Genomic DNA, 60,948 nt, shown 5'->3' on the forward strand with positions numbered 1-60,948 from the left:
GATGTGTGCTGTGAAGGGAAAACACAGAGTAAGTAGGGGGGGAAAAAAATCATTAATCTGCACACTTTTTGTTTGGTCACCCATAACATGGACAGAAAGTTAAACTGCGAACCTCTAAAAACACAATATAATGTTGTGCATTTTCCTCCAGGACGAGTGCCACAACTTCATCAAAGTTCTGGTTCCAAGAAATGATGACCTGGTGTTCATCTGTGGTACTAATGGCTTCAACCCAATGTGCAGATACTACAGGGTCAGTATTCAGGGTCAGAGCCTGTGATTCATTAGTCAAAGCTGTGTACAACAGCATGCAGTGGTCCCTCGTTTATTGCAGGAGTTACGTTCTAAAAACAACCTGCGATAGGTGAAATCTGCGAAGTAGCCAACTTTATTTTTTGCAATTATTATAGATGCTTTAAGGCTGTAAAACCCCTCACAACACCTTTATACCCTTTTCTCAGACAGGCATGAACATTTTCACACTTTTTCTCTCTTGTTTAAACACTCTCAGTTCAAACCTTCGTAGAAAAATAAATCCAGTATTATCAAATGAAGCCAAAGGCACCCGCGGTCGCCTTTGACGGTGCAAAACGTTTCGTCGACATTGTTGTGTTCGTTTTGGAGAAAAATTACAAACATACAGTGCAGCACTTCAGAGTCACACTGGTATCGATCGAAGATTTATGTAAATTTGACCAGCTGAATGCATTCTGTACTGTACAGGAGACACGGCACGAGATTGATTGACAGTCTACAGCCAATCAGGACGCAGAACACTGTGTAGTAAAAAAGGGAAAAAAAATGCAAAATTGTACCAAAAAAAATCTGCGAAACACCGAGGCTGTGAAAGGTGAACCACGTTAAAGGGAGGGACCACTGTACACCAAATGTGGACTGTTACTAGATAAACAGCAATGTTTTACTTCCTGTACTATCTTTTTTTTTAAAAGAAATTTGACAAGATTCCTTTCAGTGATTTATGTGTGCACCGGTGCTTCTGTGTGTGATTGTTTGCACCGTGCCTCTTGAGAAAGCTCTTTTTAATGTGTGGGTGATCGCTCCGTTCCCTTCAGCTGGATAACCTAGAGTTTGATGGGGAAGAGATCAATGGACTGGCACGGTGCCCATTTGACTCCAAGCAAACCAACGTTGCCCTTTTCGCTGGTAAGGGTCAAGCACACACCCGCCCACGCACGCAGTTCATCTCGCCAAAGAACAACTAATGTGTTCCTACTTACGCTCTCATTATCACCCCTGTGTCTTTGCCACGGTAAAACTGCGCCTGCAGCGCTAGCAACTCGGCCAATTAAGCTCTATAAAAGAAGACAAAACAACAAAGGATCCAAGAGCAGCGCATCCTACTTTTTGGTGACTGTGTTTCCTTCTTGTTTTTGTTCTTAGAAGGGAAGCTGTATTCTGCAACTGTAGCTGACTTCCAGGCCAGCGATTCTGTCATCTATCGGAGTATGGGTGATGGATCAGCCTTGAGAACCATCAAGTATGACTCCAAATGGCTGAAAGGTAATCCTTGTTTCTCTCTCCTCTTACTTCACTTGAGATACATGTGTCTACCTGCCAGCTAGCTCGATGCTCATGGTGCCTTTGCGTGGTATATGTATGTGCGCTGGCTGTCAGGGTTGTTTTTGGAGGGATAGAGAGCTCCCCTGCCTTGCCAAGCTCCAGGAGGATATGGCCTGTTCTCTCACAGGCAATCTAGGTCACCCCCAGTCATATACAGCCTTGTACAAATCCCTGAAATATTCAACATGCACAGTGGTGGTGACAGTGCAGAAATACACTTCAACTCTCTGCCTCTGTCTCTCTTTCAGAACCTCATTTCCTGCATGCTGCAGAGTATGGGAATTATGTGTACTTTTTCTACCGGGAGATCGCGGTGGAGCACAGCAATCTGGGAAAAGTAAGACCGTGCACCTGCCGTTTATAATGCATCACATATTCCACACAGACAGCATACGCATGCCTTTATCCAAGACTACAGCTTTACGCCTCCCTCAGTGCCTGCGTTTCTGCCACAAATGGACCCGGTGGTAATGGGGGCCCATTCAGGCGCTGACACTACATGAAATTAGAATACCCGAGAAATTTCACGACAAGTGTTTGGTAGGGATGTTCTACTAACGTAAAACCATTACACAGTGGAGAGGATTTGTCTCACAGAGATTGCACGCTTTTGTGTACGCCTCTCCGTGTGAGGCACACACACGCAGATGGCATTATAAATGTCCCATGTTTGAAGCCAACCTCAGATTTGACCATGCCTCATCCTGAGCTGGCCGGGCCACAGGAAGCCGGCATCCTCCATCAGCCACCAGCTTATGAATATTTCAACCCAACTAATGCTGGGGTGACACCTGGGCTCTGATGGAGGTTTGCACTGGTAAATAATTAAAGCTATCCAAGCCAACTGCTTTATCGTACTTGATTTATGCTTTAAGCCTTGGCAGTATGTGCAGTCAACACACTTACACATGGCCCAGCTTTAAGTCAGTATAGGCCCATTGCATGTGTTTTTTTTTTTCTTTCTTTTTTTAAATATTTGCTCCAGTCAGAGTGAACAAGTTAAATATGAGAGAGTCTGTTTGTTAAGTCATCTGTGCTGAGTTGCTACAGGATGGGGAGATGCATTATTCAGCATGTTGAAGTGTTTTTAGTGGCATTCACTGAGGTGCCCTCCTCATCCACACGCCTCAGTCCTCTCTGGGGGAAAAAAAACAACAACAAAAAAACCTCTGCACCTCACAGGTTGTGTATTCCCGCGTGGCCCGAATCTGTAAAAATGACGTGGGTGGGTCACAGAGGGTGCTGGAGAAGCACTGGACCTCTTTCGTGAAGGCGAGGCTGAACTGCTCCGTGCCGGGGGAGTCCTTCTTCTACTTTGATGTGCTCCAGTCCATCACCGACATCATCGACATCAACGGGGTTCCCTCTGTGGTGGGTGTGTTCACCACGCAGATGAACAGGTGAGCCGTAGCTGCTGCTGCTGCGGGATGAATTAAGAGTTCAAACAAACAGGGGATTTTATCTAGATAATTTTTCCTTTTCTGCAGTATTCCAGGGTCAGCGGTGTGTGCCTTCTCCATGGCTGATATAGAAAAAGTATTCTTGGGCCGGTTCAAGGAGCAGAAGACTCCTGACTCCGTGTGGACTCCGTTCCCAGAGGAGAAGTTACCCAAACCTCGGTAACGGTTCATCTTTTCTCTTCCTCAGAATAATATCCAAATTCTGAACCTTGCTAAGCATGTGGAACCAAGAAACTAAACTAAGAGGCACCAAAGATGTTTTTTTAGATTTTAAACGTGGCACATCTTCGAGCAGATGTGGTGCTGGACTCGTCAGCTGTTTACCGCCTGTCATTTTTCACCTTGTCTTAACCCTTCTTTGTCCAGGTTAAACCCAGTGAAATTAAATCTTTTGCACCAGGTTATTAGTTTTGACCCAGCACACACATTTACCATCTGCTGACGATTAAATAATTAATTTAGTATAATTAGATGCGCTGCATATTTAACCTGTTTACAGTCAGCGCCTATATTTGCAGCCCTGCCCTGCGTACAAAACACAGAGTCCACGAAGCACGTAATTACCCCAGTAAATCATTTATGGGAGGATAACCATGCATATGTATATTTTATGCCTCCAGCTGAGTTCTTTTTGTGATCCTAATAAGCACCTGCTACTCTCCCCCACCCTCTCGTGGCACTTTTCCATCCATCTCAGAACACATTATTATTACTCCCTGGTGTGCGATCATATAGGCTGATCTTTGACCTTTTGCCCTCCGTGCAATGGCACTCTCTATCCTAGACCCGGGAGCTGTGCAGGTCACGGTCCATCTGCGTCCTTTAAGAGCTCCGTCGAGTTCCCGGACGATACCCTGCAGTTCATCAAGTCCCACCCCCTCATGGACACAGCTGTGCCTTCTATAGGAGATGAGCCTTGGTTCACCAAGACACGGGTCAGGTAAACACATAAAGAGCATATATCTTACATTTGAAACTTGTGATTTCAGATCATACCTTTATTGGAAGGATAACCAAGTAAAGTCTTCCTAAAAATAAAAAGTAATCAAAAATCTTGCCAAGATCTTTCATGACCCAGATCTATATGATAGCTGAACATTTGTTGTGAATCTGTTGTTATTTTTCAAATGTGGATGAAGTAAGTCCTTCAGTGGAAAATTGGTAAATAGTATCCATAGATGACACAAAGATATAAAACAGGCCTTACCTATGTTGATCAGTGAGCATAAGGGATTTGTGTATTCAAATAGTCTTTCCTATTTTGCATGAAATAACCCCTGCTGTGAGTAACACATGCCTTCTGCTACGTATAAAGGTACAGGCTGACAGCGCTGGCTGTGGACAGTGAAGCAGGACCCCACAAGAACTACACAGTGGTGTTCATCGGGGCTGAGTCGGGGGTCGTCCTCAAGGTTTTAGCCAAGACCTCCACCGTGTCTCTGAATGACAGCCTGCTCCTGGAGGAAATAGACATCTTCAACAGGGCCAAGTAGGCACACATGCGCTTTTCACCCTCTCTCTGCCTGCTCCCTCTTCTCTTTTCCTCTTTTCCTCCCTTTCTGTCTTTTGGCTGTGGAGTCAGCAACTCTTACAGTGATGATTCCTGGCACAGATGGCAGTGTCTGTCAGCTCTGTGCTCACGTGCATGTGTGTGTGTGTTTTTGTGTTTTTTGAGTCTGGTGTGTGTGTGATTTGTGGAAGCTAAAATGCACACTGCCAGGAGTCAGGGGTTAAATTCTTGTTAAACTGTAAGAAGAAGCTTCTGTGAGTCGTCAACCTAACAAGTGATTAAATCTTCCGAGACTGAAACAGGAGACAGACGGATCTGATAGACCTCTGATTAGGTTTCTCTCCACCCTGTCCAGGTGCCTGTCTAACCGTGAGGATGACAAGCGTGTCCTCTCGCTGCATGTGGACAAAGACGCACACAGCCTTTATGTCGCCTTTTCAAGCTGTGTCATCCGTATTCCCCTGAGCCGCTGTGAAAGGCATTCCTCCTGCCACAAGTAAGTGATGCACTGCTGCACACGTAGGAGGTTAAATAAAAATGTCCTTTGCACAGCCAGTCATAGCTTTATTGTTTTGTTCTTCGGTTAAATGTCATAAAAGCAACGATAACAGCTTTACCTTGTGCCTTGTGGTTAATGTTCAGTCAGTCACAAGTGATTATAGCGTTCTTTCCAGAATGATTAAACCTGGCGTTCTGATGTGTGTGTTTGTGTGTGTGTTTGTGTACGTTTTTGCCATACCAGGTCCTGCATTGCATCAAGGGATCCTTATTGTGGCTGGAAGCCTCACGGAGCCTGTGAGAGGATACAGCCGGGTGTTTTGTGAGTTCACAGCCCACCTGCAATATGAAGCGCAAATATTACAGATGAGAAAATGACAAGAATATTTATTTATTTTATTTGTTGTTGCTGCTATTTTGGATTAATATCTGTTTCTATCTTATGTCTTTCCCTCTCTCTCTTTTCAGGGCTGGATATGAGCAGGATGTTGAATTTGGAAACACGGCCCACCTCGGAGACTGTCAAGGTATCGATCTCATCTCCATGCCATGCTATTTGTCCTCAGACATATACAAACACACACATGCAGCTATACACACACACACTGTACACAAACTCATCTCTGCATACACCATGAGCCTGCACACTCACATCAGTAACCACTCCAGTAACTTGCCCCTACATTAGTCTTACGTGCAGTATTAACACACATATCTACATAGAGTACATGGCCACCTGTAACTAATACCGCCCGTGAGGCGGAAACATGGACATGTACAATTGAGGGTCATGTTCAGCCGGTGCAAATGACAGAGGTCTTGTGATATGTCACGGCTAGAAAATGTACATTGACTGATTTCACTGCACCTGTCCCTTCATATGTATCAGCTAAACATGACCCATGGCTGAACCACAGTATTGATCAGAACCAGAGTGCCTCCAGTAAGAAAATGACACTGCTGGCCGAGTGCTTAATATACTTCCTGTTAAAATCTAAACTAATCTGCACTCTTAGTGTCTCTCAGGAGTTTTATTTTTCTTTTCTTTTAATTTTCAGAGTTTCCTTATAATGATTTCTTGTCCCTTTTAATTCTTTTAGCATTTTTGGGCACTACTTCAGCGCCAGATTACAAATCATTTGGCGATCCTACCTCTGGTTAGTTTGATCTTTTACTCAAATGGTTTCTTTCCTTGAGTTCAGCATCTCCTGCCTTTTTTCTTTCAACCCCTGCTTCACTTCATCTTTTCGTATCAAACACCTCTCGAATGCTAATATTCCCTGTGTTCATTTTCATCGCCATCAATAACCGAACCACCACGCAACATCAGCACTTTAACTGGGCGACGATTGACTTCCTCCTTTTCACCCATCACCTCCTGTTCTGATCCATCCTCCCTCTTGCATGCCTACTCCACTATACCTTGGCAACCTTCCTGTTGTGTACCAACCCCTCTTTTAACCATCACTTATTTCCTTTTTAAATTGTGTTCAAAATGTACATTTATTGGTATTTGAAAACACAATCATTTAAACTGTGATAAAGTTTACTCTTTTGTTTTTCCATACACTCTACCGATGCCTACTAACTGGGATGATAACAGTATGCTTTTCACTCGTCTGCACAGTTTAACAGTTTGTTTGTCACCACAGACATGGAGTTTTCATCAGCGCCAGTCACTATCCAGCCCAGTGGGCCCATACTCCCCCCAGTACTCATACCCAGTCAGAGCCCCAGCTCTGGGCCTGATCCAGAGCTCTACGGCTCACGCTTTGTGCTGCAGGATGACCCAGCCACCTCCCGTTCTTTAGACTCTATCCCAGGGGGCCAAGAGGGTAAGGCCCACAGGGAGGCAGCCAGCATGCTGCATTGAGCCTGATCTGATAGCTGCCAGGAAATGTCACTAAGCCACGCTAATGTGAAAGTACACATATATGCAAACACACTGTGGTTGCTAATACGGTTTTCCCTTAGATAGCATGGCAGATATTAGTCTTTTCATTAAACATTTATATTATGATTAATATTTTATTTTCATAATAACTTTTTTCTTTACTTAAATGGTAATTTCCTTCATCTTCTTTCTTTCTTTTACGCAACACTGCTCTAATGTAGTTTCTTTAAAAGCTCTTGTTAGGAATGGCCTCTTGCAGGTTAGACTTTCTAACCCTAGTTCTAGTAATAGATTACCCTGGCTGGTAAATCATTGACTGGACCAGCTCTGCCACATCATGGCCGCACGGTGGATGACTAACTCTTTCAATGTCTGTGGTTACTAACAAACTTTCTGTAGAGCAGCAGCTATCCGAACACCTGGATGGAAAACACTTTCCTCTGATCAATTTCCTGCTGGTTGATCTCCTGCGGGAAGAGATTGACTTGGCTCTCTATCTGAGATAAGAGCGCACTCCTAACCCTTTAGTGCTGGATGCATGACAAAGTGTCTTGGAATGTGGGACAAGGCCACACTTTGAGTCTTCCCGGCTGAACTAACATAACATTTCCTCTTAAAGAAGGACAAAATGGGTGTGGGTACATAACAGCTTCTTCACCATATTTCTTCTTCATCTTAGATTAGGATGAATGTAACAATATTTGTGGTTAACTACGTTGTATGGTGGAGGTTGAAAAGCAGAAGCTTAAGCATGGCTGTGTTCACACAATACTATATCATTTCTGCTGTGGGTACACGTCACGGAGTCCTTTCGCCAGAGGGTTAACTGATGCCTCACTGTTTTGTAGGTGTGTGGGATATACAAGCTGGTGAGACCAACCAGATGGTCCACATGAACATCCTGATCACCTGCGTGTTTGCTGCTTTTCTCATGGGTGCCCTACTGGCAGGTTTAATTGTGTTCTGCTACCGAGACTCATTCCTCCGTAAACCAAGACATGTCCACAAGGATGCAGAGTCTGCACCATCTTGCTCTGATTCCACTGGAAGCTTTGTCAAGCTCAATGGCCTCTTCGATAGCCCTGTAAAGGTACAGCCAAACTACAAACTAAAAAGCAGCTTCAATCATACCGCTTTTGTGGAGAAGAGTCATTGAACAAGATGTGAAACTGTCTAATCTTACTCTTGGTTTTATTATCACATTCTTAGGAGTACCAAACCAACAATGATTCTCCGAAGTTGTACACCAATCTTCTCAGCACTGGCAAAGACCTGAACGCGCCCAACGGTGACACTAAAACCGTCATCTTGCGGGATGGATGTCAGCCCCCCGAGTTGGCTGCTCTGCCCACACCAGAGTCTACCCCTGTGCTTCAGCAGAAAGGTCTACAGCCCATTAAAAACCAGTGGGAGAGGGCACATGGGAAGGTCGGTGGGTCCCGTAAGGAGTCCAACTCATCTGCCAAGAGTCCTCAGTTCCTTCCTTCTTCTCCTACTCCTGCTAACTCTAGCTCCCACCACCCTCACCTCGCCCTGGGACACTCGCACATCCCAAGCGCCGTGGTCTTGCCCAACGCTACACATGACCACCCCACCCATGACCATGACAATGGGGAAGATACACTACCACATTCATCTGAAAAGAAGCTTAAGAACCCAGATTCTAAAGGAACTAAGAAAGACCAGAAGAGGTCTGTGGATGCCAGAAATACCCTAAATGACCTTTTAAAACACCTCAATGACTCTGTGGCCAACCCCAAGGCCATTCTTCAAGAGGGATCAGTACCCCGCCCGAGGCAGCACCTCACACTCGAGCCCATGGAGGAACTGACTGAAATACCCCCCAAGGTGCCCAGTCGAGAAGCTTCCTTGTACTCTCCCTCCTCCTCCCTGCCGAGGCACAGCCCCACCAAGAGGGTTGATGTGCCCATGCCCACTACACCAACGGGAAGCCTGAGCATGGGGGGCACCCTGGAGAGGCAAAGAGGGGGGTACCAACTCCAGCGGAGTGCATCTCACAGGCACTCCTTATCCACTTCACCAAATGGGGTAACCATGGGGGTGTCTGTGTCTCGCCAACACAGTATGAACAGGGGGGGTTACATGCCTCCGACACCCCCCTCCAGACTTGATTCACATGGTGGAGTTATGGCACCAGGAATGCATTCAGCCCACCCACCCTCAGTATCCAGACAGAGCAGCTACAGTGGGCATGGCTCACTTCCTCGCACCGGGCTTAAACGGACCCCTTCAATAAAGCCAGATGTGCCGCCTAAACCCAATGGGTTTTCACCACAGACTCCACAAATGCGAGTAGTCAACAAGTACAGCTATTAAAAGACCATGGACACTTCAAAGTGAGTTCTTGGCCTTGACTGTAGAGCTTTGAGCCCTGAGGGCTTGAGGGAGGGAGCACAGATGGGATAAGGCCTAGTGTGTGTTTGTGTATCAACTTGAGGTGTATTTCCCCTTTAAATGATATGCACATTCACTCACACTAAAACCAGAAAGTCATACATATGGCCAAAGATACTCGTTGGGGCCTCTTTGCAACCCTGCAAGCCAACCTCCCTCCCTTGCCACAGTAGCCACAGGATATGATCAGTGGACAGTGGTGAATCTGCTGCTGCCCAGTGTATCTGGGCTTAGGTCTCACCCGTTACCACATTTGGAGCGAGGTTTAGGACACCAGCAGAGGCCACGATGGTGTATGTGGGACCAGGTCAAAAAAAACAGTGGAATACTTGAAGAATGGGTCTCATTTGTCACTCCCCTTGAGCACTGTCTTCCCACTAATGTGAAGTGAACAGAGAGAAGCCAGAGGCCATAGCTTTGGCTGTAAGATGGCATAAGGCAGATGGAGGGGAAGATCAAAAAGTATAGCGCGTGTGTTGTTTTAAGATACACGTGGCCGTAAACAGCTGATCAAAACTGTAAGAAAAGAGAAAGTGTGTGTGTGTGTGTGTGTGTCTGTGTGTGTGCTGGCTGACAGGAAAGCAGATTTGTGTAAATGCAGGAAATATATTAGTGCCACTTGCCCAAGAATGCACCTTAAGACATTTAAGACCTAAGTCACTGTCTTTCATTAAAACAACATATTTTCTTTGATCTCCTTTAAACCCCCCTGGACAGAGCTGAGGTCGTACCTCTTTGTCACTCTGTTGTGTACTTAGTAATTAGATTAGGTTGTGGCGAATTGGTCATGCTGGCTGTACACAGAAATGGCCAACTGAAATTTTGCTCACTGGTTTGTGCTATTGATTTCAGATATAGGAGTTTGTCCCTGATGCATGTATTCCCCCTACCAGTCGAGGATAGCCTGTGACGTGTGTGTGTGTTGTGTGTGTGTGTGTGTGTGTGTGTGTGTTGTGTTGCGTTGCAGACAGAGGCCAAGGAGTAGTTTTAAGCAACCAAACGCACTGATACATGAAATAAGATGTCTCTCTCTGGGACTGAAACTTCCTCTAACCTCCACTGCCCCTTTGTAAGAATTCAAGAGTGGTTCAAGAGTCTTCTGTCTTTATGTAGCAATGGTATTAAAAGAAAATGCATTTTTCATCTCATTCTGTAACTGGGTTTCCAACAAAATGACTTGCTTTTATAATCTTTTACTCTTTTATTTAAAGAAGTTACCATTTTGAAACTAAAGCAACACCAATGGTTTAGCCCATATATTTGAATTCAACATTTCAAGGCAGGTTTTTTTCTGTTAAATGTCTGTGTGTGCGTGTCCCCTGATAGAAGAATGCTCATTTTTTCCTCCCACTTTAAATCCTATTTGCGACATATTTAACTGAACCTAGAACAATACATGGATGTACCATCTTTGTCATCTGTCCATTTCTGCAGCCCATGTTCCCTGTGCAGATTTTCCTGCGAGTGGCCCCGTGTACAATCAACACTACATTTATCAATGTGTCCAAATGAGTCATGCTGGGAATGACAAGATACTGTATATACTAAAAAATACTATAAATAAGGAGTATAAATATTTTTAGGCAAGTGAACCCGAATCTGTGCGTTGTGTGCCTTATTCACGAATACAGTATATAATATTGGCAACGTCAATTGGTCCTCTGTATGTTATGTCATATGCTCGCTATATGAGTGATTTTTTTACATAAGCAAATTGAAATTTTAGCAGGATGCGCGTCGGAAATCTAAACTGAAGCGATACTGAAAACACACTGACAAACATTCCATTTGTGGATGCGAGTCACACAAAGGGAAAGCAAAAACACCTACTAGGATATAAATCGGTTCGTTCCTCCTTTACTGCCGGTGTTGAAATGAGTGGTGTTAATCCACCAGGTAAAGGTGCCATGCAGTGAATGTATTTTTCTTGAACGTGGGATGTAGGTAGGGTGGTGAGACCTTGCACTGTGGAGCAGTCAGCTCAACGCAGCATATCCTGCCCACAGCCGATGTATTAAAACAGTGTTCACACAAAAGCCGTCTTTTGGCATGGCCGCCCGGAATCTGTAATTCCCCCAGGATTGCAGGACAGGAATTGTTTCTATTGGCCAGCAGTGACGACCAAGGGATCATTTCTCGTAGCAGTGGGTACTTATTTTTAATTTTTTTTTTTCTTTTTTGAGGGCGGGGGGGGTGAATTCTGAAATCTCATTTGAGCGTCAGTTGCCTGTTCAAGCCCAAAGCCACATTTTGTTTACAAGTGATGATTGTATGTAAAGACTTTCTGCCTGTCATCGAACCAGAGTCTGGGCTGTCTCTTTTCTACTCGACACATGCACACTGACATCACAGACACACACTCAGCATACACTGTTCAACTGCCTTGTACATTGCAATATGAACTGGGTCTTTCAGTTGCAATCTAAATTGAAGCCTTTATATTTCAGTCTGGTGTACGTGCAGATGAACCAGACTTTGTCATGTAATTCTAATTTAAATACTGTGCAACGTGGCGATGAGAGGCCAGCTGATCTCCAGAGTATTTGAGCGTGTAGATATGTTGTAAAATTGTACTGTGAATGTGTAAATAATAATGATGGTCTTTGTTTCATGATATTTTTTGTTGTTGTTTTTTTTCTCCATTTTTTTTAACACGGCATGTATAGTTGAAATAAAACATTACTGCACAGAAATGGTGGCATTGTGGTGTTTTTCCACAACAAACTGCTGATGAACTCAGCAGAGCTGGGTTTCGTAAGCCATCTCTTTGTTTATCGTGTTTCTGGACAACTGAGGAAGGCTCAGATTTGAGAGATAGGGCCTTGTGAATCTGGTGGTGAAATGTAGTAGGTAGTTGCAACATGACTGGGAAGGAAGTAGCTAGCTGGGTTCTGGGAGCAGACTGTAGAATGATTAAGACTATTTTTAGATGTCTGGGGCCGGCACAGAGTCAGCCACACCAGATAGCATGTGGGAAAGTTTCCAAATTAGTATGTTCTTGTAGACACCGAACATCTGGTCTAACTGCTCCCCAGGGGATAAGATCTAAGCCACCAATGAGCTGTGGTGGAATGCACACAAAAGTAGCACCCACATACATTTGGATGCATGCAGCGCAAACATCTCGTTTATGTTATGCACTGATAAAGCTGTGGGGAACATCAACAAAGAATAAACAAGTGATGGTTTGATAAGAAGCAATCACGGGTTCATGTTATCCAGTTTGTTGAACTGCGAAAAAATGTGATTGCCTTTTGAGGTGGGATTATTCATTCACCTTTAAAGGATGTAATATATTAAACTGATGCACATATAATAACAGTAAGTTATAAGTAAGTAATAAGTCTAGAACTGCAAAATGAACACAATCAAAATACAAAAAGATTCATAAATAAAACGTGTTATCATAGGATGTAGTGTTGAAACATGATAGCGTGGATGCAGGGGAATCTATTGCAGCCGTTAGATGTCACAGTCCAACTCGTATCACGCAACGCCAGCATCCCCGGTTTGAATCCAGCTGGGCAAAAATGCTTCAAAACCAGGGGTGTCACGCTTATTTTACATCGTGGGCCGCATACAGCCTACTTTGATCTTAAATGGGCCAGATCAGCGAAATTTCTGTCAGTGTTACAAGTTTAACTACACATTAAAGTCCTGAGATATCTTAATGTAAGAACAGTAAGTTGAATTCCAACATTGTGTCTCAGTTTATCTACATAATAAAGAAATGCTGCTGTAGCAAAGAAGTCTGTCAGCACAGTTCTTTGGACTGAAATTATAATAAATAAATGTGAACATTTTCTGCCAGCTCATTGCCCAGACTGTCCTGTAATTATAAAACACACAGAAAATATTCTACTTTTTTCCTTCTGTAAGAACAGAAATATCTATAGTTGATAGATTAAAAAAACAGGAACTTTTCTGTCATATAAATCTTTACCCATTACTTAAATACTCAAGTGTGGTATGAAAGACCATGAGGGAGTTGTTTTTCAGCAGGAAAAGCTGTGAAACAAAAATGTCCAAAATGTATGGCCTTCCTCACTTGTTCCAAAGCCATCCAGCCATCCAACGCCCGGGGGCGTTCTCTTCTCTTTTATTCTAATTTCTTTCTTTTTTTAAACACATACAGTAATGTAATATCAGTTATACATACAACCACGATTTCAAGTGTTAACGTCCTACTAAAGCTCAAATCAATAACCGGAATCATCTGAAGCCAACTCATCTTACTAATCTGCATATAAAGAAGCTGTGTAGGAGGGCTCTAAGAGCGCGGGCCCTGCTTTGTTTTGCAGAGAGGTGATGAGGCCCTTTGGATGTTTGGCTAGGAGGCTTTGTGGCTCATCACTGCCAGCAGAATGTTGACACAAGTACTCCTTCATTGGCTTTCTGCAGGACCTCCAGAAAACTCACACCTCCTAGCAACCCCCACCCACCCTTTCTCTCCCACATACACACACACAAGGGAAACATTCTCCCCTCTGGGTGTTCTAGCGGGGGTTGGGGTGTGATTTGGTTAGGAATGGGGAACAACAAAGAGGCACCTCTTGCTATTCTGATGTACATCCCATCCTCTCAATTTATCAGATGGTCTCTTTGAATTAGTGGAGGCAAATCAAACACAGCCAATGATTCTGTAGCCGTTTCATTCATTTGTCCGTCCGCCTGGCCGCACTTAGTCTCATTACAGACAGCGACTGTTCTCGGACAAAAAGCGAGCGTTTGTTGTCATACTGACGCGTCTGTGTGCATGTGTGTGTTTATTCTATCTCTCGTGGGATGGGGAAGCGAATGGTAGGAAAAAAAAAAACAAGAAAAATACATCTTGGTTAAGTCTAAGTGGAACACAGCGAGGCCACTCATCTAGATGCAGGCAGATGAACGTAAAATGCTAGAGCTGAAGGTACAGATGAAAATTTGATTTAAAACAGTAGCAGCGTGTACAGAGACACACACTAACGCAGAGTGATATGGCCCATTTTCTGCTTTTTGGCTTTCTCTGCAGCATCTCTTTAGAAATTTAAGGATAGTGATTAGACTGAAAATCATCCATCTGTATGCCTTCCTGTCCTCTTTTCCTAAAAGCCTGGAGGTGAAACCAGCAATTCCATTTGTAAGCTTCAGTCATGGAAAAGGTGCTCACAGGGTTTCTTTGTGGGCTTTAGCGAGTACACGCACTCTCTCTGATGTATTAAAACCTGACCCAGTGTCCAGGAATTGACTCATTTGAAAATGGAACTAAATGACAGGGAGGAAGTTAAAATTTCTCCAAGTTGGATCGAAAAAAGTTTTGACACTTGTATAGCCTCCACATTCGGGAAAAGCCATCGAAATCTAATCTGTGCGCCAAGCGACCTTACATTAACAGTTGGTTAATGGCACACATTGCTTTGAAAAGTAACTTAAAAGCCAGGCAGGCAAAAGCGACGAAAGAGCGAGAGGTTGTTAAAATATGAGGAATGGAAGCACAGATAGATAAGGACCAGTATTTCCCCCGCCTTTACGAGCAAATACAGGCATTTGGATCATAGATGAACAAAATAGAGTGATGGGTGAAAAATGCATGGCTTCCCAGTTCTTCCCCAGTGACCTTCAGCCAACCTCTACAATCAAGATCACACTGACACCTCAGAGAAGGACGGTGAGAGCTGTGTGATGAGATGGCAGGAGGAAGAGAACTTGTTGACAGAGCTTTTAGTTCATTGTGTATTATATAATAGTTACCAATATGTACTTATAGTCCATAGTTATTGCGTTCTCATGCTATGACAGCCTTGTTGTATCTGCACTCCCGCCCGTGTTTTATTTGGGGGCATATTAATTAGGGAGGAATACTGACTGGGAAACATATGGGAACAATTATTCTGAGGTCCCCAAGTCTTTGTAGAAACATATGCAAAGATGTCCAGAAATTGCTTAATTACTAAAATAGAACTTCACTCATAAGTTTTTGTCTTTGTTTTCTTACAGTTCACAGATGCTTTGTTGCCACAGATTGTGAACCATTAATTTAACGAATATCTACCATCTTTTTCACAGTCTGTTCCTAGCACTGGATGGCTTTTGTTTCAAGTACATCACAGCTGTATAGTGCAATTAGCCATGATATTCAGCGTGATTGATGTGATTATGTTTTATGTCTTTTAGTGTAAATAAAAATCACATTTACACACAACGAGCACAAAGGAGAGGCATTCAGCAACACAGATCAGCCAAGTAGGGCCTTTAAGCTTGTTAGCAGCAAAACACAAGAAGCTTTTTAGGTACACATGTTTCAACTGCTTGTTAACACAAACATCTGCGGTAGCAACTCAGTGTGTTTATTCATGGTCAAGGTCTAACCTGTTCAAACTAAGTACCAGAATAGGGAAGAAAAGTGACTTTTAACTTGACATGGTTGTTGATTCCAGACCGGCTGGTCTAAATATTTCAGAAATTTAGATTTACTGGGATTTTCCCACACAGCTGGTTTATAGACAATGGTCTGAAAAAAATAAAATATCCAGTGAGTAACAGTTCTTAAGGCAAAAAATGCCTTGCTGATGTCAGAGGAGACTGGCGAGATTGCTTCAAACTGCAACTCCCCTTTAATTGGGATGAACTTCTGAAAGACTATTACTAAGAAATGGCTAAGTGTGAAAATTCCATCACTAAATAACTGGCATGAGACTGTTTGTGGGTTGTTTAAAATGGAAAGAATTACCTTCTTTAATAGATTTCAATATGACATATTCATTGAGATTTGGGATAAATGGAAACATTATATTTCGTCAAGGAGACTCGATTTTGTTTGAATCTCTGTAATTCTGTATGCTATATTTTTGAACTGCTATGTGTATATATATGTATGTCTGTATGTATGCAAGTATGTATAGGCGTATATGTATGCATGTAGGTATATATATGTGTGTATGTATAGGTATGTATATGTATATGCATGTGTATATGTATATGTATGTATATATATGTGTATATATGTGTATATATATGTATATATGACTAGATGGTACACCGTTTGTTTATTTTCGATTACTAGTTTATTTCGGTCTATTTGTGTTCTCATAGGTTGTTTTATCTTACGTTCCTTATTAAATTTTTTTTTTTTTAAAAGAGAGATTGCTTCAAACTGATACGAGGCATTAGTAACTCAAATAACCACTTGTTACAATTAATGTACACAGGTCATGTGATTGTTGGGGTTTTCTGTATGTATTATTGTAGGGTCTACCATATAATATAAAGTGCATTGAGGCAACTGTTGTTGTGATTTGGCGCAGTATAAATTAAATAAAATTGAACTGAATTGAATAGTAGAGCATCTCTAAATGTGGTTGCTATCCTGGTTGCAGGACACTGCACACTCATACAACAAATACTGTTCAGTCACAAGGTAGGTACACCTTAAAGCGCACGCTCCTTTATTATTTATGTCACTCTAAATGGAACAATAATTGACAAAAGGGACATCAAACTGCATTTATTAGGACTTTTTACTTAGCTCATAATACAAGTGAGCAGTAGGATCATTTTCTCATAGATTTCTGCATATGCACCTGTGTGCCTCTGATTTCATTTTTGGAACCAAATGAGTTATCACCTGCAGGTCTAATTTACCTGACTTTACTCTTTAGACCCAGAGGACCATCAAGCTTTCATATGCAGTCTATGACAGAATAATGAGCTGTGAAGTAAATAAAAGCTTAGAGTATGTAAATCTGATACATCCACTTAGTTAACAAAATTATGCAATTACAATGTTTGCCAATTGTGCCAATTTATATTATTGGATGACCTTTATAACCCTTATCTACAATAATCCATCATTATGCTAAACTCAGGCAATAAACATAGATATTGTTGACTGACACTCTGCTCTGAGGTCGCAGTAATGGTATGAAGAAAGAAATCAAATCAAGTTTGCAGTTATTGTATGTTACTAGAAAAAAAATACCAAAGAAAGAATTTATCATTCCTTCCAAGCTACACAAATCTCTGAAATCACCTTCAAAGATACCACCCGCTGATAAGCTGCAAAATAAATCTTTGAGATTTATTTCCACCTAAACTTGATGTAGGAGTATCAGGTGTCGCATTAAGATCACAGAAGGGTTACTGCCACATCTGGGTTGCGTCTCAGTCCCAGATTGTGCAACATGGTACTGAATCTAGATTCATGCCATTAGGTATTACCATGCATAGCATCAAGTCAGTAATGCAGGATAGTCTGGGAGAAAGAGTCTAGAGACACAGATATACAACAGTGCTAAGAGCAAAAGGAGAGAGTGAGATGAATATCTGCCCAATGTGGTTCTTTAAGATGCATAGACCCTGCTCCAACACCTCCAAGTAAAGGTGCTTATCTGTCAGATTTAATCTGCTCACCGGGCTGTGTGCTTGTGTGCGGATAAAAGAGTGTGTTTTGGAGAAGAGTTGGGTTGGTGGAGCAAGTTGTAGCAAGCCTATCGAGCGTACATTCACTTACCAAGACTCTAAACACCTGACTGAATCTAACTCTTGTTGCGTGGATACTGTGTGTTCAGGTTAGGGATTATCACAACAAAGTGTACATCTGGCAACTAAATAACCCTCCACCTGTTTTGCATAATAACTTCATTTCTCTTCTTCTCTTTCTTCTGTTTTGGATCTTTCCACGGTCTTTATCTACTCCCCCCCACCTTTGAAGCCTGACTCAGACACTTTTAGAGTGTGGGTGTTCTCATAGCTTTGCTGGTAAAACAGTGGATTAGCGCAATTGCTTTATGACTAAAGCCAAGCCTACTATTACAGCGCTCTGTCATTGGGAAATCGCATCTTCCCAGACACGCACCCATTACACACCCTGGCACCCACCCTATCCCAAAGGGGTGACACGGCACCCAGTGGGACCCTCATCACCTGTGAAGCCCTGAGCCTGGGAAAGCCCCTGATGCTCACACAAAAACAGCCTGCATCTACCCTCAGGCAGACACCTTGTCTGAATAAGCAGAAAGCTATAATAATGATAAATTGCTTGCACCACATGCAGCAATATGTCTTCATATAACAAAGAGCTTTTTAATTACTTTTCACATTAGAAATACAAAATCAGACATAAATAACTGAGCACCTGCTTAAAGAAAAGTCATGACTGACTAAAAAGTACCATAATACGACTCTGTCTCATGGATCAGATTATACAGGGCAGTTGTAAATGCTGCTCCCTGCCTTTGTTACGAGGTTTAATTGAACATAGCTTGGCTCTGACGCTGGCTAACAACATGAAGTTAGCTCCCTCCTGCATTAGTGCCAGAGCAAATTAAGTCTGCCTCCAGATCAATGGGCTTATAGTCTATACACATCAGCACGGACAGATTTCACAAGCAGGCTGATGTATCAGCTGCCTAATTTTCTCCCTCTCTTCCACAGTCGTCCCGCCGACCAACCTTGTTTATCATTGAAAAGAAATCAGATCAACACACAGAGGCCAACGTGGAGCCAAACTTCTCCTGTTGTCTCCTCTCCTCCATCTACAGTGTATAGTTACAAACATAAAACTTGCCCTTCCTGCCCTAAACAGATCAATACCTAATGGGCGTCACACTGAGCAGATGAGCTCTCTCGCTTTCTCTCACACTCTAACCACCCTGTGTGAACACTGTCTTTTTGTCTTGTTAAGGCACATCTACAGTCTTAGAAGGCGCAGAGGACTGAAGGAAAAGAGGAGTGAGGACAGAGTGTGACGGAGGGGAGAAGATGGCACGAAAATGAGGGAAGAGATGAGTGCCAAGATGTTGCACAACAACCCCTAGTCTTTCCAACAGGCAGAATTATCATTCAGGGCAAAAACACATCAACAAAGATCCAATACCCTGGACGAGCAGGATACAGCTTAGCGCCACCCCCATCCCCGGCAGCACATACCCACACATAACCTTGAAGTTATAGCAGCACTTACAGGATATGAAGTTATTCATTTGGCTTTTGGGTTTCCTTGTTTTTTTCCCTGGTGGAAATAATCCCTAAGACCATTCCTTACTATTAAAGACTTACATCTTCTAACGATGTCTAAAACGTATGGTTTCATTCTTTCGAGCAAAAAGTGGCTCTGTAATATTGCGGGAAAGGCTGTAGCTGTTTGCAAATGTTACTCAAACTCAAAGAAGCAGTTGCACTCATGTGGAAAGGAAAGCTCACACTCTTGCAGATCTAAAGTTTTACTATTCAGAAATAATAGACGTCATCAGGTCCTTAACAGGTTCTAAAATTATTCAGATACAACCTCAGATGAACGACAGCAGTCATTACTTATTTAACCACAACTAACCCAGAATGCAGAAAGAGTGTGTGAAACCTAGTCCGTAGCTTTTAGAGCCACCTCTAGCAGCAATAACTTGAAGTGAAAGCGACTTTACCAGTCTCTCTCGTCATTATGGAGGAATACTGGCCCAGTTTTGTTTGCAGCGTTGCTTCAGTTCATTGAGGTTTGCTGGCATCCGTTTATACACAGCCCTCTTAAAGCCATAAAGCATGGGATCATTGTCCTGTTGCATGACCCAATTTTGGTCAAGCTTTAGCTGACTCTAGAATACTTTGGTATACAGAGGAGTTCATGGTTGAGGCCCCCAGGTCCTGTGGCTTCAAAAGAAACAAAGTCATCACCACTTCACCACTGTGATTGATATTGTATGGTTTTCACCAAATTTGGTATCTAGTACATGGTATATGGTCAAACATTTCCACTTTAGTCTCATCTGTCCAAAGAACATTGTTCCAGAAGTCTTGTGGCTTGTTCAGATGCAATATTTCAAACCATGCAATCCATTCTGTTCTTTATAGAGAAGTTTTTTCCTGTAAGTCCTTCCAAACAAGTCGTACGTTTTCAATTGTATTTATAATTTCATAAACATTAACATTTAACATGCTAACTGAGGCTCAGATGGAACCTTTTGTTGTTTGGAGTTTCTCCGATTTTTACGCAGTTTGACCCTGGGGGGAATTTGGTGGGACATCCACTCTGGGTAGATAGGAAACTGACTTGAATGTTTTCCACTTCTGAATAATCTTGTCACTGTAGAATGATTGACTTCAGATTGCGTAGAAAATTGTCTTGTAACCCTTCCCAGACTGATGTGCAGCAGCTGATCTAAGATCACTGCTGAAGTCTTTGATCATTGACATTACGCTAACACCTGAATGCCTGCAAACGAGGAAAACCTCTCCTTTATAGAGGCTTTCACACTTCCTGATAATCAGTTAAATAAATACATTCAATTAAGAGCATCTGGTTGCTACTAAGCATTTAGTTTTTCAAAAGCTGCTTCTGCATTTTGCTTTAGGTTTTGTTAAATAAATCTTGACATGGTCTAATACGTCAGACATAGTATTTACCTGATTTTAAGACCTGGTAAGGAATAAATAATTTCTTTATAATGTCCTGATGAGCAAACCTGAGAAATGAAAGAGGGTGTACTTTCCTGTTTACGTGTTTTGAAAATGACTTCCAAACTCTAATCTATAATCATATCAAAAAAAAATCAATATAGACTTTTTGTTGTAACAAATGTCTATATATAGCTAATATACTTAAGTACCTCAACTATTCTGAAAAAACCCAGATCAGATGTGCTGATTTTCTTTTCTTTTAGTACATACAGCCTGAAATCCATTTAGCACAGAGAATCTTCATCCATTTGGAACAACCTGCTTTCACATTACTTTTTCATGTAAATCCTCATGCATCAAGTGCTTTTAAAATCGACATCATGTGGGGAAAATGGCCAAAACCCTTTAGTCCTCATCCGTCTGCCCTTGAGAGCAGCTCTTATAATACTGGCTAGTTAGAGTAGTAGCTTTAGCTTAGCGGTTGCACCTCTGCATGATTTGGAAAGTAAAAAGGCGTCGTCTGGCCTTAGGAGCACTTCAAAAGGCCCATAGCAGTGTGAGCGGCAGCACAAGTGACAGACGCACACAGGGGGTCAATGGCTTGTGTGTGTTTGTGTGTGTAAGTGCGTTGTGTACATGTGTGTTGCTGCATAGGTGCACGCGTGTTTGCGTGTGCTTGTGCATTTGTGTTTATCTGTGTGCGCGTGGGTGTGTGCGAAGGGAGGGGAGGCCTATTAAAAAGCTGCCTGAGGAGAGGGCTTTCAGTTGGGAATCTATGGGGGGCAGAGAGGATGGCAGGGCCATTGTGTGTCATAGTTCCATCCTGAGAGCTGGAATTAGAGGCTTTCTCCTCTGCTCGACTGGAAGACTCTGTACCACCACCGACCCCATGTTTAATTAGAGCAGCTCTAGAGAGACAGCCTGGAGAGGGAAGAACACGAGCAATGAATATAAGAAAGAGTCAGATTTAACTCTGAAAAAAAAAAACATAACTGTGGGTGAAAGAGGGGGAAAGGAACGAAAATTGGATTCACACCGTTTGGCAATGCTGTGCAAGTCTGATTGGAAGCATAATGAGGTACACGATAGCAACATGATGTGAGATATGATAAAGATTAGCCTGGTAGAATTATGAGAATCTCTATGGCATGGCACTGATTGGAAATAGAAGCTAATACGAGTAACTTTCCCAGAGTGCATTTGACTTTCAAATCAATAATCTTCAACTCTTTCAGGAATCCTCACGCAAACGGGCATGATGTGCCTTTGTGGAGGTTATAGTCCAATCAAATTAGGCAAACAAACATTAATGGATGATAATGAATGTGAGCATTATCTCCAAATAAAGTGGCCATTAATATTGATGATTGTTTTCATCCCAACGCATTACAAACCGAAGCAACATCAATATTTGTCAGAGCAAATGAGAGCGAGAATGTACGTTTATCAGTGATTGGGTAGCTAAATGGATATATGGAGGAGATAAACACGGGCTGTTATCTCCTCTGCTGATGATCTATCCGTTTAAGCTTGTAAGGTTCATTAATGTTAAATGGGTTGATTGTTATAGGAGGTAAACAACGTGTCAAGTCTTATTCCAGAACAACTCATTCTGCTTAACAGAATGAGTAGTCGGAGCCATTAAGGCCCGCTAGTGAAATGGTTCGTCTTTGAAGTACTTGCTTGTTTGTTAAGTGGAAGGGTGATCAAAAGGATGTCATTTTAAATGCTGCTGATTGATTGTGTGCCTTTATATGCTCACCTGACTAGGCTTTGCACAAAGCGAAGTAGGAAAGGGATTTTTTTCCCAGACACCCATGGCATAATAGTACGGAGCCCCGCAGGGGGCATGGGAGAAAAACATTAAGACGGACTTCTCAACTTTTGCGAGATCTCGCAAAAGTTGAGAAGTCCGTCTTAATTTTTAAAGAAGTCCGATCTCGCAAAACTAACTCGGGATCTCGCAAAACTTTTGCAAGATCTCACAAAACTAACTCGGGATCTCGCAAATTCCAACAATGGCGGCAGCTACTTAGTTGTAATATTACTCTTTCTGGGTCACAAAATACACTTTTAAGATATTTTGAGGCATGAATGTAGCTGTGTAAACATCAGATACCTGCTCGGTTTACAAGACATCACATATTTGCAAAAGTGCTCCGACGTTTTCGGAGATCTGACACCCACTAGCTCGAAGCTAACGGGAAGTCGAGAACTACTACAGCCGGGAGGAACACCGCTTTCCCTGCACATCGTGCTTCGACCTCCCGGTCGGCTTCGAGCTGGTGGCCTCCGAAGAATGCGGCTAAAACTCTCGCAAAAGTCCGTCTTATTTTTTTTCTCCCATGTCCCCTGCAGGGCTCCGTATAATAGTGCAAAAAAACTAATTTAAAAAAATCTTATGGGAAAACATAGCACTACTGGCACATACACATTCAAGGTGCACCTTGATCCTGACTATTTGAGCTCTTTCTCTCTCCGCTGTGTTTAATCCTGCTGTCTGGTATGTTCCACCTGATTAATCTGATCATTCACTTCTGACAAGCCCATTTCTTAACCCCACCACCCACACACGCAAACAAGCACCTACACAAGTGAAGTGATACAAACACATGATGCATGTCACACACACACACACACACACACACACACACACACACACACACACACACACACACACAGACACGCATCCACTTGAAGGGCAAAGAAAAGAAAAAAAAACAGAGAGTGAGATTGGTGTGTTGGTTCGGTCACTCACAAGGAAAATGTCCCATCATAGCCTGCAGTTACCAGTGTCACACATCACTTCGCATGACCAGATATAAACACTGCTCCATTTAATGTCAGATTTACACACACACACAGATATATACATATACAGTATACTGTATATATACATTTGATCTAATCAAGCTAAATCCAGGAAATGTTTTTCCTATAAATAATGATCCACATATAGGCTCCTAGAGGATTTCAGTGCAGAGCCATACAGGCTATGAACTCAGCAGGAAAGAAACAAATGCAAATGTGAGGTACAGCTGTGGGGTTGAAGCTAGGTTCCTCATACAATGCCTGAACAATATTGTCCTTCACCTGCTGAGATCTAAAGGAGTAATCAAAAGGCATGGAGAGTTGTGGCGACTGATTCTGTGCAGGGGACCTCACTAACTCTGACTGACGCCCTCAGACTACAGATAAGACTAAAAGAGTGTGTGTGCATGTATGTGCGCACACGTGTGTGTGTGTATCTTCTTGCATGTAACTAAAGGAAGCATATCCCTCCCTGTGTTGAGCAATATCTCTTGCTCTCACTGCTGCGTCCCCTCTCATTGATCCTGCATTCCAAACAGTTCCTTGATGACCAACCTGCTGTTAGAGTTCTTCTTGTCGAGGTTGATTTAGCTGAGCTTGGCGGACCTAAAACTCTGAGGGGAATTTGTCTCAGTGGCTGTAAATTACATTTATTTACAAGAGGGAGAAAAATGTGGGGGTGTTTTATCTATGTTCACATTGCATCTGTCCAAACCCAGTCGGTAACTCTTTCTAATAAGTTGCTTTATAAAGAGTATAAAAGCTGGAGCTATAGACCATTAATGGAATAACTTTGTGGTTTCCAACATATGAAAACCATCTGCCGATATTTCATTTTTGCTCGTATTAAAGTTACTTTGTCAGAAATAGTAATAATGTGAGAGAGTTAGCCAGATGCGTGGATTAGGAGTTTTGTTCCATTCTGCAAACAGCAATAAGTCTGCACAGGGTCTTTTATTTTGAAAAGTCACTGGAAACTCTATGGTGTTTCGGTGTCTGACTTCCTGCCCTCCTTATCTGCTCTATGCAACTTGATGAAGGTTCTGTGAAAAACAGATTTGGTGATCATTTAAGCCATGTGGAGAAGAGAGCTGCTTGTAAAAGGCGCTGCAGCATGTCTGCAGCATGTGGAACGGTAAGGTGGAGCATCCGTGGGAAGTATGTGCAGCTGTAAAGAGAAACACCCTTCAAGCATATTATTAGTGTTGATGTTGCATAGCTTGTCCACCAGAGGGCACTCTGTAACTTCCCTGTTGGCAAAACACAACAACCAGCAGATCCAATACAGTCAGACGTGAATAAGTAAATGAATAACTACGCATAACAAAAAGAAATATCAGCTGATATATCAGAACATCAGATTGTTAAATCAACAAATGTAGGTATCTTAACCCTTTAAAGCCGGTCGGAGCGGGTACGCTCCGTTTTGCGCAACTACTTTTAAATCCCGGTAGCACTGCAACCACGTAAGCTAGCGCAATAATTTTTTTGCATATGAAACCTGAGGAGTTGTACTTACATCTTATGCCATCAGCTTGTCCTCGGTCACAGTTTCCTTCCACATAGAGCTTTGCAAAAACTGCATAAAAAGCACTTGCAGCAACAAAAACATAATATTCCAGAAACATGCTTTGCCGATCCATCAGCTGTACATAACACTTCCTATGTTGGAATAGACATCAGCGCGAACTATCACATGTCCGCCATGACCTGCCCGAAACCGGAAGTGACGTCATTTTCGCGGAAATGTAGTTTTTTACCATCAGGGCCTTATGAGCCTATACTGGTGTTTTTAAAAGTTATGTTTGACTTTATGACTCTCTGTGTCGTTTCTGGGATGCTTAGGACTAATATTGCACTGCTGGAAATAGTTTATTTTGATGCATATGCTGCTTTTTTGCAAATTTGCACTATAATATTTATTTTTGTTTTTCCTGCAGTATATAAAAATTGGTATATTTCAAAAATAAAACTATGAAGGCACTCAAAATAAATTTCCTGTGGTGGGAAACTATTTTGTGCAACTTTTTTGTATTTACAGTTTTGAGGGATAAGCCTCTTAAATTTCTCTAACTAGAAATATATGTTAAAAAAAACAAAAACAATTTTCAATTGTTTTGTAGTTTATTGTACTTTTTTGCAATTTATCTAATTACTATGCACTTAATGCATACATATTATTAAAATTTAGGCTGTAATGGTTGTATTGATGTATAGCAACTTGAAATGCTCCCAAAAATGGCTCTACAACATGTAAAAATATAATATAAGCTCTGGCGGACTTGGTTCTATGGTAGGTCTTAAAGGGTTAAAAGTACTTTTTACATAATGCTGTAATCTTATCCCCTGAAGATTCTTTTCAATATCAGACATTATGACATTGTCATAATGGCCCATTTTTCCTAGACTCAAGAACTGAGCAACCAAGCTTGGCACACAGGTGCATCTCAGGCCCCTGAAGATTATTATCTATATCACATATTATGACATAACGATGTCAGCTTTTAGTATTTATGCACCTATATCATCTTAAAAAACATCATAGCAAGGTTGTTCCTTCCAGCTGCTGTCAGACCAGCACTAAACCCCATGTATTAATTCACACATGTATACGCATATACATCCCTCCCTGAAGGACCTGTACAGCACTCGCTGTCTCAAGAGGGCACGCAGCATCCTACGGGACGGTACACACCCAGGACACTGGGTGTTTAAGCTGCTGCCGTCCGGCAGGAGGTTCAGGCTGCTGAGATCCTGGACAAACAGACTCAAGGACAGCTTTTACAACAGGGCAATAGCCCTGGTCAAATAGTTGACCTGATTGGCTACCTCCCTGGACTTTTTTAGGGGGGAGGTAACAATGTTTAAAACAACAATAACAATAATAATATTTATATTCATAACAAGGTGCAATAATAATTAATGTGCAATAATAACAGTGTGCAATACAAATACACTTATTCTTCTTTTTTTTTTATTACTAAGTTATTATACTGTGTTGTGTTGTTTGTGTTGCGTTGTGATGTGTCATATCGTGTCATGTTGTGTTATATGTAGTGCCGACGTAGGACAGTTTTCCAATTTCATTGTACTACTGTACTATGTATGACTGTGCAATGACAATAAAGAGTTATCTTATCTTATCTTATCTTATCTTATATGCACACAGTGGGGTCCAGTGTGCAATAGTTTTCAATTAGTCTGTGCTCTGTCATGCTATCGATATTCATCAACTGCACTTCCATATTTTAGCCACTCAGCATCAGAAAATATCTCACTATTTGTGTCATGTATACACACATATATTTACTTGTATATAAATTAGAGTTAAAATTATATTTATATAATACATAATTATTACACAGGTTACATTTTTCTTCTCGTTGTAAAGTATTAGTTGTTATTGGATACAGTCGACGCTTTACAAATTCCTTACAATAACTAAAACAATATCTAATTTATATCCATACTTAGGATCAAAGCATATATATTGAATTACGCATGATAATATCATGAACTCATTACTTCACACATCATTATTTTGAGAAAATGTGAGGGGTTTTTTTGTTTTCATCTCAGCTTCTCCTAAGCCACAAATCGCAGCTCTTTCTAGACCACACAGCAAACTCTCACAAAGAGCTTTGCCTGCGGTTTGGAGAAGGTGAACGCAAACTTTGCCAAGCGATTCCCTCTTTCTCTCTCATCAGTGTAACAATCCTTTTCCAGCCTGAGGCCAAGATCCTCTTTGTTTATGTAACATCACATGATGTCCTAGATGACCCTACCTGAAGCTAGGGGCTCGTATCCATTTCCCAGCTCCGGCTCTGCATCCCTCCCCCTGCTCAGGCCTTGGCTTAGCCACAGGCCAGCTATCCCACTGCTTGGACAAAGGCAGCTTCACGGGGATGTAACTCATGCTTGCACATACAGTCAGAACAAAGCCTTCAACTCTCCTCTAGCAACAACAGCGCCTCTTGTCTTGAAAACTACAAGATGCCAAATACACCATTTAATAGCCTTCTGTTATTTTAGCTGGCATAAAAACTTAAAACAGTAATTAAATCTCTTTGCACCAGGTACACTTTTAAGTCATCCTGTGAATGTTTCTTTTAATAGCGTGACAGAAAAAGAAGTCATTGTCCAAATTTTACAATTAAGATCATATCACAGACTTTTGTTTTCTGCTTGCTAGTTATCTGATGGAGTCCTAACGTCTGTAAAACTGGATTGCACCACACAGTCACAAGGAAGCAGTATGATGATAACGTTGTTTCCATAAACAAGATAAGGGCTTTCGAAACAGAAACATTTTAACGAAACAACCCCATAAAACAACCATGGTTCATCCACACCAGCCAGTACCAGTTGTGTGTAGTATTGAAATAAAATTTGGATTTAAGCAATTATTTTGCAGGTTTTCTATGTCAAAAGTTCTTAAGAAGTAACAGTCGTTTTTTACCTTTTCTATTTTTTACACGTGAGACTTGACTGATAACACATGCTTGTTATACTAAGGCTTTGCAGATGCGTGATCGTTATCTATGTGACATTAACCTGTCTGCTATTTTGGATATGACAATGTAAGATCAAGTGTTATATGGGCCTAGATAGTGGTTAGTGGCCCCAGGCCTTGCAACCATCAGTTGCCGGGGAGAAATGCATATTCACTGTTCAGTTATGAAACATCTCCCTGCCATGGCGTTGTTCGCATGCAAGTTCCCACGGTTGCTCGTGGAGCATGCTAAATTGTCTACAAACACTTGTCCACTACTTTCAGAGAGATAGTGAAATGTGAAAATGGAAACTGGACATTGTTGCCTTCAAAGTAGAGCTTCCTTTCTTTAAGTTGCGCTGTCTGCGATGCTGAGGCTCAATGCGTGCTTTGAAGGCAAACATTCCTGGTTTCCATTTTCCATTGTGCTCTTATTAAGTTTTATTGATACTTGGTTTGTAGTTAGATAGTTAGTAGTTTGAAGGCACAACGGCATCTTCAATAAAATCTACAGGCAACCGCAGCAATCTGCTAGTGACCAAAGCAAATGCAAGAAGATTTTCGAAGTAGCACCCTGTTTCCAATCAATTTCACCTACCAACAGCCAGGAACTCAACCATTTAGGGAACACATTTCCCCCTCGTTTTCCCAGTGTGTCAGGTCAACTATTGTGGACAACTCAAGTCATAAAACTAGATGAAGGCTGTAATAATCTGGAGAAACAGCTCAATTCTGCGCAGTCGTTTTCATAAAAGTATTTCATTTGGGCTTCGGCACATCAGCCTTTGAACTTAATACACTTTTCTACTTTTGTTCAAGCTAGTTCAAAATAACGTTGGGCGATATGTAAAATCTTTCCAACCAACAATGGTCCGTCCAATAACCGACGATAGGCGATATAATCGTGCGGGTGCAGCTTTTTGATGGGCGGAGCAATGTAATCACGCACGCTGACTGGTTCTCTTAGGTTTAACCAACATTATTAGCAAACTTACTCATAGGCAAATAAATATGTATATATATATATATATATATGCATATGCATATGTATGTATATACATATATATATATATATGTATATATATATATATATATATATATATATATACATATGCATATGCATATATATATATATATATATATATATATATATATATATATATATATATATATATATATATATATATATATATATGCATATGCATATGTATATATATATATATATATATATATAGAGAGAGAGAGAGAGAGAGAGAGAGAGAGAGAGAGAGGGAAGGAGGGAGATATACCTATATATATATATGTGTGTGTGTGTGTGTATATATGTGGATGCCAATGGACAGAACACACACTGGCATGGAGACTTTGTATGAATATAAATGGAGAAGAGCCTAGTGTTGCTGTAAGAGACACATGGTGGACACAGAGCACACAGGCAGCAGGGAATGCAGATGAACTGGAAAACAGAGTAGAAGGCTGCATCACACTAACAATGAAATAGAGTTTATCCTTTTTTTTTATCTCCATGATAAGGAAAGGATAAACATCACTTCTTCTGAGTCAGATTTGCTCTCATTTCATCAAACATCTCTTGCAAAATCCGACTGAAATTGAGCCATGTCCAAGCAATGACCCTTAGCATTTAAAAATTGGGACAAACCTCTTCCAGTGACTTTTATTGGTGAACCAAATGGCAGCCACAGCTTGTGGACAAACTGTTGAGGGAAGCCCAGGCAGGCCTGTAACAGATGGTCAGAGTGAACGGGTGACTGTTGACAGTGTGTGCTGTATTTGGGGACAGCGCATGGCAGAAAGAAAGAAAAAACAGAGAAGAACCTGAGGTTTCTGTTGTGCTACATTAGACATATGGAAACTCAACAATGGATGGAGGCTCACACAGAGACACACACTCAGTATAATACCTTGCTATCACAACAAGACAAGCGGCACAGCAAAACAGCGCCCGCTTAACACTAGTACCACAAGACCTGCACATACCAGTTCTTTGTTTAATGGCCTTACTTTAGCTTTTCCCTAAATCTCATATGCATTTTCCCTTACTCCCAAATCCAAACCAAACATCCTGCCCCTCCCATCAATCCCAAAGTAAAGGCTCTTTTGCATTTCTCTTTGTCCTGCTTACTCTTTGCAATTAAGCAAATGGGTCATTAGTTAAACGCCACGGGCAACAGGACACACGAGGAGTTAATCAGAGTGGATTGATGGACCACTTGCAAGGAGCCCGGCGCACAGGCGCATGTATCTGCTCACAGAAGCACATGCCCGCTTTCACAAGCTATTGACATTTCTGAAGAGTTAGCCTCCAGTAAGACGCGCATACATAAAATTACACAAAATGGCAGCAGCTGATGAAAAGCGGCCTGATCATTGATTCGTGTTGTCAAACTGTGCTGAGTGGCGGTTTCTTCAAGAGGAAACGTCGGTTGAATCCTTGCCTCGGGCCATCAACATTCAGAGGGAGACAAGAGGATATTTTTCCAGCAAGTGATGGTGCGCGGCCCAATCACCGAGGTCGAAGACTGCTGACAAATCATTTTCATGAAGTATTTACAAATACAACTATTGATGGGCAAACCACATAGGATTTGCGGATGCTCGATTCGCCCAATTCCCAATTGATACGATGAGTACGCGGCCCGTATCCAGACAGGTGTGAGCTCAGTGTTAAGCGGTCACTTAAGCTTTGGAGACAGAGGCTGATTGTGAATGCAGACGTGTTTCTCAGCCCTTTTCTAATTTAAACGCTGGTTTCTCTGAGGGCATGCAGACCATCCCTTTTTATCTGTCTTTCTGTTTCTCTCCCCTTTGTCTTGCGTGTGCAATTGTGCTGTAGATGTGTGATGGGTGGCACTCTGGTAATAACATGAACAATTGACGGGATTTTGCTTTTGGAATATGCAGAAGAGAAAAGAAGACCAAACCATCACCAGATCCCACACTGCATGGTGGAATTTTAAAGACCCATGATAAAGTTTATTCAACTGTAGCAGCTTCAATCTGCTATACATGTATTTGGTCGTGTGGAAGCTGTTACAAAGGTCTAGGAAAAACAGAAATTCCCATTTTTAGGCTGCAATAAGTAGAATCCCTTACACTTGGTGGGGTCACAGATGTTTTGCAGAAGCATGCACACATCCTAGGAAGAACTATTTTTTCTGTGAGTGACATTTGTAAATTTGTGCAGCGCATTCCCGTCAGAGCAGCAGATGTTTAAATCTTCCACCAGATAATGCTTCAGCCTGCACGAAGCATTGTCGGAGCTGCTTAGCATGTTAATACATATGCAATACATATGCAGACATATCAGTAATAACATCAAAGCTGTTAATTCTTCAAATTCACATGGTGGAAGAAGAGGAAGCTACTTTCGGCCGCTTCCTTATTCACAGGAGGTCGCCGTTGTGAGCAGATCCGCATGTTTGACTTGGCAGAGTTTTTATGCCGGATACCCTTCCTGATGCATCCCCGAAGGGATGTGTGTCTCCTCCCAGGATTGAACTGGGGATCTTTTGCTTGTTAAGCGAGCATGTAAACCCTGACACATTTTTAGTATTTAAAGAGTTGCAATCTTACTTAATTTTGCAGCTTTAAAAAGGTGGACCTGACAAATGTTTGTATTAGTGCTTTTAAATTTCTGCACACTGTCTTAATTAAAAAACAATTAACAATCATAATGCATTAACACATATATCAAGAAATCAAAAAGCACAGCTTCTCTAGAATCTAATGAATGACAAAGATTCCCCTGATTTCTCAGATAGTGAATATAATGTTGGATTAATATTTCTCCACTAGATGGCAGGCTTGCGGTCCCTTCAGTCTTTCAACACTGAACCACACTGAACAGGTAAAATGATAATTCAAAGTCAAAACTTAAAAGACTGATGCAATCCATAGATCAGATGAGTTGTTTGTTCCTGGTGTAACATGGTCAGAAAATGGTGTGACATTGCTGTCTTCCGTTGAGTCAGAGGGAACGAAATGTTTCCTAGCCACACGTGATCTCTCTTCCTTTGACCTTGCATGTCTGCGCTTTACTGCGAGCAGGAAAGAGAGCGACTAATGGCGAGCCAGCCGACATGTTGGACAGGAAGGACATGACAGAGAAGTAACAATGCCACAGCATTGGATTTGTTTAGTCGGGCGCAGTCAGCACTATCTGATCTACCAGAGGGACAACAAGAGGAAGGAAAGCCTGACAACATCGAGCGGCAGCTACAACTCACACCTGCACAAACCTGAAACAGTGCTGCTGGGGTGGGGAGTATAGATATATGCACAACACGATAAGTAGCCAGACATGAGCCACATCAGTCACCAGTAAAATATCAAGTAGGTTTTATTGAACAGAAGAGTCTGAGTCTTCTTAATACTTTGAACATAAACCTGCAGAGAAGAGCTGTGACTAGCATTCTCGATATTTTCACTTCATCACGGAGCCAGTGAGATGTGAAGAAGGGGGCTTTGTGATTTATTTGTCTGTGTAAGCACAACATAAGAAATGTTTTATGTTGTACTTCTCTCGCTAAATTGATTCATTTGTTTCTTAGTGCGCTTTTATAATTAAATTTCTCTCGTTTGTTAAGATAATTACTCAGACAGTCTGGGACAAGAGAGCCATGGACAACCACCAAGTACTGTAATTCAATTAAAGAGACTTTCTTTTGCTCCACTGAAGCTTCTTAGATAGATAGATAGATAGATAGATAGATAGATAGATAGATAGATAGATAGATAGATAGATCTAGTTTAAGGTCAATTCAAAATCCTAGCATTTGAACTTGCGTGTATGTGTGTGTGTTTGGCATATCAATGCCTCAATAAGTGGACAAGCAGAACTCCTCAACTGGGCCATTAAAGCACACTGCCAAGTAAGTGCTGTATTTCACTATGAAAGGATTTATTACTCTGTATGTTCCACTCAAGCAGGAAATTGTCCTGAAGTACCTGAAGATCAAATATGAAAGGGTGGAACCATGCAGTTTTTCCTTCTCTGGAAGGCAATTTAAAGTCACTGCAAGCATTTACTGTGTCCACCAGGTGGTGCTGCAGAACGATCCTAATGTTCACAAGGACAGATGGAGACTTACAGAGAAGCATTGTATTCATGCCTGAACATAGAGCAGTGTGTTCTTGTTTAATTGCGACAAACATCAGGCCCGAACACCTTCCACTGTCTCGTCCAGCTGCAGGCCTCCAGCCAAGTGTACTTGGTGCCATAGAAAAACACGAGATGTTTACTGTGATTAGGCTGCGCAGGAGAAGATAAGCTATCGGGCCACTACGGTAGTTAATTCCATTGTTTGATTCTTATCTGGAACTGAAGGTCAAGTGTGGTACCAGGGTACAGCCACCGACTAGTGTGCCATTAAATGAAAACCTTCTGACTCAATTTTCTCAGAACAACTACAATAAATCAGAAGAGCACCGCCGCTGAGCAGATCATGCCTCTAACCCAAAGCCAGCCAGTTGTTCCCAACATGGCCGGTTAGTTCAGTATTGATTCTCTGTCGTGCTGTTATACCACTATAACCATCTGACCTATGAAAGCTGAGCTCACAGCACTGGCCTGAAATCCAGCACACACTGCCCTCCAAGGGGAAAGGGAGCGCCATGTGAGGAAACACTTAGCTCACCCTCTGGGCTTAGGACTGTAGGACTTTCACCGAAAACGCTTGCCCTTGGCTCATGCCCTGTTAGTATCGCTGCTTTAGTCTCTGCACTTCTAACCATGCCTGCCTTGCACAACTTGACCCCACTCTTACATTAATCTTTTTTAAAAACTCCTCTTGTGACAAGTCAATCAATTCTTTGGTCAACTCACGGAAATTCTGACACTCTCTGACAATATAATAAAACAGATAGACGTTAAAGCTCGTTTTAGTTTTTGTATTCGATTTTTTATAAGGGTGTGTTATAAGCTAGTTTTACAATGCGCACTTTGACCCTCGCAAGTGGAAAGTATGACATAAACAGATGCTGCTTGCTTGCCTGAGAGAAAAATATGAGCAACAAGGACTAATTACTCACTGCTGTTTAGGTTAGTGTAGCCTCTGATCATAAGGACTACAAAGCAAGCCAAAGCCCAGAGGCGCAGAATATTTAAAAAGAAAACTAAAACATAACATTTGAAATCAAGCAAATAAACGCAAAGCAAGCAACAAGCTCAAGAATGCACGGGAACTCAAATTCATGATTATATCTTTCTGATTTTGCTTTATTGCCAACTATCGGATACCTCTGGGTTCTAAAATCAAGCAATCTGAAAAGGAAAAAACAAACAAACACGTACTTTTTGGCTCAACCTTATTCACAGCCACACAGAGGCCACGGTCTGTGGTAAAGTTATAAGGCTGACTGACTGAGTTTCATCAGGTGTCACATGCGGTCATTACTGGAATTCAATCGAAAACAAAACCTGCTGAGTGTACTGGACCTCGGCTCACTCAGGCCCCAAACCACTGACAGTGAAACCATTTTCATTAATGGAGCAAATACAGCATTTTTTTTTTTAAATGTATTTGTGTAACTATTTAGCTTGTAATACAGTATTAAGTATGCTACTTTGGGTCCATTTTGATACCCTATTGACGTTATTTATTAGCTAAACAGACTGATTATCAGCATGTTGTTTGTTTTGAGCAAAAAAATATGACACATCTTCCCAGAGCCTCCGATTTGTTTCCATGTTTGGATTTTTCCAACTCAGGAAATGTGATCACCTGAGGAGTAGTCGAGCTTGCTCGGCTTGTTCGTTCAAGCCCCGTATACTTATGTGGTATAATGATTATCCCACTGACGCCTAAGGTGTGTATGTGTGTATCAGCTCCCACCTATGCAGGAGTAATTACAATTTCACTTCTCTCCTACAGTTATCTCTGTAGAGACACATCTCTGAAAGCGAGAGGTTCCTTTACCATACTTTTCACGTTCATGTTCGTATATATATCCCGCAAAACACACACACGCAAACAAACACCACTTCACACTTCCTCGTTAAGTTGGCCTCATTTTGAGGGATTTATTTCATTCTAAAAAGCATCAATGTGATTTAATACAGAAAGTAATATTCGTTTTTTTTACATTGCAGTTTAAGACTCCTGGAATCTGTAAAACAGCCGTGAAAATGATTCGATATAAAATCTTTTTAGTACCATGATCGGCACATCCCACCAGAAAACAAAGAAGTGAAGCAATTCTTTAGCTTTATCCTTTATGGAGGGACATGGAGGGATCGTGGAAGAATCTCAAACACGTTCCTATATTTAACCGTGTGATAGATCAGAGGTAGAGCACGGGCAAAACCTGGAAGACATGTTCATCAATAACAGTGTATGTCTGCGAATGAAAATCAGCTGTACTTTCCATAGTGTGTTACCTTTATATTAACACATAAAGTTGATTGAGTGATAAGCCAGTCTCAGTGTATTGCTTAAAAAGATAGTACACAAAATAATCACAATAATTACACAGTAATTCCCCCGTCCAGCAGCCAAGAAAACATCTTTGGAAGAAAATTATCTACAATGCAGATGCCTGTTTTATACATATATATAGATAGAGAGATAGGTAGATATGTCTATTACAACATGACTGCATTACATTTCACTTCTGGTTGTGATCTGACTGAACATGAAAATTTTTTCAGCACACTGTCATGCTATGAGCCTCTGGCCCTCAGGTGTTTTATTTGCCCGAGAAATGCATGACATGCAGTGTTTCCAGACAAAGGCGTGAGGGTGAGGGTGTGTTTGCAAATCCAGAATGAAAACCCAGATGCAAATGGCAAAGAAAACACTCAGAAAAAGAAAGGACAGTCATTAGGACAAAGCGGATTATGAGAAATACATTTGTATTTCAGTTTAAAGGAAAAAGAAACGTTTGCTGTATATTACTGCGAGCAGCCCAATATTGAGCCTTTTATTGGAAGAAATTTGGCCCCACTTTCTGATATTTATATTCGTTCCTAACCAACATCAGCTGCTTTGTGCCTATGCAAAACAGCTATCTGACATTGGTGTCGCTCCACGACTGCTCAATTCAATTCTAATGAGCTGTGGATTTATGAACACACCCACTGTTTACAGACTCACTCCAGAACAGAAAACAAAGAAGAAGCTCTGACATTTAAGTGAATGACACACATCCGTTGACATTTTAAATCCTTGGATTCTTTTTTAAATCATTTTATCATGTCCACATTGCAAGATGAACATTGTCTCCTCTGTTGATAGATTAAACTTTGATTCCACTGGATCACCGTGTGCCAGAAAAATATCTCTTTGAAACAGGGAATTTAACTGTGTCCTGATTTGTGTTTTGTTTTGTTTCCACTGCTGCTGCTCATCCCCTCGCAGCCTCTGAGTCTTCCTCGAAGGCCCTGTTGTCATAGCGATGCTGCTGTCTCTCCGGGTCGAGGCTCCCTGGGTCAGTCAGTGGGACTTCATACAGGGCGTCTCCTGTCACCGTGATCACAGTGACATCTGGCGGTGACTCAGCAGAGAAGCTCTCTTTTCTGTCGTCCTCAACGCCCAGGGCCTTCAAGATGTCGCACTTACACATAGGGCAGGTTCGCCTCTCCAGCAGCCAGGGCTCGATGCAGGTTTTGTGGAAGATGTGATCACACGTCAGCACGGTCACCACATCGCCTACCTTGTAGGATTCGATACAAACGGCACACATCGAGGAGTCCGAGCTGGTCTCCTCGTCCCCTCTCTTGAGCGTGCGCACCTGCAAACGCTTAATTGCCTTCTTCGCCTCAGATTTCAGTCGCTTCTCGTTGCGCTTGCTCATGCTCATGTTGTAGAGACGGTTTGCGGAGATGAACACAAAGTAGGCGATGGACGCTGCGGTTACAATGAAAAAGGCAATGGACAGAAAGTAAAGCCAGTATGTGTCCATCCAGGGTCCGTGAGCCATGCCTTCACTAATTATCATTTGAACATCAATCCCGTTTTTCACCAACCTGACAATCTCCATGCCCTGAGTGTTACCAATCATGATCGCCACAATTTCGTCTGCATCTGAGTGTGCCATGTGTGTAGTGCTGTTTCCACTGCCGTCCACATTGTACACAACAACAGCAGCTGCTCCGAGGCGTTTGGCAGCATTGATCTTCTCACCGAAGGTGCAGTTGCCTCTCTTCACCAGGGCTATCCACGGTGGTGAGGTTTCGTTGCGGTTGTACACAGGATCTGGGCCACAGCCTTTGGGGTCTCCCACGGGAAGCGTAACGATGCCAAAAGCTCTTGTCCTCAGAGAGTTACGGCCATACAACCCACACTCACAATATTTCTCCTCAGTCTCATTGTAGCTGTTCACAAAGCTTATTTCCACGTTGGCAGTCCAAAATACAAAGGTAGCTGAACAGTGAACAAGCCCTGACAAAAACAGCAAAAGCAGCAGAGGTGGTTGTGTCTTCTTACCCATGGTAACACTGTTCTTGAACAAGAGGAAGTCCTCTTACTCAGGCTTATTTAGCGTCTTCAAAACTTCTTTTTTTAAAAAAGAAAACCTCCCACTTCCTGGTCTGTTCAAGTCTCAGCAGTCTCAATCCGGCGATAGTTTCACCAAGCCCGCTGTCTTCAGTAATATGAGACGAGCCTTTGGTAACATAAAACAAGCTACGCGTCAGCCACTCACCTCTCGTTATCTTCCTGAACCTTGAACACTGAACACTCCCCGCAGAGGGCAGGGTGTTGCTATTCAACAAGTTGAAGTACACAAAACGCACAGACCTATGCTGTTTCCAGAGCCAAGGAACAACATTCGAGAAGGAAAGACATGATAAGCAAATGATAACGAGACTTTCATAAGGCAGGACTGTGACAGCAGTAAAAACTGCCGCATTCTCCTTGCATAATGATGACAAAAGCAACTCAGCCAGTTTTTCTAGTTTGACTGGTTTCCTTCCTCTTTTATCTGCGGCTGCGATCATTGTTTTGTTAAGGTGACAGGCAAGTTTTGCACCTCTGCCTTGTAGCTATTGTCTCTAATCTACAAATATAGTCTACTGCATATTCTACTGCAGTAGACTAATGTTGCTGAATATTTTTACAGGCTTACGAAAAAAAACTGAGTGAAGAGGATAAGACTTTTGCACACGAGAGTAATGTTTTTCCATTGTGTTGATACTGTAACTAGAGACTCATCCACCACTGCAGGCATACCAGTGACAACTGAAATAGGCACTGTCAAGTTTCCGCTGTATCTTCTTACACACAAGTGAAAGCACACAAACACTAAGAGACAGAAAGGCTTCAAATGACAAATTCGATGGTGAGGTTGCTGTCCAGCTTGATAGTTTACCTGAGATTGAGACTGGATTGAAATCTGCTCTATTTCATTGAGCCATTTTTACCTTAATTCACACACACGCAAAGAATGTGTACACAATGCGCTATTAAATAATCCATTTGACTGGGGCTAGCTCTGTAAATAAAAGATTGTGAGATATTTCCTTTTAGCACAGCTAGAAGTCACAGTTTCTGATAACAGGAACAATGGTTCTGCTCTGACCCTTAAATTCCAGAAATATTACCCTGTCAAGTTATGAACACGCACTCCAAAAAAGATCTCATGTCTTGTTCAAGTTAATAAAAACAGACATTCCTCTGTACAGGTGAAGTTTGGTGTTAGATTCTAAAGGTATCCTGAGACTTTCTGATCTAATACTGGCATCTGCTGGCTGGTTAGTGGTGTGGTCAAAGGAAAAGACAAACCTCCACCAAGCTAGGTGAGTCAGATTGACGTGTCAGCACTGGTCACATGTGTGCATTTGCTTATATTTTAATCCGAAAAAGAATAGTGATTTCAACAGTATTCAGTGATGTTAGTTTGATGATGAACTTAAACTCACTTACTTTAAAAAAAATTAAAAGAATAAAAATAATGAAATTGTAAAGAAATTAATGGAAGCAGTATGGGGGAAATGAATTTGTACTAATTCACTCCTAAAAGGTTAATTAAATAATAAAAGATTAAACAGTATTAAGTTGTTATTCCAATAAATGAACAGAGTCATTAAAAGAGATAGATACTTATCAACCACTTTATTAGGTACACTTTGCTGGCACTGAGTTGGACCTCCTTTTGCCTCCAGAATTATTGTAATTCTTCGTAGCACATTCAACAAGGTGCTGGAAAAATGTCTCAGAGATTTTGGCTCATATTGACATGACTGCATCACACAGTTGCTGCAGATATGTTGGCTGGCTTCATGTGCCACCACATCTCAAAGGTGCTCTACTGTATTGAGATCTGGTGGCTGTGGAGGCCATTTGACAGCAATGAACATGCTGTCACTGCGGTCGTAAAGGGATGGCTATGGTCATCAACAGCTAGGTTGAGGTGTTTTAATGACACTCAGTTTTTATTACGCCACTATCAGCCTGAACCGCTGATACAAGGCTGGATGGATGCACGCTTTCAGGTTTTTTATGCTATATGCTGTCCCTAGCATTCAGCTATGTCAGCAGAAATTGAGACTTTACAGGCCAGGCAATATTTTTTAAATCTTCTCTTGGAGCATTTTGGTGATTCTGTGTGAAGTGTAAACTCAGTTTCCTGTTCTTGGCTGACAAGACCCGGTGTGGTCTTCTGTAGCTGTAGCTCCTGTATTTCAAGGTTTGACATGTTGCATGCTCAGAGATGCTCTCCTCTTTTGGTTGTAATAAAAAGTTACCTAAGTTACTGTTGCCTTCCTATCAGCTGAAAGGAGTCTGGCCATTCTCCTATGACCTCTGACACCAACAAGGGATTTTCTCCCAGAGAAATGCTGCACACTAGGGATGACTGTGTGGGAAATCCCAGTAGATCAGCAGTTTCTGAAATACTTAGTTCAGCAAATCTGGCACCAACAACCATGCCATGTTCAAAGTCACTTAAATCACCTTTCTTGCCTGTTCTGTTCAAAGGCACACTTGCAGAAACCCTCTGAGGGCAGACTAGGCCTCCCAGTTTTCAGGCAATATTATTGGGCTTGCAATACCAGAACGTGGGTTTTCTGGAACCGTGTTTCAGCTGTTCCTGCTGTTCAGAAGGGCTGTGGTCCTTCCTGCCCTTTTAAAGAGGCGCACAATGCTAAATCCACATTTTGTACGTCACTTGATGCTATTCTGTTTTCTAAGCCAAACATACCTACCAATTTTTTTTAGCAAAGATTTTGTCCTAGCTCAATTCTCTTCAGATCCTAAAGCAAGTTAGGGGTGCTTTGTGCCAGACCTATCCATTTATGCCCCATAACTCCAAACCTTTCTTTTTTACCTGGCTTGATGGACCCTGTGTATAAGCATTGGTCAGAATTAGGTCTCCGCACTATTAAGGACGTCTACATCGACAGTTGTTTTGCTTCATTTGCTCAGTTGCAGTCAAAATTTATGCTTCCCTCCACTCATTTATTTCGATACTTACAAATCAGGAGTTTTGTTAAACACTCTTTCTCCCATCTGGATCAGCCACCTGCTCATAGTGACTTCTGTGATTATTTGATTGAAATCCCAAACACCTAATCAGCCAGTTTACTACACGTTTTACACTTAAACCACCTACAAACCTCACCAAGGATGCTTGCGTTAAGGACATGGAAGTAGACATATCGGACACTTTGTGGGCCAATGGGTTAAAGAAGATTAAAGAATGCTCTGTTAATGCCAGATTACAATTTACGCAGTCCAAAGTCCTTCATCGTTTGCATTTCTCTCAAATAAAGCTAGGCAGCATCTTTCCATCTATTTCCTCATTGTGTCATGAAATGCAAAGCAATGGAAGGAACCACTGGCCACCTTTTCTGGTCTTGCCCTACACTTTTTTGGGCAGAGATATTTAATATGTATAACTGGATTTATGACTTAAAATTAAAGCTGGATTGTATACTTGCAGTGCTAGGCTGCTCCCTAACCTCACTGGCACTTAGACGTCCTCTTCAGAAACCCTTAATGTTTGACATGATTGAAGCTAAAAGCTATTGTAGCTATTCTTAGAGCCTGGAAATCACCATCTCCTCCCTTGTTTAGGGTTTGGCTATGAGAGAGGATTGCATGATTGTATATTGAAGAGGTTCATTATTGTCTGGCTGAGACTCACTTTAAATTTGTTGAATTCTGGGGCCCTTTTCTTAATCATATTATGGGGATTCAACATAAATTTTAACGCACTTGACTGCACTTTGTGTTTATGTGAAACCGCATCTCTGCCGGACCCTGATCCCTTTCTGGACTTGTTGCCCATATCTTTTGGACTTGAACTCTGTTGCCCTGTCTAACTTCATACAGAAGATCATCTTCTTTGGACACTAGCATTTCTCTTTAACTTTTGATTTGGACTGGCTAACCGGTGGGGTTTTTTTTTTTCTTTTATTGTTTTCCTGTTCTGTTTTTTTCCTTACTTTCTGCGCTTGGATGTCATTGTTTTTTATTTGATTTTATGTCATTTTAAGTTAAAATCTTGTAAATAAACCTTAAAAAATAAAAATTAAAAAATTAAAACTTTAAGAGCAAGTGTTTTAAAAAAAATATCTCCAAGCATACCGTCTATTTACCAGAATACGTGTGTTAGTTTTTGTTTTAGGTTTTTTTTTTTTTTTTAACATTGCCTTATTTCTTTGTTACATGACTTCCAGGCTAGGCTCTTATCAGTCCACCACAAACCCAGTCAATGCCACACAGGGGCGCCATTAACTCACAGCTAGGCTCAGCATCATTCATCACAATTAGCACAACAAAAACAAGCAATTTCAGCTTCATTCGGCTAGTGTGCACTGCTCACTGGTGCAACAGAAATGCCAGACTGATGATTTAAGCATTTGTCAACCTTAAAGTTGCTTTCATAATATAAATGCATAATGTTAAATCTTCTGCTTAATGAAATACGTGCAATAGACACAAAGCAGCCTCTCAGAAAACCAGTAATTGAATTGACTCACCTTTTTTCAAATTATCTTTTTTGGACTCAGGATAAACTATCCATCATCTTAATATCCATTCATTTCATGTCTTTGGAGCACGAAGGCGATCCACACAGAGAGCACTCCTGACTGACGCTCTTGTGGCTCCGGGGGAAACTTTGGGGCATGTCCAAACAAGCCCTGGCACCCCGTCCCTCCACATATTCACACCCCCTTTTTTTTCCTCACAAGTGAGTAGTATGGGTATCAGTCAACGGTGTAACTAAAACTACACTAATGGTTATGTTCTGTCTACAATCGCGAGTCAGATATGCGCAAAGGCCTAGTTGAGCCCACAGTGCACCCAGTGCCACTGTTTGACGTGAAGATGATCATCTCCAAATTCAGCAAGTGTGTTGCTTAAATGTGTATTTAATCAAGAAAACATTACATTTCCAATTGTAAAGTTACATTAAAACTGTGTTTAAAGAAATCTGGATTTCACCCCTGCTGCGCCTCAGGCTGGATTGTGCTCAAGCTGACTGGAATGACTCGCAACTCGTGATCCCCCATTCTTAGTAGCACCAGACTTTAAAATGTCCCCCCTCCCAATAATCTCTCTTTGCAGCTTGCAGCCGTATGTAGTATTAGATGCAGCGCTCACAACCAATTTTAGTCCTTAGTACATTTCTACAAGCTTGTAAAGACACACATGCGTCCTTGGATTAATCGCTAATTTCGTATTTATTTATTTATTTTTGTTTTATTTAATTTTAAAATGACCATGGGTACTGCTGTAGCTGTGCAGAAAAAGAAGAGAAAAGATTTTATACCTTACTTTCTGGGATTTGTAATATTTTTGTATTGCACGGTCAGTCTCCTGTCAGTAACAGCAAAAGCAGCACAGGAAAGTCACTCTGTCAGGGTGCGTCGGGCCGTGGGTAAGCATATCTGAAACAAGTGCGTGCGGGATTTTTGGGTTACTTTGTAACATTTTAGAACTGCCACAATAATCTGAGGGAGTTTTGTTTTATAGTGACAATCTGTTCAGCGTGTCATGAGTTATGTCACGGTAATAATGTGTGCGTAATCATGTGGCATAGCAACTGTGGCAATGTTTGCTCTACTAATCGTCGTGTGTTATCGGCGTGAAAGACCGTGTAACTGCCATGAAAAGAGATCTAACCATCTTGGCAGAGCGCTCTAGCAACTTGCTGGCTTATTGGGGTGACAATTTGTGTGTATGAGTTGTTAATTGTCGTTATTAGAGTCGGTGCTTTCGTCTTTTATTTGATAATATTTTCGCGTGTATTTGTCAGAAGCTGGATTTAAGAAGTTGAAAATGGTATTATCACACAACCGTTACTGGAGGCGACTGATTCATCCTCATCCCAGTCTCCATAAAGATAATCTCCCTCAGGTTTTCTGTACTGACGTATTCGACCAAAATGGCCAGACTGAAACTTTTCTGTACAATTAGATTTTAGTTCACTTTACTAAAATGTTCTAAAATATTTTTTTCTCCCTTATTTTTGCATTAGTTTACTATAACAGCCTTGATTTGAACGCGTGTGCGTGTTGTTTCTGCTGTTTTAGAGAACGAGACAGAATGCATCCCGCCACAGTCCTCCGAGTTTCCTGAAGGCTTCTTCACAGTGCAGGAGAGGAAGGACGGAGGGCTCATCATTTATTTTATGCTTATTTTCTACATGCTTTTGGCTGTCTCTATAGTCTGCGACGATTACTTTCTGCCATCATTAGAAGTAATCAGTGAACGTAAGTTCTACATAACACACACGTTTCCAATAGAACATCTGCGTGTTAGGTGAAGGTGTAGGCTTGGGTGGATGTTCTCATTGTATTTTTGCACTGTATGATTATCAGAGTAATCGGGATTTATAACAACAGATTCTAACACAATTTCTTCATTTACAAGGTGGGGGCCAAATCTACACATACAGTGAGGAAATATTTAACTTACTGAACATTTTAAGTAATAAATAAAGCTGTTAGTCAGTTAATCCTTTGGTATAGTTAATGTAAACTAGTAGTTTGGTTTTTTCAAAGTCTACAAACATTGTGAAAGTTTTCAACTTTATGCAACTATCCCTCCAACACCTAAGTATATTTTATTCAAAAAAAAACATATCCTTTTTTAATAGACGATCAAACCATGAAATCAACTGACTGACTAAACAAGCCCACAGTGGGCGGATATAAAATGTAATATCACAGACAAATCCTTAAAATAAATATATCAATCTGTTTTTAATGGGCCATTTGAGGAGGGATTGTGCTATTGTTGAACAAAACTGTGCATTATATATATTTTTTTGTTGTTGTTGTTATTTTGGACCTCTCTCAGGTCTGGGATTGTCACAGGACGTAGCAGGAGCCACGTTTATGGCAGCTGGAAGTTCTGCACCTGAACTAGTCACAGCCTTCCTAGGTAATCGCAAATTAAGTAAAAACCTAATTATGATAACGATGACCCCAGTATGATCATCTGTGTCCTTGTGGTGTTCCCCAGTCTGACACAGTGACTTTACCACATGGGAACAAAAAAGGAAAGTGTCCTTGAATTAGGCTATTTTAACTTTCAGCTCTTCATTTCTTTTCCCTGCCATGCTTCCTCATTGCTCCTGGCTTCAAAGCTAAAATGTGCTCTTTACTGTCAGGTGTGTTTGTGACAAAAGGGGACATTGGGGTCAGCACCATTGTGGGATCGGCTGTCTACAACCTGCTAGGAATCTGTGGTGCCTGTGGACTTTTAGCCTCTATGGTACATTCTGACACCATAACACATAAGATACAGACAAACATTACACTTCTGCTAACTACTTGTGTGTAGCAGTTGCACTTTTGCTCAGCCAAAACAGAAGGATCGTTGTGTTTTATGAGCATTAAACCTCTTATTTTTGTTCGCTTTATCAGGCTGGGCGTCTCACCTGTTGGCCACTATTCAGGGACTGCCTGGCATATGGGATCAGTGTTGCTGCTGTCATTGGGATTATTTCAGATAACAAAGTTTACTGGTGAGTGTATTTGTGTGTACTGACTCATCATTACATGAATCATCTTAAGACCTTTCACCACATACAAACAGGGGTTGAATTTGGGTTGTAAAAGACTTTGTCCTTTTATAAGAGACTCTATTTTATAACCCAAAGGGTGGTAACAAGATACAAAGTCATTTACAGTGTTTTATTGCCTCTTGTGATGTAGAGAAAAACAAATTAAAAGAGATCACAAAACAATTTGTACAGTGCAAGTATTTACAGGTTTGTTTTTTCATGGTACTGTCTTAACTATATCCATGGCTAAAAAAAAGCAACAACAATTTGAAGAATTACACATGGAAAATATGTTGAAATAATCCAGTGGTACAAAAGCCACTGAAAAGTATGTTTTCTGACCTTAATTGAGGGAAGTGAGACCTGCAGTTTTTTAGATGTTGATCTGGGTTCTTTTGTGACCTCCTGGGTGAGTCATCGAAGAACTCTTGAAGTCTTTTTGGTAGGCCGGTCACTCTGGTGAAGATTCACCACTGTTCCATGTTTTCTCCATTTGTGGATAATGGCTCTCACCATGGTTCATCACTGCTATTACTTACATTGATATAATAATTGAAAAGTGCATTTTGTATTTACTCAGGCTATCTTTGTCTAATATTAAAATTTGTTTATGTTCTGAAACATATAAGTCTAACAAATATGCAAAAAAAAAACTAAAAACTTAGGAAGGGGACAAATGCTTTTTCACAGCATTGTATGTTTTATTTACAATATTTTTCATTTACAGTATGAATGAACTATTAATGCTCAAATTGTGTAATTTGTTGACAGGTATGATGCTGCCTGTCTCCTGCTGGTCTACGGCGTTTACATTGTGGTTCTGTGCTTTGACCTTCGCATCAGTGAGTTTGTCCTGAGGAAGCTGAGCCCTTGCTGCACCTGTCTGGGGTCAGGTTCGTGTGAAAAGATTGAGACACAGCGTCTGCTGGGTTGGAATGACGACACCAGTTTGCGAGTCCACAGTCGCTCCAGAACAGACAGTGGGATCTTCCACGATGAGTCAGGATACTCTCACCTGTCCCTCAGCCTACACGGACTCAATGAGATTCCTGAAGGTAAGGCGCACTTCTTAGTGGCACAGTAAAACTGCTTTCCTTCAACAACACTTTGAGTCATTCGCCTTCGTGTTTGATCTACGAGAGATGTATGATGTATATTCTCTCATACCAGCAGAGCATAAAAGTGTTTTTGCCGTCCCGGAGAGCGACCTGAAACGGATTCTGTGGGTACTGTCCCTGCCCATCATCACTCTGCTTTTCCTCACCATCCCTGACTGCAGGAGAAGGTTCTGGAAGCAGTGGTTCGTGATCACTTTCCTCATGTCAGCAGTCTGGATCTCAGCTTTTACATATGTGCTGGTGTGGATGGTCACTGTAGTTGGTAAGATGGCTGTTTTAACTCTGAGTTTTCAGTTTTCATTAAACTTTTGCAGATTAGCTGCAGGTGTAAATTAGCTCATCACCCACTGAGCCACGGCAGATCACAAGTGATGAAACTTGTGAGAAAAATGTTGGATTTGCAGAGTACAGTCACATGTTGGTCTGCTGGTTAATTCCTGGGATGCCATTGTCTGGGCAGGTTCAGAGGGGGCCTATTGTAGCTCCAGTGGGCCATGTGCCTAGCCGGCCACAGCAATTAACAGGGGGCTCACCCCTAGGGAAACACAGTCACATGAGGACTGGGTGTATACAGGGCTTCAAGAACCCCTCCACCTTCCATCTAGAAAAGAATGAACTATAAAACAGATCCACATTTGGGGTAAAAAGGCAATATTATCATGTGACAGTGGCAGGTCTACTTAATGTATAATGAGATTATTATCCAATAGTTCTCAGAAAGGCTCACATGCAGGGAAAGTTGAGTCTTAGGAAATACCAGGCATGTAGGCTCTGCACTGAATTGGACAGTACAGAGAACTCAGTCACAGTTCACAGGCAGGATTGTAAGGATTCATTTAAGGTGGTGATTAATATTGGTGAGTTATTTTCTGGATCACTTTGCCTGAAATCTATTTATTTTCCTATGATGAATGTGGATTCTGGATAATGGACAATGTCTAATTTCACTTAATTTTCAAAAAGAGACAAGGAGCAGATGTGCCGTTTACTTAATTTGATAATAGAATTTCACATTTTTATGGAAGATCCACAGTACTATGTACATTTGAGCCACCCCTCATTTCTTGATATTTAGCTTTGGTCTTGAGAAATAGTTCCTTCAGTTTTCTTCAGGTTGAAAGTTTTCCTTAGCTGCTTTTTCAGTCATTTTCAGCGCTTCTACCCGACCCTTTACAAGAAAATGTTTCTGTTGAGCAACTTAACCCTGACGTATGAGTCATTCAAACAAAAAAAGTACCCAACCTAAGGGAAGAACCAGTGTTGTGTCTACACATTACAGACGACTTCGCAGAGAACCAATGTTAATTTGTATCTTTAGGCACTTTGTTACTAGCAGCCTGTCGCAAAACATAATTTGTTCACATTTTTCACTGACTTGACTACAGAAGTGGTATCTCTTTAGTTGAGAATGTCAAGAAGCTATTCTTAAGGCTGGAAAACGGAGAAAATTCTCCACAGCCATCTGTAAAACACAGAGGAGGCTCTGTCATGGGTTTGGCGCTTCATTTCAGGCAGGTGTGTTAGACACAGAAATTGTACTGTTTTTGCCTGATATACTGCATTTCCATTAATCTCTGCACCTATTTCGCTTGCAAGACATAAAAAAAATGAGTAGAAGTTCAATATTTTTGCACAACACTGTATCTTGAAGTTATTGGTAGGGTAATCTGACCTTGTGTTGGCATTGTGTTTATGCAGGTGAGACCCTTGCTATCCCCGATACTATTATGGGACTTACTTTGCTTGCTGCTGGAACCAGTATACCTGACACCGTGGCCAGTGTGATGGTGGCCAGAGAAGGTAACACTAATTTCCAGTTTCATTAACTTCATTTAAAATTCCTGAACAACTGCTTGCTGTACATTTAAACTTCCACAGCTTGTTCACTCAAAATACAGGAATGTTGAATTCTTTAACATTTCAATGTAAACTTTATTTTTCTCTCTCTCTTAAGGGAAAGCTGATATGGCCATGTCCAACATTGTGGGTTCTAACGTGTTTGACATGCTGTGCCTGGGTTTGCCTTGGTTCATCAAAACTGCCTTTGTGGACACCAACAACCCTGTAGAGGTCAACAGCACCGGACTGGTGTTTATTTCCTGCACACTTCTCCTTTCAATTGTCTTCCTTTTCGTAGCCGTGCACATCAACGGATGGAAGTTGGACTGGAAGTTGGGAATCGTTTCTCTCATCTGCTACATCCTCTTTGCCACTCTGTCTATCCTGTATGAGCTGGGAATTATTGGGAATAATCCCCTAAGGCTGTGCAGCGACTGAGATCTGACCTTCTCAGGACTAAAGCCATATTTTCTGAGACAAAACAAAAATGTTAAGCTTTTAAAAATGTACAAATACCAAGTTGCTACGGCGCGCATACGTGATGGTCACCTCAGTGAATGATCTATTGGTAATATATTTTACTAAAGGTGGCAATGTTCCTAGGATCATTCTTTTGGGCGTGTACACCGAGATCCAGACAAGACCAGTATCATCACAAGGCCCATCTTCACATTGCAAGACATTCCCTGTCTTACATAAGGGTCATGAACAAAAAGCTACTGCTCCCACAGGTTTACTGCAGATTTCCAATAAGAAAAGAAATAAAAGGTTTAAACTGAACTCATCTGGCCTTGTCCTCCTTTTTAAGAGGGTGGTTGAGCTAAAACAAAGACTTATTTCTCTGATAAGCTTTTATGAGCGAGAAAGAAGGGTTAGAGCCATAAATAGTTAAAAAAAAAAAAAAAAAAAAGAAAGAAAGACTTTCCACTCATCTTCAGTTCCCTAAAACTGTCACGCATTTTTTTTCCACAACCAAGTTTGCAATGCTTACGTGGACTTTAGACACTAATCTACCCCCAGAACAAACCCAACAAAACTTGAATTTCTTTTGTTCCTATAAAATAAGCTCATACTGAGTTTCATCTGTGGACTATTGTGGTATTTTTTAGATTTGAAGTTGCCAATGTAGAACACTGTTCTTGGAGGGTGGGGGCAGAACTACAGCAAAAGTTTACACAATGAAGAACAACTTCGAGACTTTGATCTCAGGAGAATTTACAACCACCAAGTTTAAAAATTACAAACTTTATTTGGTCAAATAAACTGTCTCACAAATTAAAAAGGGTTTATAAAACAAAATAGCTATGTAGTTTACATTAAACAAAAAAGGACGAAAGAAAGAAACAGTATACACGTGAAGATATGAAGTAATTGTGTTTTTAAAACAAAACAAAAGATCATTGGCAAGGGGACTGAATGTGTACGTGTTAGCTTCACTTCTACAAAGGATCTAGGCGTTTCGATCAATACGGACGTCCACCTCTCGGCCATTTATCTTGGTTCCATTCATCATCCTGCAGGCCTTCTCGGCACTCTCTGGAGAGTCGAATCTCACCGTTCCGCATCCCTTCGACTTTCCATTCTCCATCTTGATCTCTGCAAACATTACCTGACCTGTAGCAGAAAAGAACGAGCAACGGCTGAATTTTGAAAGCAGAATCTTTAACAAAGTGCTGATTAAATCTTAGATTTTGGCCTTTGTTTTCAGCAATCAATTGTGGTGAAATGCTAAAAGTGCTCCAGTGGTTCATGAATTAAACAGAGAATATTTAATTCAGTGGTCTATAATAAGCGAAACACTTACCACAGTGACTGAACTTGTCTTTCAGTTTTTGCCATGTCAAATCATAGGACAGCTATAAAACAAAAATATACTTCAGTCATTACATTAGTCAGCATTAACACATTTACAGCTGGATCTTTGTACAGCAATCAAACATGTCAAAGATGACATTGAACTGATCATAAATCCTCCAAGCAAAAATTAACGATTCATCAAAGCACACCACATATTATTAATAACTTTGTGTGCTTATGCAGCTATCCAATCAAAGGCCCAGCAACAATATATTTAATGACATCTAATGAACGTTTATCACGTTAAAGTTTAACTGCTCATGTTAGCACAGCGAACTGATTAAAGAAGCAGTAAATTTAGATACACAAATGTCTTGAGAACACATCTAAACAAAAGAGGAATGATGGGGGGGGGGGGGGTTACAAGAAATTCTAACACAAGTGTTTGCTAAACCTGGACCTTTGAATGCCCCTTTAACATTTTAAACTTTGAGTGGCAACATACTATAGTGCTTGCACTATGACTACTATTACAACTGACTGTATAGGAAGATAAGGATGTCCACAGATGTAACAGCTCTGCAAATCAGAATAAATGAACATGGTTTTATTTCTGCTTACATTTCGCACAAATATCTGGCAACCTGCTTTGGACCCTGAGCCTCTGTCCGACATGCCACCACCCATGTGGCCCGGCCCCCCGCCGCCATAGCCACCAAAGCCACGGTTCATGTCCATTCCTGACATTCCCAAACGGTCAAAGCTGGAGCCCATTCGGTCCATCGACATATTTCCCATTCCCCCACCTGAGCACAAACACAGAAGCGCACACAATACAATTTAACCTAATGCACAGTTAGGTTTTAACAGGGTCATGTTTGCAGTTTCCTGCACTGCTGCAGAACTACAAAGCCTCATGACAGATTTCTGTGAACTGGGACTTTAAAAACACTTTGCACCGCTTTATGAATAGATTTTTTATTAACTTATTCTAATAAAATGTAACCAAAGTGTATCTAAACAGTGCAGAAGAGGATTGATTTTCCACTTCCGAACTTGCTATCACAGAAGCCAATGTCGCCATGACACTGTTTATACAGTGGGTGCAGACTCTGTACCAGTTTAAATAATTAGTCACCACACTGCACGAAGAATCAATAGGAAAACTTCATTCTTTTGTGAAAAGAAAACATTTTAACTACTGACAAACCACTATACCCCTTTTTGGTCTCTAACAAGTAATTGCCGATCTCTGGGAAAATAAATACTATAGCATTTGCTATGGTACAGGCAGCAGTGTTCTGAATACTTTCAGTCGAATAATTTAAACAAGCCCAGGATGAAATGGAAAAATACCATAAGGCTGGTCAACCAAAACTTGACAACTCCATCATAGATTCCGCCTTACACTGTAACTGTAAAGGTTTTCAGGTTTGTGTGGGTTTTTTGGCATACATGAAACAGAGAAAGTGCATATTTTCTCTGTGGGTTGCTGTGGCCAGCCAGGCACATGACCCTCTGCTGTTTTTTTCTTGGTCTTCAAAATGCATGTCTTTTCTCCAAGTACCATATTTTCCGCACTATAAGGCGCACTTAAAATCCTTTAATTTTCTCAAAAATCGGCAGTGCGCCTTATAATCTGGTGCGCTTTATCTATGAATTCTGGCTGTGTTTACTGACCTTGAACCAATTTTATGTGGTACACAGCGCTCAAAAATCAGTCAAAAAATGTTTTAGTAGGACTAAGCTACGAAGCCGCACTGCTTGATGGATTGTCTGAGCGTTATGGCTACCGTAATCAGGAGCCTCACGGCTCATAGTAATCTGGGTCCACAACTCCATCCGCATCAGGTCCCAAACGAACACTGTGTAAATTCTTTCATCTTTAATAAAATGATCAGTGTTGCTGCTTTACCAGGTGTAACAATTACGTTTAACATCCAGGCATCCATGAAAACAGAATTTATTAAATTTAACGGAGTTAGAAGTTAGCAGATAGTTAGCTCGCTAGTTTCGCTAGTTACCTAAACATGATTTGCATGTTCTGACTGAGAGATTTCTGGGCAAAAATAAAACATACAGCTCTGCTATCACTTCCAACATGAATGAAGACAGAAAACTACACAGCAGTGACGTTTGTAGGGTTACTGAAGTTGGACTAGCTGGTATATGATGCTGTGCTAGTGATCGCTAGCGACACAGAGATGTTAGCATAACAAAGCATAACACAGTGGGCCCAAAACTCCATCCGCTTCAGGTCCCAAAGTCAAACGAACACTGCAGCATCACTGAGAGTTAAAAACTTTCTAAATTCTTTCATCTTTAATAAAATGATCAGCGTTGCTGCTTTACCAGGTTTAACAATTAAGTTTAACATCCAGGCATCCAAGAAAATAGAATTTATTAAATTAAACGGAGTTAGAAGTTAGCAGATAGTTAGCTCGCTGGTTTCGCTAGTTACCTAAACATGATATATCAGGTTCTGACTGAAAGATTTCTGGAAAAAAATCAAACGTACAGCTCTGTTATCACTTCCAACATGAATGTAGAGAGAAAACTACACAATAGTGACGTTAGTAGGATTACTGAAGTTGGGCTAGATGGTATATAATGCTGTGCTAGTGATCACTAGCGACACCGCTATGTTAGCATACCCAAGCATAAAACAGTGAACCTGGAGAATGAACGCTAACCTTTTTCCACTTGATAAAAGTTCCCAATGTTTTTTTTTGACAAATGCAATCGCATGGAAAATAGCTGTAAACAGACCAAACTTCAGTAGGGGAGGAAAACAACTGAGATACTCCAGGCACAATATGAGGTTAGTCATTAATGTAAGATAAGATAACCTTTATTAGTCCCACACGAGGGAAATTTGTTACAGCATAAAGCGGACAGTGCAAAGTTACATAGCAAAAACTAGAAAAACACTAGAATAACATATACTGTTGTTCTGGTGTTTATAGAGCAGCTACCAGAGAATTCAACATTAATGAATTGATGGTACGGAAGTGAAGGAAGCAAGAGGAATGAGTTGAGTAAAGTTTGACTTATCTGACTGTTTTGTTTTGTTTAATGCGCTTTATAATGCGGTCGACTTATGTATGAACATAGACCCGTTTGTCGACAGTGCGCCTTAAGGTCCCATAAATACGATACATTTCCACAAATATGAGTGACACACACAAAGAAAGAATTTAACTCTTCTATTTTTCTTTAACTCCTCACTGTTTTAGAGTAATCTAATTCATACAAGAAAACTTTTATATCTTATTCTTTATTTATCTTACCAAAAATAAAATGCATGTGGTGACTGAGTCTGTTGTGACTCTTAATAAGTAAGAGGTATTAATACACTACTTTCTTAATCTGTGTGACAACCATGACCACACGTTTCCACACCCACTGCTAAGTGTATGACAGTTCAGGAGATTAGATTGCTGTAATCAGCCATAAAGATCTAAGCTTCTGTTTCTCTATTCAAATGTTATCCTTTCCTGTAAGAAAGAAAACAGAGCCCCAATTTATGCAATGCTGCAAAGATGATGACTCTATGCTTCCCACATCATTGTAAAGCTTACCAGCAAACATTCAGCAACAACAAGGCTACTGCTTTAAACAGGTAGGAAGCATGATATGAGAGATGTTACTTATGTTATAGCAGGAAATCCTGTTAATTTTGTTTCATTTTTTAATTTTTCCATGTTTATCAATTTACACTGTTTAAATTCAAGTAAAAGAGTTACATTTTACCAAAAGGGTCATACTTGGAAAAGACTAAATATATTAGCTACTGGAAGGAAAGGATGATTTGGGGGCAGCCCAAACTTTAAGTAAGAGTTCTGTTATGGAGTCTCATGTACCTTTAATTACCGAAGAACTGCTATAAAAATGATAATTGGAAACACTGTGTATTAAGATTTTTTTTTCCTAACCTGTGCCTAATCCAGTTCCCATGTGCCCCATGCCACCACTGCCCATGCCTCCTCCAAAGCCTCCACCTAAAGAAGAGTGCAAGTTGATGCAAATCCGATTATACCACGATGCAGTAGAACTCACAGCCTCACTGAAGTGAGAGTATAACTTACCCATTCCTCCAAAAGAATCCCCAAATCCTCGATTCATTGGCATGTCACCGTGCCCAAAGTCCCGATCCATTCCACCCATTCCTGATCGGTACATATCTTAACGCCAAAAATACAACAAAAGAGAAACAAAAAAATCAACAATAAAACGAGATGACACATTAGTTACCAATAACAAACAAGAAAACCTGATTTTTTTGGCCCACTGAGGGTAAAACACAGACTTACCTCCCATTCTGCCAACTGGTGCCATGTCCCTCCCTCCAAAGCCACCCATACTGCCCATGCTGTCCATGCCTCCAAAGCCTCCACTTGCACTACTCATTCCTATCAAAAGCAGAAGAGAAAAAAGAAATCTCCTTTGTTAACACCCAGGTAACCATGGTCATTCAACAGGAAAGAAACTCATAGGTAGCAAAACGCTCACCTCCCCCAAGTCTGTTCATTCCACCATAACCTGATACATCCATACCTGGCAAAGACAAAGGAATATCGTAACAGCGCTTAAATATTATCTGGACAGAGTTCTGCTCATTTCATTTCTTTGCACATCGAGGCTAATAGAAAAACAGACACTGGTATGTTGCATATATGTCAGTCTAACTTGAACACCGTTAATATTGCCTTGAGACCCTAATTTGATGATCAGCTAGTGGAAATGTAATTCTGTCTGATAAATATTGGCTTGTAAAGACAAACTGTTGCAACTCGGCATATATATGACACACTTTGTACTGAATATAATTTAAACCTAATATCTCAAAAGGTGACTGACCTCCAGGTCCCATAGCGCTCATGCCGCCTCCACCACTCAAGCGGTTGGCATTGATGGGTTGACCTCCTGGCCCCAATCCCATGCCAATACCACCTAGACCACCTACACAAAGAAGAAAAATTCCTTCTGTATTGTCTCCAACCACAAGAACTGCTCAAGACATACTTCATACATACTAAAGGCGCACTGCCATTTTGGTGAACAAATTATTTATTCACTCACACACCATCTTGTTAAAATGCAGCTGTTCACTTCCTGTTCTGGTAAGACGCGTTTACTTGATTAACGATAATAAAACTTTTTTTTTTAATTAAGTTTTTTCGGTTATGATGACGGAATAACAGCAAACTCACGTGGTAACTGAGGTGCTTTTTCTACTTGCCGGAAGTCTTCAGCAGGTAGAGATTTCTCATCCTGCAAGACCAAGCATTTTTCTTTGCCCACATATTCACATCCTCTGCATAGCTTAAAGCACATTGTAACTTAACAAACAAAAACAACACACACGTACCATTTTTACGTGCATCTGCCTGTCGAAGAGCATCTGCCCATTGAACATGGCTGGAATCAACATCAAGGAGAATGCTGTGGTAGATATTGTACAGAATAAGTTCTTTTTCTCTTTTTGTTTCTTTTTTAATTAATACTTAATTATAAAGGATACAAATGGCCTGCACAGCTTCCAGTGACTGCTCAAAAGTCACTGTTCCCATCCCACGGCTCTTGCCATCTTTATCTTCCTTTACATCTGCTCGCTTCACCACACCGGCCATACTAAACACCTCTTTTAACTTCTTCCACCCCACCTTAAAATCCAGCTGTTGAACAACAGAAAGACACCAGTGAGTTTAATAAACAGAAAAAAAAAAAATTACTACACAGATTTGGAAACTGCTATACCTCCATATCAGTGACAGCCATACTGTGCACACTGTGTGGTAAAGATGGCACAGCAGAGCTTTTGTAGCCGTCTCTTATGGAGGGTGGTGACGGTGGTACAGTGGGGAGTTCATTTCCCATTTTCAGTACGAAGACAAAGTAAAGTGGATTATACTACTGCTTATGGTAAATAGTAAACATTAGTGGATGGATATCACATGAAAGGAGTTAAAACAATACTACCGTATGTCAGTAGTTATTCTAGTTATTTTTGCTTACTTAGGGGTCTACTAACTCTTTTGGTCGGGGTAGAACAGTGGTGCAGGGTTTAGCACTGTCACCTCACAACAAAAAGGGGTTTGAATTCACCGGCCAGCTAAAGCCTTTCTGTGTCGAGTTTGCATGTTCTCCGAGTGCCTGTGTGGGTTCTCTCCAGGTTGACCGCCCTCCCCCAACAATAATTCTAAATTACATGTTTGTGTGTAAACAGTTAACGGTAACTGTAATGGTGAAAGTGGATTTGCTTGCTAAACAGTTGTAGCTACAGCATATACACATATCATAAAAAACGTTTTTGTTTTGTTTTTTAAATTACACAATGTTTAGGCCCAGTTGAAGGTCCATTAAACTCCGGTGGGCTGCCAGGCTTAAAACAGACTGGCACAAATCCTGTAGAAACATATGATTGTGGATGTATTTCACAGCTGGTCAAATATTTAATTAGTAATACTAATCTCTGGTGCCAAGCTATTAAATTACTTTAAAGCCTTCACTATGTATACGAGTCTGCTATGCAGATGTCTACAATTGCACAGTGGTAATTAATGTTTAATAACATTTCCTTACATTAGCTACAAACACAGTGTTGCCAAGTCGCCCAGCCTCCAGTGCATGGATGACTTCAGGTGGGATGTTAGGGTTGTTAGCAATGGAGGGCGGGAGGTTCATCACACCAGGCCCCATGTCCTGCCCACGGCCTCCCTGTTGACCCCCTCCCATGCGTTGCAACACACGGCGGGCATGCTCTCCATCAGGGTCCTTAAATAGAAAACATTACCATTTAATCAATATTCTACATTATCACAAATGCTAAATTTGTGATAACATTTAAGAAAAACAACTAAAACTAGAAAAATCCACAGTGTCATTTTAATTTGGTGGTACATCACTGGATAGTTTCAGATCTCATGTTAACAAAAACATATGTAATGTAACAATGCTACATCATGGTTACCACCACAATCTTTTTATGACTGCTTCATATGCCCACAATCAACAGAAAATAACAACATAAGATCAGCTTTTCTTTAAAAAAAAAGAACAGCTAAATTTAATCTATGATTCTCACCTCCTTGATGTTGAGTGGCCTTCCACTCAGGTCATGTTTATTCATAGTTAATACTGCCTTCTTCACAAACTCCTCATCTTTGAACTCCACCACACTGTTGAACGAGGCAAACGGAGACGCCACATGAGTCAATGCGAGCACAACATATAAAAACAAAAAGTTCTTTCTTTGAGAAAAATAGGGTTTCTTACCCACACCCCTACGAAGGTGGCATCACAGGAGTTCAGGAGTCACAGAAGGAGGGAACAAAATACAGTTTAAAAACAAGATATTACAAACAAAAACATAATATAACATCTCAACTAGTTTTTAATATGATTTTTATGCATGTTGGCCATATTTTCCCTGCTGGCTTGAGCCGGCTGGTTTTTAACTTTACTGCAAACAAGAAAAAATGCTGAAAAAAAACAAAAACAAACAAACATCACATTTCTTAATAATTAAAGATATTATAAGAAGAAAAATATCTAAACAGTAATATATAAAGGTTACGGTTAAAAAAAACCCAAAAAAAACAAACACATTTGTCAGTAATATTTAAACATTCTATTATTTTACCTGAAAATATTTAGGTTTTGAACTGGACATTGATTAGATGAAAAAAGCAACAACAAATGTATTTAGTACATTGTTTAGGATTAACAAGTTGTGACTTTAAGAGAAAAATTGTGTGGTTCATCTTTAAATCTATTGCATCATTTGTTGCCATTTAACATAAAGACATAACAAAAACAACTACGTGGTCTTTTGCAACTGCTTTGTTCCATTAAACAGAAAGCTTTGCCATATAACAGAATTGTAAAATAAAATTTTGAGACATGAGGGTCAATCAATAAGACCAATCACACAACCCCGCATTTCCCTTTGGAAAATGGCCAAACAAACAAACTTTTAAACCAATTGAAATGACAACAACAAAAGCAAAAGGATACTCTTAGATGAGTTCATTGGCTACATTTCCAAAAGTCAACAGGACATCTCCCTTTCAAATGAAAAATCAATCATTAGCCATCTTTCAGGCTCTAAACACAACCTATAGTGTCTCCAGTTCATTTAACCCAAAGGATCAGAGCCTAAAAGAGCACTACATTATTGAGAGCCTGCTGAGGGCATTTAAAACCTCGTGCAGCAATTTGGCCACATCACTTACCCTTGACTTTCCTTCAGCATCCTTAAAGAGCTCCACGTATGTAACCTCACCAACTACATGAGACATACAAAGGGAAAATACCAAAAGAACAAAGGAATTTAAGTCACCAAGTCTTCAAATCACCGCTGGCCTTGGCAATACAGCTACAGATGGAGATGTCCCCATTGATCAACAGCCAGCCCAGACCAACATCCCACCAGACAACACCATGCCTTTCTGGGCAGTGACTGAGACACCCAAAGGCCAAGGCCAGAAAAATAAAAACAAAAACAGCAAAAAACAAAAACACAGCTATATTAAACCTGGGGATTTCAAAATTCAAATCAAAAGACTTCAACGTGATCAGTTTAGCAACAAATTCCATTCAAGGCAGTTGAGATGTTTAAGCTGTCCTTTGACCTTTCAAAATATCTTTTTTGGGAACTCTGTATTTCATAAAGTAAAACATTGGAATATTTTTCATTGATACTAGCAAGATTCACCTTAATTCAGATGCAACAAAAACATTCAACAATCAAAATATTCCTTGCTGGATTGAGGTTACATTTTGGAGCTGACAATCCATTAAAACAAGTAACAATGTAACTACATAAATCCTACTTTTTCCTCACATACATATCAGCCCAAGCTAAATTGGTGCCCATCCAAAAATAAATACATAAATAAAAGAATTAAAACTCCAATAACCTTAAATCACAATATGGTGGTTCCTTAATATCTGCACTAAGTATATCCACAAAAGCTACACACAAATTAGCTGCCATTAGAAGCAGACGTTCAAGCTTGTAACAAAACAGAACAAAAGGTCAAAATCTTCTTTTCAGCTGAAGAGAGAGACAGAGGGAAAGACGCCATACCCATCACTGGGTACATTACCTTTATCACGCATTAGATCTTTAATTGCCTGCCACTTCATATCATATGGGATATTGCTGATGAACACTCTGTTCCTATGAGCACCCTTCTTTTCTCCACCATGTTTGTCTTTGTAGGGATGGTAGCGGCCTCCTCTTCTGCCTCCAGAGGATTTCTCTTTACCATCAAGCTTTTCTTTGGGAGGCTTGCCTTCTTCTTCCCTACAAAATACAGAGAAGTGCAGGTCAACATCTCTAAACATCTTCCACAGATCACTGGGGCATCAAATTAAAAATCTACCCTTAATAAATTTGTTTGTAATAACAGACTCATCCTTTGTGATTTGCTTTACAAATTTAATTTATACCTTTTTTAACCTTATACATACATAAAAACTCTATAATATGGATCTAAAGTAATAATAATAATAATAATAATAATATAACAACAACAATAATAATAATAATAATATCCTCTAAAATAGCCAACAATATGCATGCATACGTGCTAGACAAACTTTGGATTTCTTTGCGTGTAAATGACAACTACGTGAGAAGATGAATGCATGAACAAATTATAAGAAAAAGTATTCATGCAACTTCTGATTTCGCTAAAGACCAACATAATGAGGATTTTAACCAAATGTGACATTTTATAAATCCTTATGAAAATACAGCACACATTTTAAATGAACGCATACTTTAATGCGTATAGAGCACTTTAAATGTATTGAGCCGGTCTAATTTTTGTGCAACAGCGCGAGCCATTAGCAGCTAACCGCAGGTTTGTTAGCATAGCAAAGCGCAATGGCCATGAACAATTGCATTAAGATCAGAATAGGTTGCTAACTAGTAAACGCACAGCTTATTTTGCTTGTGGTCAACCTAACTAATTTAATTAAAGTAAGGCTGGCTTGTTGATTACTAGCGCTGAATTTCAGAGTTTCGTTGGCTTTAGCTAAATATGAAAGCACAACACAATGGAGAGTAGCACCTAACCGAGAATGACCCATTGCACCAGCCTTGTAACATTGTGGCCACAGTTTATGGAAATGCATATATACCTGAAAGTCTTACATTATATTTAAATTTAACACATATACTTCGACGTTTAATTTCTTACAAGAGATTGGAGGATTCTTTGCTAACAATAGCTAATATTCAAGGACTCCATTTTAGCTAAGCTAGCTAACAGCGACGCAGAAGGACCAGACAATATTACAACTTTTTAACTCACATTTTCACACCGTTGGGTGTTTCTTCAGATGTCTCGTCGGGTTCCGACTTGACTGATTCAGAAATTTCCTCCTCCTGTGGTTCCTCTTTAGCCGTTTCAACATCTGCCATGTTGATGTTTATTTTCCCCACACACAACGCAGGATAACTCGATCGCTACGCAGTTCAAAATGTGCTGGGAAGATATGTGATTCCAACGCGAGATTTGGGCGCTGTTGCTAGGCATCGTGGGAGAATTGTCAATGGACACGGGTGAAAAGGAAAAATTAAATCCTTTAAAAAGAATGTGGACGCGATTTCTCTCTAAATTGAGAAGTGAAGAAAGTAAAAGCTTCTAATGCAGCGATTCTTACCTTTTTTTCTTATGTGCCCCACTTTATTTTAGCAGTAAAAAGGATTCCAAATTGAGCAAAACCATGAGCAAACTTTTGTTTGTCCACCAAAGCCACTTTATACATGCACACAACAGCGTGCGAACAAGCGTCTACTAAAATGAAAATCGTTGGATACTGTGAAAATGTCTTCTAACAATATAGTGCAAAAGATTTCTTATAAAGTATTATAGAGTAACAACTATTTTATATGCGTATTTGTCCCCTTTCCAGATAAAAAGACAAAACAAAAAAGAAACATAAATTGTGGTGATGTTCGGGTACAGAATATACAGAAGTTCAGTGTTATAGAATCAGTTTAAACTTTCTTAAAATATGATCCAATAAAGCTCCAAGGTCCTTCAAGCACATCAGGTCCCAGAGAATTGCCTGCTCCACTAATTTGATCTCCATAACATCGTTATGGCAGCTTTCCATCCTCAAACTGTTTGGTTTGTTTTGCTTTAAGTTTATTAAAAATGATCAGTTTG

General features: G+C 40.7%; 4 protein-coding genes across 9 annotated transcripts in view; 2 read left to right on the forward strand and 2 right to left on the reverse strand.

Annotated features, from left to right (window-relative positions):
- Positions 1-12,051, forward strand: part of sema6d (semaphorin 6D) — a 20,788-nt gene extending 8,737 nt beyond the window's left edge. For 2 of the 5 annotated variants that reach the window (XM_006793926.3, XM_006793925.3), the window contains exons 5-20: positions 1-28; positions 152-253; positions 1,074-1,164; positions 1,402-1,521; positions 1,830-1,918; positions 2,764-2,981; positions 3,069-3,200; positions 3,826-3,981; positions 4,357-4,530; positions 4,907-5,047; positions 5,294-5,371; positions 5,518-5,576; positions 6,150-6,206; positions 6,702-6,884; positions 7,792-8,033; positions 8,153-12,051. The exon at positions 1-28 is cut by the window's left edge and continues 35 nt beyond it. In XM_006793926.3, coding sequence (XP_006793989.1) covers positions 1-28; positions 152-253; positions 1,074-1,164; positions 1,402-1,521; positions 1,830-1,918; positions 2,764-2,981; positions 3,069-3,200; positions 3,826-3,981; positions 4,357-4,530; positions 4,907-5,047; positions 5,294-5,371; positions 5,518-5,576; positions 6,150-6,206; positions 6,702-6,884; positions 7,792-8,033; positions 8,153-9,280 — 2,998 coding nt within the window. In that variant the 3' untranslated portion in view covers positions 9,281-12,051. The remainder of the gene's footprint in view (positions 29-151; positions 254-1,073; positions 1,165-1,401; positions 1,522-1,829; positions 1,919-2,763; positions 2,982-3,068; positions 3,201-3,825; positions 3,982-4,356; positions 4,531-4,906; positions 5,048-5,293; positions 5,372-5,517; positions 5,577-6,149; positions 6,207-6,701; positions 6,885-7,791; positions 8,034-8,152) is intronic. The other 3 variants (XM_006793928.3, XM_006793927.3, XM_006793929.3) reach the window with 3 other exon arrangements.
- A 22,994-nt stretch (positions 12,052-35,045) lies between these two features.
- On the reverse strand, positions 35,046-37,891 carry LOC102781564 (E3 ubiquitin-protein ligase RNF128-like). The gene has a single exon (XM_006793924.3). The coding sequence runs from the start codon at positions 37,476-37,478 to the stop codon at positions 36,393-36,395; it is 1,086 nt and encodes a 361-aa protein (XP_006793987.1). The 5' UTR covers positions 37,479-37,891; the 3' UTR covers positions 35,046-36,392.
- A 4,789-nt stretch (positions 37,892-42,680) lies between these two features.
- slc24a5 (solute carrier family 24 member 5) lies at positions 42,681-48,709 on the forward strand. Of its 2 annotated transcripts, none has more exons than XM_035909127.2 (9): positions 42,681-42,872; positions 43,528-43,707; positions 44,297-44,380; positions 44,610-44,713; positions 44,866-44,966; positions 45,777-46,060; positions 46,176-46,385; positions 47,822-47,923; positions 48,078-48,709. In XM_035909127.2, the coding sequence occupies exons 1-9, from the start codon at positions 42,710-42,712 to the stop codon at positions 48,398-48,400; spliced, it is 1,551 nt and encodes a 516-aa protein (XP_035765020.1). In that variant the 5' UTR covers positions 42,681-42,709; the 3' UTR covers positions 48,401-48,709. The 2 variants fall into 2 exon arrangements, with proteins under 2 accessions (XP_035765020.1, XP_006793986.1); XM_006793923.3 differs by having other exon boundaries at positions 46,179-46,385.
- Positions 48,710-49,191: 482 nt separating this feature from the next.
- Positions 49,192-60,269, reverse strand: myef2 (myelin expression factor 2). Its single transcript, XM_006793921.2, has 17 exons — positions 60,088-60,269; positions 58,873-59,072; positions 57,997-58,049; positions 57,038-57,045; positions 56,847-56,940; positions 56,345-56,536; positions 55,284-55,437; positions 55,131-55,180; positions 54,973-55,033; positions 54,620-54,721; positions 54,272-54,316; positions 54,073-54,171; positions 53,848-53,943; positions 53,695-53,760; positions 50,381-50,565; positions 49,767-49,818; positions 49,192-49,576 (listed from the first exon to the last, which is right to left on the reverse strand). The coding sequence occupies exons 1-17, from the start codon at positions 60,195-60,197 to the stop codon at positions 49,413-49,415; spliced, it is 1,731 nt and encodes a 576-aa protein (XP_006793984.2). The 5' UTR covers positions 60,198-60,269; the 3' UTR covers positions 49,192-49,412.
- Between the last annotated feature and the right edge of the window lie 679 nt (positions 60,270-60,948).

Source organism: Neolamprologus brichardi, chromosome 1 (assembly GCF_056152115.1).
Source record: "Neolamprologus brichardi isolate AB-2024 chromosome 1, ASM5615211v1, whole genome shotgun sequence".
NCBI lineage: Eukaryota > Metazoa > Chordata > Actinopteri > Cichliformes > Cichlidae > Neolamprologus > Neolamprologus brichardi.

Bases quoted from the DNA above. Each gene is read 5' to 3' on its own strand.
- slc24a5 (XM_035909127.2), top strand. From the start codon at position 42,710: ATGACCATGGGTACTGCTGTAGCTGTGCAGAAAAAGAAGAGAAAAGAT. The intron at 44,381-44,609 runs GTAATCGCAAAT...CTTTACTGTCAG, and splicing joins ACTAGTCACAGCCTTCCTAG to GTGTGTTTGTGACAAAAGGG. The intron at 47,924-48,077 runs GTAACACTAATT...CTCTCTCTTAAG, and splicing joins TGTGATGGTGGCCAGAGAAG to GGAAAGCTGATATGGCCATG.
- myef2 (XM_006793921.2), bottom strand. From the start codon at position 60,197: ATGGCAGATGTTGAAACGGCTAAAGAGGAACCACAGGAGGAGGAAATT. The intron at 59,073-60,087 runs GTGAGTTAAAAA...TGTATTTTGTAG, and splicing joins ACACCCAACGGTGTGAAAAT to GGAAGAAGAAGGCAAGCCTC. The intron at 54,172-54,271 runs GTGAGCGTTTTG...TGCTTTTGATAG, and splicing joins AATGAACAGACTTGGGGGAG to GAATGAGTAGTGCAAGTGGA.
- LOC102781564 (XM_006793924.3), bottom strand. From the start codon at position 37,478: ATGGGTAAGAAGACACAACCACCTCTGCTGCTTTTGCTGTTTTTGTCA.